We start from the raw sequence: 72,089 nt of genomic DNA on the forward strand, positions 1-72,089 counted from the left end.
CCTGCTTTTTCTTTATGTGTCTGAGAAGTTGACTTTATCTCTGGAAGTCCACAAAGTGAGTCCTCCCTTGGGTCCTGAAATTACAACATCATCCAACAAGTAAGTGCAGTCTAGAAATCATTACATCATTTTCCTATGCTTTTAACATTTCAATTTACATTTATATTTTGTTTGTTCCTTTTCCTTACACACAAGCAACTCGGTAGGGACCTCAGTGAGCTTTTCCTCTAGACCTCATGCCTTCTCACTCCGTCTTATGGGCGTCTCGGCAAGTATCTCACTAAGCTTTCTCCTTTAGCTTTCATCCCTCTTTATCCGGGACTTATACACGACTCCGTAGGGATCTTCAGTTGGGCTCCCTTTTGACCTCATGCCTTCTCACTAGGTCTTATAGCTGTCTTGGTAGTATCCTCAATGTAAGATCTTCCTCTGGCCCTCATGCCTCATTTTAGGACTTACAAGTGACGCGGTCAAGACCTCGCATGAGCTTCCTCCAAATTTCATGCCTTCTCACTGGGTCTTACAGGTGTCTTAGTAGTATCCCAGCTACGCATCTCATCTGGCCCTCTTATGCCTTATTCTTTCAATACTAATATCATAGTAGGGACCTCGCTAGGATTCCTTTGGACCTCATGCCTTCTCATTAGGTCTTACAGGTGTCTCAATAATATCCCATCTAAGCATCTCCTCCGACCTCTCATGCTTCATTCTTTTAATATTAATATCAATTTTCGATTGACACCATATTTCAAGACAATATTAATATCAATTTTTGATTGACACCATATTTCAAGACAATATTTCAAGAATTGGCCAATTAGCTACCATTTAAATATATCAAGCTGTCCCGATGATGGAGCCGGATCTAGACGCGTCCAAATTCCTATCAGTTCCGATGATGGAGTCGGATCTAGATGTCTTGACCCTCTGTTCGGATTCCTATCAATTCTGATGATGGAGACAAATCCGGACATCTTGACCCTTTGTCGATTCCTGTCAGTTCTATCACGCAGACTTGCTTCGGATCCTTTTCCACTTCTCCATGCATTGTCCGTTATACTACTAGGGCTCCCTCATGAACATTCCCGACACAAGGATGTGCACACTTCCTATCTTGATCTACCCTGACTAGCTTCTCTATTTAAACTTCATGTGCAAAACTAACATCTTACCTTCCTACTTCCCTTTCTGATGTAGCAATCCCCAGTAGGATCGCCAAAAGTGTCGATGTCCAGTCAAGACCTGGCACTTACGTGGTTATGGACCACCTAGTTCACTCCGGATGAGCGACGACTAATATAACTATGCCCAATGTAATAAGCCAATGCCGGTGCATTGTGTGCTGATCTGCCTAAGGTTGGGGGAGTTAATTATGACTACACAAAGCTTAATTCCTAGGTCTGTCTCATGATTCCAGAGAGCAGTCATGTCCACAGACAAGAATGAATCCTGATCCTAATTCCAGACAAGAGTCACGTCTAGACAGGAATGGCTCCAGATCCTAATTTCAAATCTTGATTTTAGATCCTGATTCCAAATCCTAGTTCCAGACAGAAGTCACGTCCAGACACGATGGGATCCTGATCTTGATTCTAGACAGGAATGCAATCAACACAAATTAGATAAGGGATAGAGAGAACTATGTAGTGTAGAATAGAGATGAGATGGAGACCAACCCAAGAAACATTCTTTAGTGTTACTAACATGGAGGAAATCACATGCTCCTACAATTATAGCCATGGAGGAGACATGTACACATGAGCATGGTGTAAGAGACATGGATCAAGAACAAGATAAAAGATACAAGATAAAAATACAAGAAAAACATCAGTGTATTCCATATCCATCATCTTGTATATGTACAAGATTCATCTGTAAGAATCATGTATAATTTACATACAAGAGGGGACTTAAATAGCCATCCAACCATGTGACTCTTGGGATAACCATGAGAATCATGTACAATTTGAATATATAAGAGGGGATTTATATAGCCATCCAACCATGTGACTCTTGGGATACCCATGTGACTATTGGGCTTTCGTAATCTCCATAAGATCCCAACTCCCACTAGCCCTCTTGTAACCACTTCTTGATATGAGATCTTTTAATAACCAAATCCCACGACTCATTAGCCTAAGCTAATGCTACTAATGCTAGGGGGTGTTCATACACCCAAGCTAGTACCAAAATGCTAGGGGTTATATACACCCATCACAACAAAGCCATTCAAGACATCTATTGCTGTAAGAGAGAATGTTCCCAATTTTCAAGATTTAATGTCTATGTTAATCATATAGAAGATAAGTCTTTGGGTGAAGACTCTTCCTCCCAAAACAACAACACTTCAGATTAGGCTTTCTACTCAAACTTGAGTAGAGGTAGAGGTAGAGGTTGAGGTTGTGGTTGAGGCGACCGAGGTGGGTGCTATTTTAGAATTAGAATTATGGTGGACAGCATCAGTGTAATGATTCACACACAAACGCACACAAGTGAAAGAGGCCAGTCTCATGGTCAGAGGGGGAGCTAGAGTGGCCAAGGCAATTGGCTAAGACAATAATCGGGATCAAGTTCAAAGGATTTCTTTTAATGTGGCAGACTAGGTCAATTTCTAGCAGAATGTCATAAGAAGTAGGGTGACATAAGAAGTGGTAGGTTGCAGCAGCAAAACAATTATGCATCTTCAAGCAAGTAAGCTAAAAATAGATGTGAGCACCTGTTTGTTATGCAGCACATGTTGCATCTTCAAGCAAGTAAGCTAAAAATAGATGTGAGCACCTGTTTGTTATGCAGCACATGTTGAATTCAATGACTGTAGATGTATCCACAAATGGTGATGATGTATGTTATGTGGCTTTGGGGGCCTCTAACCATATGACTTATCATGGTGTGTGGTTTTGAGATGTCAAAAATTTGGAAAAACCAGGTTATGTAGAGATGGGGGATAACACGGCTCATCCTATTACTCACATTGGGAATGTGTCATTGGCCATGCAAGATGGCAAGCTGATGTACTTGGCTGATGCACTTCATGTGCCTAACATAAAATTGTTGGGCAGATAGTTGAGCAAGGTTTGCATGTACGCTTTAATCCTAAGAGCTCTATGTTGAAGACTCATAAATGTTTTTTGGTTGCAAAGGAAAAAAGAGTGAGCAGAATGTTTACTTTGGATGTAAGCATGCGTGAGGTGAAGGCTATTATATTTGCACAAGGTATAGGTGTTGTGGCTGATATAAATATCTGGCACAAACGTATTGGTCATGTGAATGAGTAGCGAAGTCTATCGAGAATTCAAAAAATTTTACAGGTTTACCAAAGCTTAGGGTGGATGGAATTCATAAAGTATGTGAAGCATGTCAGTTTAGAAAGCAAACAAAGAATTTATTTCCACATGATAGGAATGTAAGTAAGAAAGCACCTGATATGGTGCACTCAAATGTATGGGGGCCGACAAAGGTGGCATCAGTGGGAAGATGTCATTACTATGTATCTTGCATTGATGCCCACACAAGGAAGGTGTGGGTTTATTTCATGAAAAAGAAATGTGAAGTGTTTACTCACTTTCATAATTTTAAAATGTTGGCTAAAAAGCAAATAGGTTTATTGGTTAAGTGCTTAAGGTCAAATGGAGGGTGAGAGTACTTCTCTAGTGGGTTCAGTGAGTACTTGAGAAAGCATGGAATTTAGAGGCAATTCACATGCAGGTACACTCTACATGCAAAATGGTGTTGCTAAGATGAAGAATAGGCACATTGTGGAGGTAGCTCGTACATTGATGGCTAAGAAGAGCATGCCTCACCATTATTGGGCTGAAGTAGAGTGAGACTACAATTTACACTATGATGAGGACCCCCACAGGCGGTAGTACATGGCGTGACTCCAAAGGAGAAGTATACTAGTAGAAAACTAGATTTGTCACACGTGAAGGTATTTAGATGCATTGCATATATACACAAACCTAATGAGCTACATAATAAGTCAGATCTAAAGGCTGAAAAATGTGTGTTCATTAGTTACTTGCTTGAGCAAAAGGGGTACATATGGTATAACCCTATCACACATGACATAAGGATGAGCAAGGATGCTATCTTTGATGAGATGAGCAGTTGGTATGATGATGTAAAAAACTCAATTGGGGATGATGTGGTTGCACATAATACAAGTCGGCACAATCACGGTCATTGAGTGGACTGAGAGAGGCCTCTAGCAATGAGTTTGTTGATAGACCATGGAGTGGCAGGCTGCGTTAGAAAACTAGTCCTATAGGTTTAGCAAGTGCATCACTTAAAGGCAAAGAGAAGGTGCATAAGTCTCTTAATATGTCTGCCATTTCAGTAGACACGGAATTCATATGTTGATAAAGAGTTTAGTGGCTCCTCAAAGCCTTGATGAGGAGTTTGGGATTCTAGCTATTAGGACACCTAGTGCAAGGAAGGATAAGGTAGCTACCTGCAAGGACACAAAGGCTAGATCCAAGAGCATGCATGTCAAATAAAGTAAAAAACCCTATTCAATGTGATTGATGTATGATAGTTATGTAGCTCACCATTATGCATACATGGAAGAGGTTGTGCAGGAGGTCAAACCCACATGTTTTGGGGTGAGGATGTTTTTGAGGGTATGTACATTGGGAGAAAGCCATGGAAGAAGCAATGGCTACATTGAATACAAATAAGACATGGAAATTGGTGCATTTACGTGCTGAGGGTTAAAAGGCTACTAGATATAAGTGTGTCTACAAAGTGAAGCACAACTCAGATGGAAGCATTAGGTACTAGGCGAGTGAGATTGGTTGCCTAAGTTTATGCTCAGACCTACAACATTGATTATAGGAGACATTTAGCCCAAAGTACAACTTGTCTACGTCTTAGGCTTCTAAGCTACTCCTTTCTCCGAAGTTCTATAGCCCTCTTGGTTTACTTGCCAAGGTGAAAGGAACCTGGTTTTTGGTTAGATAAAAGGGTGGCCTTAAATCTTCAAAGGCTACTATTTGGATATCTCTAAAGGATGTACCTAAGTACCAGCAATCTTGGGAGTACCCAAACCTAATAGCGTTGAAGATAATAGTATTTACAACACCCCCATGGAAACACAATTGAGAATGAATATGAGATTTTGATCCAAACTTGTCCTTTTGCACCTCAACTCGATAGGATACATTGAAGTCATTTGGATAATTTGATTATTCTCATAGGATATGCTAGTAAAAAGTCTTTTCTAAAAATGAAAGTTTATTAGGAAATTAAGAAAAGCTTAAAACCTTGATAACATCCTATTAATACAATGTTGATAAGGACACTTGAAGTGATGTTGTTCATGATCCAAAATTCATGAAAGAAGAGCATCAATGGGGTGCACGTCTAGTACAACAACCACTCCACCCAACTTAAATGAAGCATTGTAAGATAAGGTGGTGTGTCGTCTGACTCAAGACACCAAAGGTACCAATGCATTAGACAACATTTAAGAATGGGTCATGAGAGTGCATGCTCAATCCAATACATCAAGGTTGGTAAAGTGCTCTAGCCCAAACTTAGTAGGATGGTACACCTTCTTGAAGTCTTTTCCCTCTAAATTATCCAATTCACTTGATTTTCCACCATGAACTAATGAATATAATACAAAAATAGATGATTACATAGGGCCCAATGAGAAATTCTTATTCTCTTGAAAATTATTTATTATCCAAATGAATCTCCACCACAGAGTAACTATTAGAATTAGAGGCTAATTATGCATGAAAAGTGGAGCCAGTAGAGGTTAGGTAAAAATAAAAAGTTTCAAAGGCTCAATAGAAAAGGTTTCACCAAGAGTATTAAGGTCTCACCTAGAGTATATTAAGGTTTAGAGTTTGGATTTGAAGAAGCAACATGAAAGTCAATATTATAAATACTTATAGCATGACCATTATTATTGAAAACATTAGATGGATTGTTGGCCAACATTTATGTATTCTTAAGAGTCTCTACATTGGTTATAAGTGAAGAACTAGGAATCAAGTTCTACATTTCAGAATCAAGAAGTACAAAACAAATGTAAAGTAAATGCTTAGGAGACATGGGATAACAAATGTAAAGTAAATGCTGACATGAGATAACAAATGTTTGAAATTGTTTGAAATTACAAACAAATAAGTTTAACATGTTAGTACTTGTATAATTGAGAATATATTTTGTTTAAGTGGTAATTTAGTTGCCATCTCGAATTAGATGTGAGATATATATATAACAATTGTGAATAGTATACAAACATACTAAACTTGTTTTCCAATGCGCTTAGACTATGTGAATCTAGAGGTTGTGGCTGTTAAGAATTCATAATAACCAATGCACTCATTGGTCTATTAATGGTCATCACAATAACGTGGCTATTAATACTATTCATGCGGCTAATCTAAAGTCAATTTTTAGATCTACTTTTTCTTCTCAAGATGATTCCAATTCTATTAATGGAGTCACTTCTAGTCGTCCTTTTGAATTTATTTCTTTCTAACTTCATGGCATAGTCAAACAAAAAGTTGAAGACCAAGATTTTCTTTATTATGTCAAATAGTTCTTGAATCATTTAAATAGATATAAGATTTTAAGGAGAGCAAGTCTTTCTCAGTGTAATCTATTATTTTCCATAATGTAACTTGGCTACTTTACAAAAAAATTTCATCCTTGATTCTCTTCTTACCACAAAGAAACTTGTACCTTGATTCCAATTGAGTTACCTTTTTATTCCATATGTCATCACCTTTTTAAACAAGTGAAGCTCTTAATTTCCATTATCATACTCTTATCATAAGTGTGGACTTTATCTTGATTGTCAAAATGCTATGGCTATTGAGAAGTTACAAGCAGCACTCTCAGCTTCTTATTAAGACTCCAAAGTTCTTGATTTTTCAAATTATATTATCCAAACATTAAGAGGATTATTTTTCTTAGCAAAATGATCATAATGCTTTCCGAACAAAGGTGACATAAGCTATGGAAAAAAACAATTAGCAAAAAGGGAAGAATACCTTGGACAAAGTAGGCTCTTCTTTGAATAAGAGTGACTATTTTTAGATCTTATTATGCCTTGAACGTAGACTGAAATGACGAGTGAAAAATCAAGACTTTGGGCATAGACAAGAAACATATTATTAATAAAATTAAAGTACTATTGTAAACTATGCAAGAAACATATTATTAATAAAAGTAAGTAAACTATACGTACTTAGCACAATTTTTTTGTAATAAGGCAAAAGGGTCATGAGAACTCACAACATATGCTTCCATTTTTTGTAGGCTAAATCTCCATGGAGGATTGACATACGGAAACAACTCCACAACTTTCCTTCTTGAAATATTTTTTAAAATGCTATGTGTATCAACTATTGCATCAAATGTACATAACCCACTAGCTAATTTCTATGTTGATTAGGGTTGTTGTATTATAACAGGTGGACACTTATCTTGCAATATTCATTTTGTGCACGTAACCTCCTTCCTTTTTTTACAAAGGCAATGACAAAACATATATCCGTGGGTAAATATGATACAATCTCATGAAAGAATTGCAAGGTGTATCCTCTACCTTAGGCAAGGGAGTATCCTCACACTCTCACATGTCATGAATTGATTGGTGGCATTCCCATTAAGATTCTTGGTAACATTTTTACTTAGCCTGACTTGTTGAAGAATTGTCTTCATATAGCAAGTTGACTACAAGAAGAAGATGGTGAGATCAAATTTGATTTTCTATAAGTTTAACCAAATATGAGGATTTCTTGCCAAAAATTCAATTGATTGTTTTGTGGGAAAGTAAGAAGGATCTATGCTAAGTCAAACCTACCTTTTCCTAGTTTCTAAAAGTTCATCCAATACTCTTGTCCTTTTGAGCAAGGCTAGAATTTGAAGGCCTTCAATTTTTGTGGGATGGAAGGGAGCTCTCTTCTTCTCCTTGAGAGAAATGCTAAAATTTGAATACTTCACCCTTCAAACCTTCTAGAGAGGGCCTCTTAGAAATAGGGTTGCAAAAGCCTAAGGCCACTATTTTGAAAGTTTCTTAAAATTTTACACATAAACATACATATTATAGGTCAAGTTAATTTATGGCCTTCATCAAATTGAAGGTTATGGTAGGCATTCAAATTGCATCCCTGCTTGAGAGAATCTCTTTTTTCTCTTTTGTATATGAGTAGTCTGGTGGTTTCTCTTAGAAGCTTTTAGAAATTTATTATTACTGGTGTTGAATCTAAGTATGAGTAATCTTCATTATAGCAACATTACCAAAAAAAACCAAAAAAAAAATATTTATTGTAGTAACATTACAATAGAATTACAAATTAGGTCAATTTTCTTGTCAATCACTTGATTTAACTCAATTAGGACTCTATTGTTAAGAATGTTCATGATTCATGACTCCTATTTAAAGGTTTCTACTCAATTAGGACTCTATTGTTAAGAATGTTCTTGATTCATTACAAATGACAAAATGACTCCTATTTAAAGGTTTCTACTCGATTGCCAAGGAACATGGCCGTCATATAATCATGGTGCTCACCACAAAAGGATTAGACCCAACACTATATTGAATGTTTACTTCCTATTACCAGTATTTGAATACCTACAAGTCTTAGTCAATATGATGCCTAACATAATAACTACTAGTTGTTGGTAATGCCTTGCTTTTGTCATCGATTGCTAATTGCAATTTGCTACAGATCTCAATTCTTATGCAGCTTCTTTGCATCAATGTCCTTGAGAGAGAGAAAACCTATAGCTTATAAATCAAAAAAATTGTTAAGTTGCTTACTTCTTGTAGTATTATTCAGTCCTCCCCTTACTATTGCTTATTCAGTCCTCCCCTTACTATTGCTCCTATGTTGTGCTAAGTTTAGATTCCATCTTAATCTTCTCTTGTCAATCGAATAGCTTCTTCATCATGTAAACCCTTCTTTGCTTCTTAAAATCTCAACAAAATTTCTTGACATAGGAAATCCTTTAACTTCATCAGTGTTACAAAATCCACCATGATTCACCATATGTTCTAAACTTTTGTTGGCTCCTTTCCATTGTTATATTTGCTATCTATTGGCAATCACAGGTAGATCAACCATGGAGCTATGGAGAATGAAATCTCTCCATGGTTGTGGAGTGTGAAGAAGAGAGAAGAGAAAGCTTGAGCACACATGAGAGAGACAGTTGGGCACAACACAAGGTGATTGTATTATGAATGAGATGAGATTAAGCACCAAGTACAATACCTTGTTATAGACATCAAACCCTATCTTTTGACTCTAACTAAGAGGTTGTTCACACCTAGAGTGTTCACACCAAGTTGGCTATAGACCTAATGACCGGATGCCCATATCCCCAATGTCACATGATATTTTGGTGTGTTTTTAACACCCTCCCTCAACAAAATATTCATGGCTACTATGATGTCAATGCCAGCTCTAGTTATTATTTACACTTTTGTTTATGATGACCATTCAAGTGCCTATAGGTCTTAGTGGTTTACAATGCCAGTTATGATGACATATGCTAGATATCTAGTTATGATTACATTTTACTTAGGATAGAGGGGTGCCCATAGTTGGACTGGCCTTGGCTAATCTAGGAAGACACGTATGCCTTTTACATCAAGGATTTTCAACAATCTCAAAAATTCTAAAAGATTCAAATTTTGGGAGACAACGCGGGCAGAGAACCCTTGACTTAACATAAAATAGAATTTAGAAATAAAGGGAGAATCCCCCCTCAATGACCAATATGTTGATGAAGATCTTCTTAATGTAGCTCGTAATGTCGATGTTACTCTTGATCTTCCTTATGTCAATGTAGATCTTGGTGTAGATGTAGCCCTTGGTCTTCTTCATCCTTGATTTCATTGTGTAATGAAATCCATGTAAGCAAAGATGGATCATATTCTGCATGACATCATGAATAGCAAGTCCCCAATGGTAGGGTTGAAATGAACCCTCAATGGTTCAAAACACTAGGATTAGCGTCGATTAATCACTGATTTTTGTAGAGACAAAAAACTATTTGTAGTGCAGAAAAGAGGTCGACTTGGAGTGTCAAATTGAAGCCCTTTCACAAATCTTATTCAAAAACTCTTCGAGGGGCACTTATAGCAATGAGTTAGCATGGATTTAGAACCACAAAATTGTTGCCTTAATCACCTTTGTATCATGGTGACTATTAGAGATGTACCCAGCTCTGTAGTGACTTGTACACATTCTTTTGAGAACCCGACGCTGTAGGCAGATTTGCAGCCCTCAAAAACCCTAGATCCAAGTTGAATCGATTTGTCTACGTTGAAGCACTAGCTTGATTTTGCCCAAAAAACTGTGTTTTTTCAATCGTTTGCTCCCGATGTAAATTAGCACGATTTCAATTGATTAAGGTGGCTGGCAGGTGCGCCCTTGAGCTGAGAAGAAGCCCTAAGTTATGGCTTGCTCAATGGTTGGCTATATCTACGCTCCATTGATAGGGGCTAGAGAAGAAGATGACCAAACTAGTAACAAATGTTGAAAAATGAGATTATTCATTAATGAAGATTAGGGTAAGTGAAGATGAAGTTAATCATATTAAAAGAAAGTAGATGATAAGCACAGATTAAGCATAAACACTGAGAAGCATGGCTCTGTTACCATGTTGGCAATCACAGGTAGATCAACCATGAAGCTGAGGGTATGTGAAGATGAAGTTAATCATATTAAAAGAAAGTAGATGATAAGCAGAGATTAAGCATAAACACTGAGAAGCATGGCTCTGTTACCATGTTGGCAATCACAGGTAGATCAACCATGAAGCTGTGGAGGATGAAATCTCTCCATGGTTGTGGAGTGTGAAGAAGAAAAAGAGAAAGCTTGAGCACACAAGAGAGAGAAAGCAAGGTGATTATATTATGAATGAGATGAGATTAAGCACCAAGTACACCACCCTTTTATAGGCATCAAACCCTATCTCTTGACTCCTCTTGACTCTAACTAAGAGGTTGTGTGTTCACATCAAGATGGCTATAGCCCTAATGACCTGATGATATCCCCAATGCTACATGATATTTTGGTGTATTTCTAACACTATTAGTTTTTTCTTTAACTTGCTTCTTCATCTTACTTGCAACATTTGATGCTCTTTAGACTTACATTGCAAACTTTTGATTTTTGCTTGCTTTGTTGGCATTGTTTTCTTTTTCTTCCCATAGATACTTGAATTGTCAAGTCAAAAATTGGTTATTTTTACAACTACAATTTTGGCCAAAGTATTTATATCCTAAAGAGAAAACAACTACTGTGTTTAAAAACTATTAATGGTTTTGATAGTAAATGTCGTAATGGTACAACTACTTGGTTTTAAAAACAAGTATGAAGGTGAAATTACCTTGGTATTAAGGTCATCCTAACCAAAAGTATCTTATTGATAGATCTGAATACGTAAAGGAGTTCCCATTGAGGGAAGTACCTTGAAAGATATGGGATGGTCTAAGGTACACTACATTAGTAGAAACTTTAAGATTATGACAAAACTTTTGCGATTATTCATAAAAAATAAATATACAATGTTGTCTTGTATCTCAACTCTATAGGTACACAATTGAACATGATTTTAGTGTTCAAAAATGCACTTGATATTAAGTCCTCTTTTACGCATTGATGGCATTGGATAAACTATATAAAGTTCACTAAATTTGTGAATAACACTTAAGTTTAAAAAGAAAAACATAGGACAGAATTAGCATCCATCATTGAGTGCACAACTCAATGAGTCATCAGTCATGCGCACCCACCATTAACGCAATGGCTTATCATGACCCATTAGGGCTAGAAGCAAACATATATATAAATTTAGTGACATGCATCTCTCATTTATCTTTGGTATGTGTGTATGCAAAGCTAAACTTTTAATTGTAAATAAGAAAGTATATTTATTTAAGGTAAAGTGTTAACACCATTAAAATGTTGACAACATTGATTCATTCTTGTGCAAGGGTTGTTATATATACATAAAGGCAAATCAACATATACTAATTTACATCTAAACGTTCTTCTGAACTTCACATCAAGTGGTGTAAGCGGAGTTGGCATTTATGATTCACATGTTGAAAAAGAGAGAAGAAAGTTTTATAAATTGAGATGAAGGACAACTAGTTTGTCAGAGAGACTAATGTTGCATGGACGAAGGAAAAGCTAGTACCCCACAAAGGTGAGACATGTATACACACACTTGGTCATTAGCAATCAAGTTTACTACATTACATTATATTCTCATACCTTGTAATCTCATCATATGGATACAAGTGTAAGGTATTCTCATACCTTGTAATCTCATCATATGGATACAATACTTGTTCTACCCAATTGTATACTTGATGTGTGTGTGTGTGTGTGTGTGTGTGTGTGTGTGTGTGAGAGTGAGAGTGTGTGTGAGAGAGAGTGAGAGAAGCATTTGAATAGTAGCCGGTTAATGAGTGGTGTATGTGTGCGTGTGCGTGTGCGTGCGTGTGTGTGTGTGTGAGAGAGAGAGAGAGAAGCATTTGAATAGTAGCCGGTTAATGAGTGGTGTATGTAATGCTCTAGAGCCATGGCAATCCCAAACCCTATAACCCTCTTACTCATCCGAGTATCAAGAAGGTGGAAAAGCTTAACCTAGCTGCCCACGTTATAGTAAACACAGCTATCAATGCTACGTCTATTCCAAACCAAATCGTTCAGCAAATTAGAGAATAGTTCGGCAATTTAGGTTACTATAAGTTATTTACACCCAAGTTAGACGCATTAGAGAAGCACTCAGAGAATTAGTTAAAACTAAGCAAGCATGTGGAGAAGTCAAGAATCACAAGAAAGAGGAAATAGAGAGAGAGCTAATGGACGGTTATGACACTTGCAAGCAGGAGCTGAAAGAGGCATCAAAAGTACAAGTACACCTCACCAAATAGCACTCTAAAAGATCAACAAAACACCACAGACCATCAGCTCAGATAAAGATCACGTTGCCTCTCTACAAAGACAATAAGAAGAAAGACCCAAGGATTCATATTCAGTCCAGCATTGAGAGGAAGGACTTTGTAGCTTAATTCCCTTAAACTCTGCAAGAGATGGCACAAAAACCATACTATCAGTACCCACCCGAGAAACTCCGAACCTACGAGCGGATATTCCTTGCCAGATTTAGAGATTCCAAAAGCAACCAGGATCTACTCTACCTGCTCAATAGGATAAAGTAGGAATCAATGTCAGTTTAGGAACTCATTGACAAGATCAAGGGGTTGTTCAAAGGGACTCAACAACACTCCTACCAAGCAGATGTTATGCGGGTTTCTCAACGGTCTTAAGAGCAAAAGGATAGTGTGTTTCCGTTCCACAGAGAGCCTAGAGGGACTAGTGGAGAGAGTTCTTAATGTAGAGGCTAGAAAATTGAAAGTCTAGAGGGACTAGTAGAGAGAGTTCTTAATGTAGAGGCTAGAAACTTGAAGAAAAAAAAAAAGAGCAAAGTGACAATGAATCAAGTTCAAAAAATACCAATGAGGACAAAACAAGTTGGGGGGAAAATTTTAAATAAAAAGAACAGGAAAGTGTGAGGATTCCAAGCGACTCCAAGGAGGAATAGGAGATAGAAGAAATGACAAGAAAAAGAAAGGAAAAGAAGTTAAAGCCCATCACTAAACAGTTAGTTAAGCTAACTAGCAAGAGGACTAGCGCATCCGAGAAAGCGGAAGTTAGGTGCACCCTCTATAAACAAGGCCACACAGAAGCAGGTGTGTTGGATATAATTTTTGTGGGAAATCAATGGCTTAAAGAGAGCATTTGCTGGCATAAACCATGTCCGAAGTTCAGGTGGCAGAGGGACCAGCACCCTGATATCAAACACCCAAAGAAAGGGGGGATCACTCCAACTTCCGGGGAGGCAGAGGCAGCCAAGAACGGCAAGGCCCAGGATGGGATACATGTCGGGAGGAAGGACCTTCAGCAGTAGACTGTAAGAGCTAATCCAAACACTCGACCACTAACTTTACCACCCCCAAGGGTAGGTCTGGTCCTCACAGAAATTCAAGAACCAAAGGTGCATGTCGCGACCTGACCCCAGAAGTCCAGGGTTGAAGAGACCAAAAAGGTGTAAGTAGAAGTGCCCAAATGGACAGAGGAGAAAGAGAAAGCAACAAAGGTCACAAAAGAGCAACACAAGAAAACTGGTGCATTGAGATAAACAAATAGAGAAGAAAGATCAACAGCATAGAGAGAGAAGATTGAAGAAAGCAGAGGAAGAGTATCAAAACAAAATAAGGCACAAGAAGGAGGCTACGAGGAAAGAGTAAGTACAAAGAAAAGGAGCAAATAGAGATCAAGGAAGAAAAGAAAAGGGAAGAAAAGAGACAAATAGGTAACATTGTAGCTGCTTGTATGGGGAGTGGAAAGCCTACTGCTTGGTTTAAAAGGATTGCTAATCTAGGCCCACCATTGAATCAGGACTCCCTCCCTGAAGAAAATATAAAACAAGAACTTGGGTAACTCCAAACATCGCCACCCATTTTAGACAAGTGGACACTGGAGGCTTGACACAGTTGCAATGCTTCCAATTAACATGTGAGCTCCAAATGCAAACTCTGCCCAGCGTTCTTTGTTACAGAATGAGGAATCAGTCGGAGTGAGCACACTGGGAGGGAGATATTTCCACTGGCTGTGGCTGGTATTTCTGTCCTTGCGGCACACTGGGAGGGAGATATTTCCACTGGCTATGGCTGGCATTGCAGGCCAGACCCATGGTGTGGTCAGGAGTGGCGTTGGTGTAATTTAACAAGCGCATTTTGGACAAATCAAAAATTTCCAGCTGCAAGTGTTGGGTGTCCCTTGGTTGTTTGAACAACATAATTAGGGAAGAGGCCTTCAACCCTGAAAGTGTAATGTTTATACAAGTCGATACTTTAAGCCTTGTTCATGCAAAACTGTAATCCTGAACTTATTTGCTCAACCAACCTGAGTTCATATTAAGAAACCCAAAGAGCATCAAATCACCAGCAATTAAATTCACTGGCCCAAACTTTTGAGAACTGTTTTCCCAACCCTAGTTTGTCTAGTCTATCAACAACATCCCTACGCCCATGGATGTTTTCCATCAAGTTTGAGCAAGCCCAATGACAGCCATCTTCTCAGATTTACAGATAATTATTTCCAAGTCTCAATGGCTCATATCCCATGACATATCACATCCATTACAACCATTTTTCGCTCTCACCTGCAAACTCCAGCAGAAAACCCAATGTCCCATGTTAACTGCCTGCCACATAATTTCAATAACAAATGGAAGAACATGGAAAGGAGGGCCATCTACAAAGCAGACCCTGCTCACAGATCTCAAGGGGGATCGACAGGTTGCTCTTTCAAGAGCAAGGCATAGCTTAATTATGTTGTGACATAAAGAGGACAGCATGGACAATGTTTCCAGGCTAGCCACTCCAAGAAGGTGCTTCATATCCTGAAGGGGCAGGCTTTGATGTCTTTGGTTGTAACCAGTTGAACACACGCCCTACAGCCTCAGGAAAGGCAGGCTTGTTCCCCACACCGAATTTCACCCTGATCACTGCTGCTTTGAAATCCTCTAGTGTTACAGCTGATCTACCTGCCAATCATCAATACAGCACTTAAGAAATGGGATTAAAAATACGGTTATAAAAACCTCTCATGCACATGAATCCTGCTGTCTTGTACCTTCACGCACAGCCAGCAACGCAGCCTCATTCACCACATTGGCAAGGTCTGCACCAACAAAACCCCAAGTAATGGATGCAACAGTGCTTTGAACAACCTCTGCATCCCCTTCAACAGGAACACCACGCATGTGGACTGCCAAGACCTGTTGTCTACCCTTTAGGTCAGGTTCTCTAACAAAGACCTTTCGTGAGAACCTGCCAGGCCTGCAAAGAGCAGGATCTAATGCCTCAGGTCGGTTTGTAGCGGCTATAACTAGAACACCCGTCTCCGACTCAAATCCATCCATCTCTGTTAGAAGCTGTAGAAAGAAAAGATAATCAGTCAGTCTCAGTTTACTTGCTGGCTATGTTAACAAAACATACAAATTAACAAAAACTCAGCATTAATCCTTCTTGCAAAGGATATGGCATACCCATGTGAGCATTATCTAACCTGATTGAGAGTCTGATCCCGTTCATCGTTGAAGCTTCTACCACGGCGACCTCCAACAGCGTCAAGCTCATCAATGAAGATAATCGAGGGTGAACATTTTCGGGCCCCGCCGAACAATTCTCGGATCCGTGCTGCTCCACGGCCAACAAACATCTCCACAAATTCGCTCGCAGAAGTAGCAAAAAAGGGTACCCCTGCCTCTCCAGCTACAGCTCGAGCAAGAAGAGTCTTTCCTGTCCCAGGAGGGCCCACAAGAAGCACACCTCTGGGTAGCTTAGCTCCTAACCTCCGGAAATTTGAGGCTCCCTGAAGGCAAGACACAATCTTCATGCAGTATCATGTCAGTTTTTTACAACCAAAATTTAAAAATGAGTTACTTTAAAACATTTGAGCATGTCAACCAGTTGAACCACATGTAATTGCTGGTAAGAAGTGCTCCAGAGAGGATTATTGAGAGTCCACTCTTGTTTGATTATGTTGTATTCTGACAAATGTAGACCAAACAAGAAAAACACCAAATGCAGAAAGTAAAGCAATAGCACATCATTAATGGAAAAGCATATGGTCAGAGTGCTATGGCTGGACACCAAAAGAAAACTCGCCCGGCTGCCCTGTACTTGCAAGTACACCTGCTGGAAACTGCAGGAAATCCTACTGTACCTGCAAGTACAGGGCAGCCGGTGTACTTGCAAGTACAATGGCTGCCCTGTACTTGCTGCTGACTGTACCTGCAAGTATACCTGCTCGAAGCCTGGAAACCCTACTGTACCTACAGTACCAGCTGGAAACCCTGCTGTACCTGCAAGTACACCGGCTGGAAACCCTACTATACCTTGAAACTGCAAGTACACCAACTGGAAACCCTACTGTACCTGCAGCACCTGCTGAAACCCTACTGTACCTCCAAGTACCTGTTAGAAACCCTACGGTACCTACTGAAGCCCTATTGTACCTACAAGTACACCTGCTGGAAATCCTAGCAGTTATACAGGCCTTGAAACATTGAAAACATTTTCTTTATGGCCGTGACATTGAGGTTCGCACTGACCATCAGGCATTACGCTGGATTCAGACAATGCCAAGTGCACAGTGAAGTGATCGATAACCAGGACCTCGTCTTCAGTACCTGAAGCGAACAAAGTGACGGAGTCTTACCATGAGATTTTAGACTCAGTAAAAGATAGATTGGCTAAAGCGCAGGAGGCCTACACTCGACAGGCCAATAAAGACAGAAGAGATATGAAGTTTTCGGAAGGGGATTGGGTTTATCTTCGGATTATGAAGCAAAGGTTGAAGCAGGTGGACAAGCGATGCCCAAAGTTGTCTTTCAGGAGCTTCGGACCTTTTCCCATCAAGAAAAAGATTAATGAGGTGTCTATGCAGTTAAAGCTACCTCCGAGTTGGACTATGCACGATGTGTTTCACGTCAGTTGCATATGCAAGTCCTATCCCTTCAAAAGTCAAAGACGAAGCGGAACCAGATATTGTTGATGAAGCAGAAGTTATGGTTCCACAACAGATCCTTCTGCACCGTTTCAAGCATAGCTCAGGCCGAAGACTAAGACAGTTCCTCACGAAGTTTCAGGACCGAGAGACCCACGAAGCGGTATGGCTCAACAAAGCTTTTCGAAGACTATCCAGCGTTATTGACGGATTATTTGGAGGCTATGCAGCTTCCGTCAAGTTAAGCAGAAGGGGATGTCACGTGCATCCCGCACTTGGATGCCACGTAGACATATCTGTATAGAAGGTGCAGGACCTGGGATGGTGAACTGGTCCCATGTGAGCCCAGTCCGGGACGAGTCAGCCAGGGATCCATCTCCGTCGTCCGAGGTCAGGTGTGCATTTTCCTCCACAGGAGTCCAAGGTCAGGTGTGCATTGTCCTACACATGATTCATGAAACAGTGCCAGTCCACACTGTGAGTCTCCCTCTAGAATGATGTCAGTGATTCTGTGTATCTGGTATGGTACCGGATGCCAGATCACTGTGTAGTTAGTTAGGGTTTGCTTTTAGAACAAGGGGCCATCCCATAGGGCTACCCCAAGTCTTAGTGTGGGCATGGGGATGGTGTGAAACCACCCCCATGAGGGCCAGGAAGGCCCTGGCTGAACCCACCAGCCATGGAGGGGCTGTAGGACAGCCCCAGGGGCATGCCAGGGGCAGCCGACAGTTCATGAAGCAATGTATTTGTGTGGTCCAAGAATTGCGCCAAAAGGTTATGGAAGAGTGTCATGCTCCTCCATATGCAAGTCATCGTGCTACTTTGGCTACTACACAGGCTTTGGAAAAATATTTCTTTTGGCCAGCTCTACGCAGGGATATTAAAACTTATGTTCGTGAGTGCCTAGCATGACAGAAAGTCAAGTTTGACAAGCACAAGACACCCGGTTTGCTTCAGCCCTTACCCATTCCACAAGAACCATGGAAAAGCATTGCCATAGATTTCATCATGGATCTACCAAGATCGGTACATGGTAATGATGCTATATGGAGTATCATTGATCGCTTTGGCAAAGAGGTACATTTTATTCCTGTGAGAAAGACAATCAAGCCAAAGCACATAGCAAAGTTGTTCTTGGCTCAGATCTTCAAACATCATGGCATGCCCAAGTCTATTGTGGGTGATAGAGATCCACGGACCACTAGTTTATTTTGGCGGACATTGTTTGATAATGTGGACACAAAGCTGAATTTTTCATTAGCTTATGAACTCGCCGCTCGGGAGCACCAACGAGAGCTCAATCGAGAACATATGTTACTCGAGCACCAAAGGGAAAAGGAGGCCATTCATCTTAGATACCAGCACCCCTCTTCAGCATCCCCAGTCTCAGGTGCCACCAGCAAGCAGTCTGCAGCATCAACTACCGTCATTCGAAGTCAACCTAATTTCAGTAAGTATGATGGTAAGTGTGATCATTTAGCAGTAAATCAGTTTATTCATCAATTTACTGCTCATTTTCCATCACCTAGGATCACAAATCCTCAGGATAGAGTTTCACGGCCTTTGAGGGGAGACTGGAGCCACCAACAGAGACTGTTCAGGGGATTTGGCAAGAGTTGATCCACACACTGCAAGGACAGTATGACCGCATCCGGGGCGACTCGGATGAGGCGATCTTGCGGCGCTAGGCCTTTCACACCACCTGGCGCAACGGCCCCTTCTATACCCTACACGCAGGGTCCCCCCGTTGGCACTACAGGCCACCTGTTTGGCTTTCCCCCCCTCCTATTGTATGATACAGCCCCTCAGTTCTTTGTACTGATACTTATACTTTTATGCACCTAGGGAGAGTCTCCTTGGCTACCTTGCTTTGTTCTCTGCTCTGTTTTTCTTGTGAGCAGGAGAGGATCTTTTGTAGCCCTACGGGCGTTTTTTATATAACTAATGAAAGGATCTTTTCTCGGAAAAAAAAAAATCCTCAGGATAGAGTCCACGTAGCAGCTCCCCATCTCATTGGTGAGGCAGTCACTTGGTGGCAGCATTGGTCTAATCTCTATACAGACCAGACCACAGGTGTCACAGCTTTCAGCTGGGATACCTTTGTCCATGACCTAAAGACCAGATTCCTCCCGTCCCAGTACATGACCGGTCTGGCAGATAAGTTCTATGGACTCAGACAAAACGGATCCCCAGTGCTTCAGTTTTCCGGAAAGGTTATCACTTTAGCACAGCAGTTAGGGTTATCTGCAGAGGCCAAGATGGAGCAATTCATTCGTGGATTGGATCCTAACATTCGGTTTACTGTTCTAACTTTGAACCTAGTACATATGACCAGGCTTTGACTCTCGCTCAGAATGAAGAAATGAAGATGAACGGAGACAAGCCCAAGCAGTCATCTCAGTACAGTACCAAACCCCACCAGCAGCAATCCACTGCACAGCCAGGGAAAGGTAACGCATCCTCTAAAGATGCTAAGAAGGTCGGCAGTAATAGCTCCAGTTCAGGGGGTAAGAAAGACAAAGAATCTAAGCCTAAGAAAATCCCCGATGAAAAGGCTAAAGCAGGCATTACTAGAGGTTATCTTCCTCCAGAGGAGCAAAAAAAAGTATCAATCAAAAAATAGATGTTTTTTATGTCACATCATAGGGCATGGTAAGAAGGATTGCCACAAATGGCAAGCGAAACAAGCCGCTAAAGCCCCTTCTGCCACAGTTGCCACAGCCTCCCCAGCTCCTCCAGTCCCGCCTACTACCACCAATGCGGTTCAACTTTTACCTTCTATGCATCCTATGCCATCAGTGGTATTTGATGCTAAGCACGAGGGTGAGAGCGATGGCAAGCGAAACAAGCCGCTAAAGCCCCTTCTGCCACAGCCTCCCCAGCTCCTCCAGCCCTGCCTACTACCACCAATGCGGTTCAACTTTTACCTTCTATGCATCCTATGCCATCAGTGGTATTTGATGCTAAGCACGAGGGTGAGAGCGATGCTGCACAGAAGAGTCTCATCCGAGCTTATGGCTCTGCCAAGGGCCGACAGTTTGTAGTCCTTTTCGATATGGGTAGTTATGAAGACGCCATCTCTCCCGAGTTGGCTAATAAATTGAACTGCACATTAGTCCCATATCATCTGGATGTGGACGGGTTTACACCTGGTCTTCGCACCCACATTTCCCAGAAGGCACAGCAATTTGTCTTTGAAGTTCAAAAGGCCTCATTCCAACGAGATTTCATCGTCTCGCCTCTGTTGGGTGTGTGACATGATCTTAGGAATTCAGTGGTTCCGTCAGTATGAGCCTATTCCCAATTGGGGGCAGGACACTTTTACTATCTGTAAAGGTTTTCCTGAGCCTGTCATGATTCGTGGGGATAGAAGCATTCTTGGCATCCCATTGATTTTGCATCTCCAGGGCCAGACGAGCTATCCGCAAGGGAGTAGAAGGAGCCCTACTTTACGTTCGTGCTCAAACAGCCTCTACCTCATTGGTAGCATCCATTTCATCTTCAGTCCCTCAGTTAGCAAACCTCCTATCCAGACATCACGACATTATGCTTAGGGACGATCTCCCACCCTCGCCCTGAGGACCATCACATTGATTTGGTCCCTGGTTCAGATCCTCCTAGCAGGTTTCCTATCGTCTTTCCAAGACTTTAGAGGGCGAGTTAGAAAAGCAGTTATCTAAGCTTCTTCGAGCCAAATTCATTCGGCCTTCTTCCTCCCCATTTGCTGCACCTATCCTATTTGTCCAAAAAAAGGACAAGTCTGCACGCCTTTGTGTAGACTACAGGACATTAAACAAACTCACTATCAAGAATAAGTTTCCTATGCCAAGGATAGAGTACATTTTGGAGCGTTTACACGGTGCTAAGTTTTTCACTAGGATCGACCTCAAGAGTGGTTGCCATCAGGTCCGCATTTTTGAAGCTGACATTCCAAAAACAGCTTTTCGGACAGAGCGTGGTCACTACGAGTTCGTAGTCATGCCTTTTAGGCTTACAAATGCACCCGCAACCTTCAATAAGATGATGTCTAGGATTTTCGCATTCCACATTGGGAAGTGTGTTTTCATATTCCTTGATAACATACTAGTCTTCTTAGCCACTAAGAAGCATGAGAAAGATGTGGATAAAAACTTGCAACTTTTGCGAGATAATCAGCTCTACATAAACGCCAAAAAGTCTGTCTTTGGTGTTAAGGAAGTTCAGTATTTGGCCTACATCATCGGTTCCGATGGGATTAGACTGGATCCATCAAAGGTTCAAGAGATCTTAGATTGGCACATTCCTAAGACCGCCCAAGAAATCTGCTCATTCGTAGGTCTTTGTCAAGCCTATAGTACCCATGTCCATCAATTTTCCAACCTTGCAGCACCTCTTACCGACTTGCTCAAGGGGGTGAAGACTCGCAAGCAGAAAGTCTCGGTTACAGGCAAGGCGCTTGATGCATTCCATGCACTCCAGAAAGCTGCCTCAGAAGCACCTGTATTAAAGTTAGCATCATGGGATGAACCTTTTGAGGTCATCACCGATGCCAGCAATGTAGCCATAGGTGCAATCCTCCAGGAGGACCCGTGGCATATTACAGCAGAAAGTTGGATGTCGTCAAAAAGAATTATTCGGTATATGACAAAGAGTGGGTGTGATCACAGCGCTCAAACATTGGAAGCCTTTTCTTTATGGACACGTTTTCACAGTGAAAACACACCACCAAGCACTTAAGTGGCTTCAAACTATGTCCAATGCCCAGTGGAGTGATCGACAGGCTAGGTGGAGTCAACTCTTCCAACAGTATGGAGGAATGATTGAATATATCCCTGGTAAGCATAACCTAGTAGCAGATGCGGTTAGTCGAAAGGCTTGCATCCAGGCAGTCCAAGAATCTACCATTCTCAAAAATAACGGGGAAGGACTTAGATAGTATGAAAGACCAATATGTCGACTCCCCTGAGTTTGGTACTCAGTACAGTTTGGCCCTCAATTCTGAGCCTGGCCACTATTCAGTACAGAACGGTTGGTTGTTCTACAAGAACCGTCTCTCTGTTACTCGGGAAAAGCGTTCCGCTCTTCTCCACGATGCCCATGACTCCTTAGTTGGAGGACATAGGGTATCAACAGTACCCTCAAGAAATTAGAACGGTCCTTTTATTGGCCAAAGATGAGGCATGATGTCTATGCACATGTACAAGCTTGTAAGATTTGTCAAAAAGTCAAGGTTCCACATACAAAGAAGGCAGGTTTACTTCAACCTTTGCCTATCCTCGACGGACCTTTCATCGACATATCTATGGACTTTGTAGGGCCTCTACCAGCATCCACCAGATCCCGTAACACTCAGTGTTTTACCATTGTGGATCACTTTAGTAAATTCTGCATGCTCATCCCATGCAAGCATACGGCCACAGCCGAGGATGTAGCCCGTCTGTTTCTCAAGTATTGGTATCCAGTTTGTGGTTTGCCTAGCACCATAACATCAGATAGAGATCCCAAGTTTACCTCGCATTTCTGGAGGGCATTATTTGAAAACTTCGAAACTAAGTTACAGTTGTCTAGTGCATTCCATCCGCAAACAGATGGCTAAACAGAAATTTATAACCAGTTGGCCTTTGATGTTCTCAAGTCATACTGTCATGACAAGCAGTCCAAATGGGAACATTATCTTCCATTGGTCCAAGCTATCTTGAACGACACTCATTCATCCAGTGTCAGACAAACTCCATATGAAGTAGTCTTTGGTCGTCGTTTCTCTTCTCTTTTGACGAGATTGGTGTCTCCATCTTTAGAGGCTAATAAAACCACGGAAGCATTTTCCGAAATCGTTGAGTCAGTCAAGGAACGCTTGACCAAAGCTCAGGAAGCATATAGCAGACAGGCAAATAAGTCTAGACGCAATGTCCACTTCAAGGAAGGGGATTGGGTCAATCTACGTATCATGAAACAAAGATTGAAACAAGCAGACAAACGTTGTCCCAAGCTTTCATTCCGTAGTTTTGGCCCTTTTCCAATAGTTAACAAGTTAAGTGATGTCTCCATGAAGTTAAAGTTGCCTACCTGTTGGACAATGCATGATGTTTTCCATGTTTCTTGGCTAAAACCATATGTTGGTCCAGAAGTGATTGATGTTTCAGATGAACGTGGTAGACGAAGCAGAAGTCATTCAGCCCGAGCAGATCCTTCTTCATCGTTGGAAGCATGGTTCCGGTCGACGGATACATCAGTTCTATACAAAATTCCGAGATCGAGGTACCCACGAAGCCGTATGGCTAGACAATGAGTTCTTCCAAGAGTACCCCTAGTTGTTGGCGGACTACTTGGAAGCCATGAACCCGCCAAGCTAAGCAGCAGGGAATGTCACATGCACTCTGCACTGTAGTGCATGGTGACAAACTGGCTCATCATCAGCAATGCAACATTTGTATAGTATTAGTTCCATTCAGGATGATATTTATCGTACGCCGTGACCCCATTGTATATCCTCAGTCCAGGATAAGTCAGGCGCACGAGCTACGTAGGTCATTTTCAGCCATAGTCAGTCAGTCACTCAGTCTAAGTCCCTTAACCCACTTAAAGAGACGCATTCATGCATATACAGTCAGTAGAAACCTTAGGGTTTGCATCAAAAAGCATCCTGCATATTACACATCATTCATGCATAACATCTAGACCATTGCAGGAACCTCAAACAGCATCCAGGATTTATCTAGTATTTTTCTGGTAATTTTCCCATCATTTTCAGCATTTTTCACATCATTTATGCATTATTTATGGACAGAGCAGTCGGCCAGCTCTATAGCCACCCGACTGGCTCATGCAACCCATATAAATAGAGCTCTTGCATTATCATTTAGTCATTCATCATATTCAGCAAGAGAGCCATCAAGCACTTACCATCCTCAGCCCCAGGAGCATAGGCGATTGCAATTTCAGCCATCTCTCTTCAGCGTTTGTGTCCTACATCCCTAGGCTCCTCAAACGCATGAGCATTCAGCCATCTACATCAGTAAAACACAGCAGTTCAGCATTCAGCCTTCAGTCCATCTTGCGTTTTCTGCATCCATACAGTTTTCAGCATTCATTCATTCATCGTTTCGCTCCAGCCACTTGGTGAAGGTAAAACACAGCATTCTCATTCATTTACAGCATTCATATACAGTCTAGAACAGTCCCAAACAACCCCTCTCTCAGCCCTAGCTTTGCATACCTCCCTCATACCACTCGGAAGAGTGCATAGGCTCGAGATTGGACATCTTTGGTACTTCGACAACAGTGCACAGTTTAGCCCGACACTTGGTCTTCAGAGGTCTTGCGTTTGGCTTATCGTCAGTCACACCGTCAGTCTCTTTAAAGATAATAAAGCAAATACTATCTCGGTAACGGGATAGGGGGCCCTTCAGTGGGTAATTCGGGACCCCATACGGTGTACAGTTCTCATCTCTCTCATATCTCTTTAAAGTTTGAAGTATTAAAGTGGATTGCTAAACTCACGAAACTCAAGATACAGAAGACGGTGTGAGCATTTGTGTGACAGGATCCTCCAATACGAAGACTTCCGCTGCATATTACATTCAAACATGTATATTATGGGCCATTCCAGATCTTGTAGAAGATAAATGAAGTGGCTTATAGATTGGTATTGCTCGATCACTGGAAAATACATAATGCATTTCATGTCAGGTTGCTAAGGCCTTATGTGGGACCGCCTCCTATGGAACTAGTTTTGGAAGATCCACCAGAGGTGGATGAGCTTGACGAGGTATTGCAACCTACGCAGATAGTTTTTCATAAGGAGCGTAAGCATGCAGGTGGCAAGCTAGTATGCAAGTATCTTGTGAAGTTTAAAAACTATTCGGCTATGGATGCAAAATGGATGGACGAGGATTATTTTCAGGATTATCCGAAACTCCTGAAGGCCTATCTAGAAGCTTTTCAGTTGCAATCAACTGCTTAGAAGCTGGGAGGAATGTCACAAAATTCCTCATAACTTCTGTTTTCTATTGTTCATGTGTAGCATATGAAGCCTGACATGACATGCATGTATGGCTTGTGGAGCCTGACATGGTGTGTCTGTATGGCATATGGAGCCTGACATGACAGTACATGTATGGCTCATGGAGCTAGACATGATAGTACATGTACGGCTTGTGGGGCCTGACATGATGTGATTTCCTGGGACTAGCTATCCTGGTGATCTTCTATATTTATGTTCTGGGAAGGTTCCGGAAGGATCATGAAGCCCTGGACACTTTACATGATACAACTGAGCAGATGAGTGTTTCTTCCAGTTTAGCTGCACTCACGTGTGTGCATGACTTTGATTTTACATTTGAATGACTTGTTTTGATTGCTTCGACAATGAATGAGATTACTACCTATGATGTCCATGGGGCCAAGGACGCCTAGGCACCTCGTGGACATGTATGTGCACACTTGTTTGGGACTGACAGGTGGTCTACATGTGTTTTGCAAGTGGTAGTGTCCCTAAAAACCCAAATTACAGCTTTATGATTTCACATACTAATAAAGATGGGAGCAAGTCCACACTCACTTATAAGTGGCCGGACAACTTATAAGATATTCACACTGGGCAAGACTATTTTAATACATGTGGTAGCCAAAAGGCGGGCACCGGACTTGTTTTGAACCAACCACTTGTCGGCGCCCCCCTTTTGGACCAAAAAAGCACACGACTCTGAGCTATTTTCAGCGGAGGAGCTCTATTACAGGGGAAGAAGTCCAGTTTGCTCATGGCGCATGCTTTCTCGGTGCATGGAGAGCTGGTCGGCCTGCTTTCTGGAGCTTCAGCCACTATCTAACGCGACAGTATTCATCCAGGTGTGAGGCCAAGGCTGGTCGACTCCTTCTGGAGGTTGCTTTTGCTGCTGACCAACTGTATACAGCCTTAAGAAGCTGATGGTCAGGGCAACCGGAGGCAGGGAAGTGCTGGCCAATTTGTGTGAGTCATCCTCCACTGATCGGAGACCTTCTGGCTTGTGTACCGCTACTGGTCGACTTCTCTTGTGGCTTCTGAGAGCTGGTCAACTGCTGCAAACAGCCCTTCAAGGCTGGTCGACTTGCTCTGTGAGCCAGACAGGAGGAAGATGAAGATGCAGGGCTGTCCCAGGCCGATGTGGGCTGTCCATGGTTGTCCTACATGTCCTTTATGCCGGGAAAGCTCTCTTGTGCTGAGGAGTGACAACATATGCTTTGTTTTGTTTTCATATTGTACTGGAAGAAAAAGGTGCTAGCCAGTGGAGAATCCCTGGGCTCCCACAAAGTTGTCTTTGAAGCAGACTCCTTTTTGGTAATCTAACCATAAAGGGGGAAAGGGGGGAGGCTGGGTCAGCCCATCTTCTAGCCCCTAGTGTGGTGTACTGCGCAGAACTGTTATCTTTTTCTTATCTAGCATGCTTATGTGTTTAATCAGTTTTCATAATTGAGAAGATTTCCGTGATACAGCTGCCCTTCCGTTACATCCCCCACCTTTAGCACAAGAAAAAGCCTTCATGCTTTTTTTATAATAAACCTGGCTCCACACCACTTAAGATATATGCCCCAGCTTTTTCCTAAAACGCAAAACTCCTTGCTTTTTTCCCCAAGCACTAAATCTGCCCTGGACGCCTCCTTGCACCCAAACCCGGCTGGTCAGTTGCCGCCTCCTACCTAGTGTGCCGCCAGCGCCAGCCCTGTGTCCAACAGGCAGGCAACACCATCTTTTGTCCACGCTTCAGCCAGCACCACCTCCGGTCCAGCCAGCGCCACCACTGGTCCAGCCTGCACCACCTCTGTAGCTAGCGCACAAACTTCAAGAGTTTTCCTCTGCAGCCAGCCTTCAGCAGCACCTCTTTTACAGCCAGCGCAAAGCTTTGAAGCACATGATCATGCTAGCCATAGCAGGCTGCTCAGGCTGGTTGCGCCACCTCCTGGCAACCGCCATCTGATAATCCCTTGCAGCACCTGCATGAGACCATGGTGTGGCCACACCCAGCCGCCACCAACCGGGTCCCCTTGCGACTCATGCACAGGCAATAGTCTATTTACCTTCTCCCCTTCCCTAGAACACGCATGGCTTCCTAGCCATGCCCATGACCACCGCGTCCACCATCTCTGTTCGCATCCAAACCAGGCTCTTATACCAGTGTAAGGTCTCCCTAGACCTAGCCTTAGAACGTAGGAGCGAGGCTTAAGGCTCAGCTCCCAGCCATAGAGTCCTCCGAACTCACCCCAGAGCTGAAGGCCATAGCTACATCCTTGGAGAAGCTCCCGCGTGGTAAGACCTTGCATCCCATACCACTAGGCCACACCCTACAGGTGTCGTCGTAGTGAGCATCCCCAATGGGCCATGGTCAACGATGTCAGAGCAGACGATCGTAATAACTTATGAGCCTAGGTTTCATTTATATAGGCCACTGAGCTTTATAATTAGCCCTAGTGCTTTTATAAGCTTTTAACGCTATAATTACTTATAACTATGCCTCCACTCATAAGCCTCTTCCCATGTTAGAGATATCTCCCCACTAGGCGCCTGTGTCCAGCCTCCAGCCTCACCTTGCGCTAGTGTGCACCACTCTTGGGCGTAACAAACTGGCTCTCCAACTGCTGGATAATCTCCTCGCCCCTCTCTATGATCTATCCAATACGGTTCCACTGAGCTCTTGAAGAGATTGATGTTGGTGGACTAGGTTTCTCCCAAGAAACCAAAGAGCTCTAAGATCTTCCGAAACTCCGTATGTACCTGCCACAAATGTACGTGAAGAAAAATACACACCCCTTTGTGGTTAAGGACTAGGCAAATGTTTCATCCTTGCACGATGGAGGAAGGGTGGGTGTAGCCAATTGGCTCGGGTAAGGAAGACACGTATACTCAAACATGTAAACGCCCCTATCTGCCCCCTTTGTCCACAAACTGGCCGGCCTATAGCACACCCCCTTAGAGGCACCTTTCTGATGCGTTTTGCTCCTATGGATGGCCGCCTACTACGTGATGTCCTGCAGCCTGAATAGGGATGCATTTTTTTATGAATCTGGCCACCCTCATGCTCTCCCAAATCTAGCCTTTGAGTGCCCACCACTCGACCCCCTTGATGTGCCTTCTTCCCCCACCACTATCTGGTTGCATTTAAAGCACCAACAGGCCGCCTTGCTTGCTTGCTATATCCAACCTCTACTTGGTGCGTTTGGCCCTCTTTCTTGCCCTTTGGCTAAGCACCCCGTTGAACACACAAGAGTTATTTGGTACAGAATTTGTAAAACGCAACCTTGATGGAAAAAATGCAAACTTGAATGAAAACGATGATGACGATGGGGTTCTTCGGGACCGATCTCCACGCCCTTAGGAAGGAAAACAATTGCAACCTTTCTTCCATCAAAACTTGATGCTCTGATACCAATGTGACATGAGGGCTTACGAAAGCATGCTTATGATTGATTGATTAGCACCTAATCAGAGACTTAAACCCATGCACAACAAATTGCTTCTTCTTCATGCTCAATACACAATAGAGAGAGATGACCTAATCCACCATGTATTACTAACATGAAGTATATACAATGTTGAATAAAGATACTCAATGGTAGCACATCTCTTGATCCCTCAATGACTCAATGATGACTAATTGATCAATGAATGAATGACTAAGGCCTAGACTCCTATTTATAGCATCTAATGTTTAAGAGTTGGCTACCAACCCTAATACTAATGTCCAACTAAGTGTTTTCACACAATAACCCAATAACTCCGTCCACACTTGACTGCTTATTGGGTGCCTAGGCAATATTACAATGAACTGGCACAATAGAATAGCCATTACAAACACATGGATCAGACCACGTACTCGACCTTTGTGCAGGCGAATGGATAGAAGCATGTTCACGTCACACTCCAAAGAGTGTGCACATGACCACTAGTTAACGCTGCTTAAGGAATGCTAATCACTAATGCTGCAAGCACAGAAAGACAAGGCTATACACCTAATATTGCAAAACATGCCTATACACAATGGGTACACAGATGCAAACTCAGATTTGTCCATGAATAACTGTGCAAACTGCTACAATGCATAGTCTAATTGCTGATTTGCTGTCCTCCACTTGAGCAAGGGGTAAAAGCTCATGGAAGATGCACACTGCTGATGAGATGCCATGTCTGTTGCCTGTGACTCTGGTTTTACAAACCCTGATCTCCCATGCGGTGATGACCCTAGATTTGCCCTTTTATATGCATCCTGAGGACTCATCAACTGGCTGATTGTCGGTCACCCGGTTGGACAAGTTCCACAAATAATAATGCATAGAGCTATCCACACAGGGCTGGTCCATGTGCACCTGATTTGTAAACCCTTAGACGGCCAAAATGCTGCCCAAGCTGGCCATGTTAGCACCCAAACCCAGCATGCTCTTCAGGCAGCTGCAACAAAGAGTTATGTCCATGAGCGTCCTGCCCAAGCCATGCACGTGACATTGCCCATGACTCGAATGGCCTGCCTCTATGCCCATGTCCTGGTGCACTGTCCGGGGCTGCATCCACATGTGAAACGCACCTATTCTGGGGCAAACGAACCCTGACTGAGGCTGCCATCTTTTGAATGTGACCAAATACCTGCAATTTGAGCCATCTGTGAGGGTACCTGACATTCATAACATAGCAAGTGCATTTCGATGCGACCATGCACTGAACATGTGATCCATATTGATGGCACATAGAATTGAAAGCCACATTGCATGAAGGGAATGAAATGTCAAACAAACAAGATATGGCAATCATAGCGAATAACTCTTCAAAACAATCATCCACTCACTTGACTCTAATGAGTGTAGAGAACCCAAAAGTAGGGTAAAAGCAACAAAAGTGAAAAGAGTGAAAGCTAAGGTGAAGTACCAGAATTTAGAACCCACAAAGTCTGTGGAGGTCAAGCGTTGTATGTTAAAGAAACAGAAGTGTCAGTTGGTCTAAGAGAGAATGGGCAATGGCCAAGCACTTTACACCAAGAAATGTTTTGGAAACAAACTGCCGGAAATGGGCCTTACATGGTTGGGTGAAGAGCAGGAACTATAAAATTGAGCCTAAGGGGTGTCAGAATACGCAGCGGAGATGATGACCAAATCTGGAACACTAGAGCAAACCCAGTGCAGAAAAACAGCACAAGAGAAGGAGAGAGATAGAGGCGTGTAAATATACACAAAGAAGATCCCGAATACAAGATACATGTGACAAGAGGCTGGGGGGGGGGGGGGGGGCATTTTATATGGCCCCCAAAGTGCAGTCGGTCAACTAAATGACAACCGACAGGCCTAGATCTCCACAACCAGCACATAGACACCCAGTTACGAACAGTCGGCCAACAATATCAGGGTATCCACGACCTGTACCACAGTTGGCCAACACCAGAACTGAAGTCGGGTACTACAGGTACAATCGGCCACCTACCAAGATCTCCTGCCACCACAGAACTGCCACCCAAGCCACAGAAAAAATGGGAAAAATGGGGGAAAAATACGTGGAGTGAGGAAAAATGAGAACACCTACAAGGGCGGGCACACCCACAACAACGGCCCTGGTGTCTAGATAAAGACAGGAGATGACTTCTAACACCCCCTCTATCACATGCACTCTGCACTCAGTGCATGGTGACAAGATGGCTCATCATCAGAAGTGCAACAATTGTACAGTTTTAGAACCCAATAGGATGATAATTGTCGTACGCCGTGACCCCATTGTACATCCTCAGTCCAGGATAAGTCAGGCACGAGCTACATAGATCATTCCTCAGCCTTAGCGGGTCGGTCAGTCAATCAAGTCCCTTAACCCACTTGGAGAGAATCATTCATGCATGTAGAGTCCATAGTAACCTGGACCGGCAGAAACGGTCGGTTCGGACCGGGTTGGAAACGGTGTTTCCGAGTTTCCGCGAGGTCGGAAACGGCAAGAAACGGAGTTTCTTTTGAATTTATTTTAGACATGTAAAAAACATGCATAGAGACATCCTATTAAATAAACTTATGTCAAGAGATGCAAAAAACATGCATAGAGATGCAAAAAACATTTCCACTTGCGGGAACCCCCACCTCCGACATATCCATCCCCTTTTGTTGCATACTGCCAATAGGGATCTGTAGGCATAGTGAGACTTGAAAGCACTTGCCCTTGGAGGCGCCTTGAAGCCTTGAAGAATGGGCTGCCCGGCAGCCACCTGTGAGACTGGAGAGCAGGCTGCTGCAGAGTACAAGCCTTGGGGCCTTGTGGGGGCAAAGGCTTGAGCCTTAGGGCCTTGGCCTTGAGCCTTGGGCCCTTGTGGTGATAGGCGCAGGGTTCACAGAAGAGGGTGAACAATTAGCCTGCAAAAAAAAATAATAATAATAATAATAAAATAAAAAAATAAAAAAATTGTACGGAAACGCCGTTTCCGCCGGTCTGCCGTTTCCGGAAACGGCCGAACCGTTTCCAGGGAGCGGAAACGCCGTTTCTGGTTACTATGGTAGAGTCAGTAGAAGCCTTAGGGTTTGCATCAGAAAGCACTCTGCATCCTGCATAATATGCATTCATATGCATGTGCATCATTTAGAACATCCCAGATGTCTTAGGGAATTTACTAGGATTTATCTCGTATTTTTTTCATATTTTATAGTATTTATTTAGCATTATTTGCATTATTTGTCATTTATAAATATAAACTTTATTAAATGACCAACCAACTTGACCAACCTCCAGTTAGTATAAATAGGCTTGCATAGGGCTTAGTTTCTCATTCAATCTTCAGTGTGCTAAGAGCTTTCCTCCTCAGCCCTAGGAGTTCCCTTGCCTTCAGCACTAGACTAGTCTCATCCAGCCCTTGGAGTGTTAAGAGGTTGCTTCCGCCAGCCCTATTTCTCCAACACCTGCAGTTCAGCAGCCCCTACAGCCCTAGGCGCCTGCCATCAGCATCAGCTCAGTCCCTGTATTCAGCATCTATTCAGCCCAATTCAACGCAGCAGTCCCACAGATTCAGTAGTTCAGGTTCAGTCCATCTGTACAGCCCATAGGCGCCTGCAGCCAGCCTGCGTTTTCTGTCCAGCAGCAGCAGTACACTTGTGCGTTTCAGTCCAGCAGCAGATCAACCTGCGTTTCTGTCCAGCAGCATCAGTACTTCCTGCGTTTCAGTCCAGCAGCATCAGTACTTCCTGCGTTTCTGTCTACAGCAGTTCTCAGCCCTGAATCATCAGTTTACATCAGTATCCAGCCTTCTGTGCATCATCCATACATGCAGCAGTCATCTGGTGAAGGTAACCAAGCATTCATAAGCATTTACAGCATTCTAACATAGCGCAGAACAGTCCACCATCTTCTTTTCTCAGCCTCAGGTGTGCAGCCCTTCCTCATGCTCTTGGGAAGAGTGCATAGGCTCGAGATCAGGTCATCGAGGTGTCTCTACAGCCGTGTACAATTCAGCCAATCTCCGATCCTCCGAGATCTTGCGTTTGGCTTATCTACAGTCCACAGTCATTCTCTCTAAAGAAATAAAGCAAATACTATCTCGTTATCGGGATAGGGGGCCCTTTAGTGGGTAATTTGGGACCCAATCTGGTGTACAGTTCTCATCTCTCTCTCTCATATCTCTTTAAAGTTTGAAGTATTGAAATGGATTGCTACACTCACGAAACTCAGGATACAGAAGACGGTGTGAGCATCTGTGTGACAGGATCTTCCCAATACAAAGACTTCTGCTGCATATCACATTGGTATCACATTCAGATTGTCCACACACACCGTATCCTAGCGTGGGGGCATCCTTGGATGGTTAGATTGCCTTCCGGCACGACCACCGACTTCAGCATCATGCCTACAGGCATCAGCCGGAAGACGTCTCCCCCGAAGGAGACCTTGTTCTTCCGCCTACAGCAGACACCGTAGCTCTTCTTAGAGCTCAGAACCAGCTGCTCATGGAGCGTCTCCAACTCTTGGAGGCAGCAGCAGCACGTCCTTCTACACCTCCAGCGGCACCCGACTACATCTCCCTCTTCTTTCAGATGGAACAACAAAGGAGAGAGGACAAGGCCCGAAGGAAAAGAGAAAAAGTAGAAAGACAGGACTATGAGGAAGCCCAACGCAGGATCGACGAAGACCGGCGTTAGGCTGAACTCGCCGCTCGGGAACACCAACGTGAGCTTGATCGAGAACGTATGTTACTCGAGCACCAACGGGAAAAGGAGGCCATACACTTGAGGTATCAACAACTCTCCTCAGTTTCCCCAGTCATAGGTGTCACCAACCAGCAACCCGCAGCAGCATCAACCACCATCATTCGCAATCAACCAAACTTCAGTAAGTATGATGGTAAGTGTGATTATTCATCAGTTAATCAATTTATTCATCAGTTTAATGCTCATTTTCCTTTAGCTAGGATCACAGACCCTCAAGACAAAGTCCACTTAGCGGCTCCCCATCTCACTGGTGAGGCAATCACTTGGTGGCAGCATTGGTCTAGTATTCATACAGACCATGCCACAGGTGTCACAGCGTTTGACTGGGACATCTTTGTCCATGACCTGAAGACCAGATTTCTCCCGCCCCAGTACATGACCGGTCTGAAAGACGAGTTCTATGGACTCAGACAGAATGGATCCCCAGTGCTTCAGTTTTCAGGTAAGGTTATTACTTTAGCACAACAGTTAGGGTTATCTGAGCAGGCCAAGATGGAGCAATTCATTCGTGGATTGGACTCTAACATTTGGTTCACAGTTCGTAACTTTGAACCAAGTACATATGACCGGGCTCTGACTCTCGCTCAGAATGAAGAAATGAAGCTTAACGGGGGCAAGCCCAAGCAGTCATCTCAGTCCAATACCAAACCCCAGCAGCAGCAATCAGCTGCACAGACAGGGAAAGGTAACGCATCTTCTAAAGATGCTAAAAAGGACAGCAGTAATAGCTCCAGTTCAAGGGGTAAGAAGGATAAGGAACCTAAGAAAACTCCTGATGAAAAGACTAAAGCAGGCATTACTGGAGGTTATCTTCCTCCAGAGGAGGAAAGGAAGTACCAGTCAGAAAATAGATGTTTTTTCCGTCATATTATAGGGCATGGTAAGAAGGATTGCCACAAATGGCAACCGAAACAAGCCGCCAAAGCTCCTTCTGCCACAGTTGCCACAGCCTCCCCAACTCCTCCAGCCCCGCCTCCTACCTCAAATGCAGTTCAACTTTTACCTTCCATGCATCCTATGCCACCCGTGGTATTTGATGCTAAGCAGGAGGGTGAGAGCGATGCTGCTCAGAAGAGCCTCATCCGAGCTTATGGCTCTGCCCACGGCCGACAGTTTGTAGTCCTTTTCGGTATGGATAGTTCTGAAGACCCCATCTCTCCCCAGTTGGCTAATAAATTGAACTGCACATTAGTCCCATATCATCTGGATGTGGACGGGTTTATACCTGGTCTTCGCACCCACATTTCCCAGAAGGCACAGCAATTTGCCTTTGAAGTTCAGAAGGCCTCATTTCAACGAGATTTCATCGTCTCAGCTCTGTTGGGGTGTGACATGATCTTAGGAATTCAGTGGTTCCGTCAGTATGAGCCTATTCCCAATTGGGGGCAGGACACTTTTACTGTTTATAAAGGTTTTCCTGAGCCTGTCATGATTCGTGGGCATAGAAGCATTCTTGGCATCCCATTGATTTCACATCTCCAGGCCAGACGAGCTATCCGCAAGGGAGCAGAAGGAGCACTCCTTTATGTTCGTGCTCAAACAGTCCCTCCCTCATTAGTAGCATCCGTTACATCTTCAGTCCCTCAGTTAGCAGACCTCCTATCCAGACACCAGGACATTATGCTTAGGGACGATCTCCCACCCAGTCTCCCACCCTCTCGCCTTGAGGACCATCACATTGACTTGGTCCTTGGATCAGATCCTCCTAGCAGGTTTCCCTATCGTCTTTCCAAGACTTTAGAGGGCGAGTTAGAAAAGCAGTTATCTGAGCTTCTCCGAGCTGGATTCATTCGGCCTTCTTCCTCCCCATTTGCTACACCTATCCTATTTGTCCAAAAGAAGGACAAGTCTGCACGCCTTTGTGTAGACTCCAGGGCATTAAACAAACTCACTATCAAGAATAAGTTTCCTATGCCAAGGATAGAGTACATTTTGGAGCGTTTACACGGTGCTAAGTTTTTCACTAAGATCGAACTCGAGAGTGGTTACCATCAGGTCCGCATTTTTGAAGCTGATATTCCAAAAACAGCTTTTCGGACAGAGCGTGGTAGCTACGAGTTCGTAGTCATGCCTTTTGGGCTTACAAATGCACCCGCAACGTTCAATAAGATGATGTCTAGGATTTTCGCAGTCCACATTGGGAAGTGTGTTTTCATATTCCTTGACGACATACTAGTCTTCTCAGCCACTGCGGAGCAGCATGAGATAGACGTGGAGAAAGTCTTGCAACTTTTGCGAGATAATCAGCTCTACATAAACGCCAAAAAGTCTGTCTTTGGTGTTAAGGAAGTTCAGTATCTGGGCTACATTATCGGTTCCAATGGGATTAGACTGGACCCATCAAAGGTTCAGGAGATCTTAGATTGGGACATTCCTAAGACCGCCCAAGAAATCCGTTCATTCGTAGGTCTTTGTCAGGCCTATAGTACCCAGTTTTCCAACCTTGCAGCACCTCTTACCGACTTGCTCAAGGGGGTGAAGACTCGCAAGCAGAAAGTCTCAGTTACAGGTAAGGCACTTGATGCATTCCATGCACTCCAGAAAGCTGCCTCAAAAGCACCTGTATTAAAGTTAGCATCATGGGACGAACCTTTTGAGGTCATCACCGTCGCCAAAAAGAATTTTTCGGTATATGACAAAGAGCTTTTGGGTGTGATCACAGCGCTCAAACATTGGAAGCCTTTTCTTTATGGACAAGCTTTCACAGTGAAAACAGACCACCAAGCACTTAAGTGGCTTCACACTATGCCAAGTGCCCAGTGGAGTGATCGACAGGCCAGGTGGAGTCAAATCTTCCAACAGTTTGGAGGTATGATTGAATACATCCCTGGTAAGCATAACCCAGTAGCAGATGCTCTCAGTCGAAAGTCCAGCATCCAGGCAGTCCAAGAAGCTACCATTCTCGAAATCACGGGGAAGGACTTGGATAGTATGAAAGACAAATATGTCGACTCCCCTGAGTTTGGTACTCAGTATAGTTTGCCCCTCACTTCTGAGCCTGGCCACTATTCAGTACAGAACGGTTGGTTGTTCTACAAGAACCGTCTCTGTGTTACTCGGGAAAAGCATTCTGCTCTTCTCCACGATGCCCATGACTCATTAGTTGGAGGACATAGGGGTATCAACAGTACCCTCGAGAAATTAGAACGGTCCTTTTATTGGCCAAAGATGAGGCGTGATGTCTATGCACATATACAAGCCTGTAAGATTTGTCAAAAAGTCAAGGTTCCCCATACAAAGAAGGCAGGTTTACTTCAACCTTTGCCTATCCTCGACGGACCTTTCATCGACATATCTATGGACTTTGTAGGGCCTCTACCAGCATCCACTGGATCCCGTAACACTTAAGTGTTTTACCATTGTGGATCGCTTTAGTAAATTCTGCATGCTCATCCCATGCAAGCATACGGCCACAGCCGAGGACGTAGCCCGTCTGTTTCTCAAGCATTGGTATCCAATTTGTGGTTTGCCTGGCACCATAACATCAGATAGAGATTCCAAGTTTACCTCGCATTTCTGGAGGGCATTATTTGAAAACTTCGGAACTAAGTTGCAGTTGTCTAGTGCATTCCATCCCCAGACAGATGGCCAGACAGAAATTTATAACCAGTTGGCCTTTGATGTCCTGAAGTCATACTATCATGACAAGCAGTCCAAATGGGAGCACTATCTTCCATTGGTCCAAGCTATCTTGAACGACACTCATTCATCCAGTGTCGGATGGACTCCATATGAAGCAGCCTTTGGTCGCCGTTTTTCTTCTCTTTTGACGAGAATGGTGTCTCCATCTTTAGAGGCTAATAAAACCACGAAAGCATTTTCCGAGATCATTGAGTCAGTCAACAAGGACCGCTTGACCAAAGCTCAGGAAGCATATAGCAGACAGGCAAATAAATCTAGACGAGATGTCCACTTCAAAGAAGGGGATTGGGTCTATTTGCGTATCATGAAGCAGAGATTAAAATAAGTGGACAAACGTTGTCCCAAGCTTTCATTCCGTAGTTTTGGCCCTTTTCCAATAGTTAAGAAGTTAAGCGATGTCTCCATGAAGTTAAAGTTGCCTGCCAGTTAGACAATGCATGATGTTTTCCATGTTTCTTGGCTAAAACCATATGTTGGTCCAGAAGTGTTTGATGTTTCAGATGAACGGCAGCCAGACGTGGTAGACGAGGCAGAAGTGATTGAGCCTGAGCATATCCTTCTTCATCGATGGAAGCATGGTTCCGGTCGACGGATTCGTCAGTTCTATACGAAATTCCGAGATCGAGGCACCCACGAAGCCCTATGGCTCGACGAGGAGTTCTTCCAGGAGTACCCCCAGTTATTGTGGCGGACTACTTGGAAGCCATGAACCTGCCGCCAAGCTAATCAGGAGGGAATGTCACATGCACTCTACACTCAGTGCATGGTGACAAGATGGCTCATCATCAGAAGTGCAACAGTTGTACAGTTTTAGAACCCAATATGATGATAATTGTCGTACGCCGTGACCCCATTGTACATCCTCAGTCCAGGATAAGTCAGGCACGAGCTACGTAGGTCATTCCTCAGCCTTAGCGGGTCAGTCAGTCAGTCAAGTCCCTTAACCCACTTGGAGAGAATCATTCATGCATGTAGAGTCAGTAGAAGCCTTAGGGTTTGCATCAGAAAGCACTCTGCATCCTGCATAATATGCATTCATATGCATGTGCATCATTTAGAACATCCCAGACGTCTTAGGGAATTTACTAGGATTTATCTGGTATTTTTTCCATATTTTATAGTATTTATTTAGCATTATTTGTCATTTATAAATATAAACTTTATTAAATGACCAGCCAACTTGACCAACCTCCAGTTAGTATAAATAGGCTTGCATAGGGCTTAGTTTCTCATTCAGTCTTCAGTGTGCTAAGAGCTTTCCTCCTCAGCACTAGGAGTTCCCTTGCCTTCAGCACTAGACTAGTCTCATCCAGCCCTTGGAGTGTTGCTTCAACCAGCCCTATTTCTCCAACACCTGCAGTTCAGCAGCCCCTACAGCCCTAGGCGCCTGCCATCAGCATCAGCTCAGTCCCTGTATTCAGCATCTATTCAGCCCAATTCAACGCAGCAATCCCACGGATTCAGCAGTTCAGGTTCAGTCCATCTGTACAGCCCATAGGCGCCTGCAGCCAGCCTGCGTTTTCTGTCCAGCAGCAGCAGTACACTTGTGCGTTTCAGTCCAGCAGCAGATCAGCCTGCGTTTCTGTCCAGCAGCATCAGTACTTCCTGCGTTTCAGTCCAGCAGCATCCCTACATGTCTGCGATTCTGTCTACAGCAGTTCTCAGCCCTGAATCACTAGTTTACATCAGTATCCAGCCTTCTGTGCATCATCCATACATGCAGCAGTCATCTGGTGAAGGTAACCAAGCATTCATAAGCATTTACAGCATTCTAACATAGCGTAGAATAGTCCACCATCTTCTTTTCTCAGCCTCAGGTGTGCAACCCTTCCTCATGCCCTTGGGAAGAGTGCATAGGCTCGAGATTAGGTCATCGAGGTGTTTCTACAGCCGTGTACAATTCAGCCAATCTCCGATCCTCCGAGATCTTGTGTTTGGCTTATCTACAGTCCACAGTCATTCTCTCTAAAGAAATAAAGCAAATACTATCTCGTTATCGGGATAGGGGGCCCTTCAGTGGGTAATTCGGGACCCAATCTGGTGTCCAGGTCTCATCTCTCTCTCTCATATCTCTTTAAAGTTTGAAGTATTGAAATGGATTGCTAAACTCACGAAACTCAAGATACAGAAGACGGTGTGAGCATCTGTGTGACAGGATATTCCAATACAAAGACTTCCACTGCATATCACACCCTCTCAGCTCTTGGCTGTGAAACCAACCACAGGGAGCTGGGGTGCCGCCTCAGCAAATCCTGAGATAGCGACTTCGTGAAGAGGTCCACCGTACTGTCCTCCGTCGAACAGAACTCTAGCAAGATGTCATCAACAACGATCTATTCACAAACAAAGTGCCTCTCGATGACCGTGCATTCCTCCAGTGGAATCCCAATCCTGCCATGCAACCTCTGCAACCTCACCACCTCACAAGCAGCATCACAAGCAGCCCGGTACTCTGCCTCTGTCATCGACAAGGCAAGAGATGACTACCTCTCACTGCTCCATAAAACTGCTCCTGGCCCTGAAGTATATCTCCTCGTGTCTGGATCTCCTCCCCAATCTAAGTCAAATCCGTGGAGTTGGACTCCATCCATCAATCCCCCTCCTATGTAAGAGAGTCCATGATCCTTCGCATGTTGCAGAAACCACAAGATATGCAATCCTGCCTCCCAAAGAGTCATCTGCAAACATGAGCTCAGCAACCTCATCAGAAAGCTCCCGTCCAATCTGGTATCCATCAACCAAATCGATGAACCATTCCGCTTCCGGGTCAAAGAGGCATCACACTGCTCACAAGGATCAACACCTGTTACGGTGGGAAGCCAAGTCCTAGAAACCTGCTAAAGACCACACAAGGCCTTCTCATACTTGTCAACCACCCCCTCTGAATCTGGAACCACTATGCCTGGAGAATCCACCTCCTTCTGCAAGTAATCAACTGCCACCTGCCTGGCTTTCCAAGAGGTCCCCGTGGAAAGAACATACTCATCTACAGGAGTTTCTTTATCCCGAATACTACGAGACATTAGAGCATAAGTTACCTGTAAAGTTTCCTCTGACTAACAAACACAAGAACTACCAACATTAGTACTGGAAAGTACCTGCCAACTGCTGCCATCAACTGGTAAGCTATCCACCATCTGGTCCGGAAAAGCCTGCACCTGCAGCGTATCCACACTTAAGTGGCCATTACCAGATTGCCACTCATCACAAAACTGAGGACCTGGGAGAGAGTGCTAAAAGTTTGTAAACTCCATTCTCCACTCCGCCTTCCCAAACTACCTCGCCTGTTGCCTTGTCCCGGAGAGCAACAAAATGCTTATCAAACTCCACCCGTACGCCAGTCTTGCAAACCTAATGCACTGACAACATATGAAAACCAAGTGACGGAACATACAACACCTGGGACGAATGCTTCCCCCCTCTGCCATCGGGAACTATCTCCAACCTGCCCTCACTGTGAATTAGGATAGTGGATGTATCCCCAGTAAGAATGTGACCAGAATACCTACAGAGATCCTGTAAATCTGAACGGAAAGGAGTCATGTGCCTGGAAGCACCACTGTCTAGAATCCACTCCCGAGTATCCGTAGCAGCGAGTTCTCCAACCTCCTCCCTGCCTGAAGAAAATGAAACATCGGTGTCCATCACCTCCAAGTGCACAAATGCTGGAGTCTTCACGATTGCTGCTGAGGATTCTTCACCCTTCTCGGTCTTCCGCTTGGGACGTTGCCTCCAATAGTGGCCTTTCTCGCCACAATCATTACATGTCCTCTCTGCCTTCAGTTTCTCGCGGTCAGCGTCGGACTTCTTCTCAAAAGACTTCTCTGGTGAAGCCTCCCTTTGCCCTTGTTATGGCCTTTCGATCGTTGGCCAGTTAAGGCCTCTGAACCTCCGCCCTGTGGAGGGTTCGAGAATCTTCCTCTTGGACCAAGACCATGGGCACAAGCTCCTCCCATGTAATGGTGCTCAGCCTCCCACTAGTAATCAAAGACGAGTAGAATGCTGAGTACTGAGAGGGCAAATGTGACAGCAACGTTATGGCCATGTCCTCTGACGATATCTCCTTCCCAATCTAGAGAACTTCCTGCTGAAGAGCAGGCAGCTTGTTAATATGCTCCCGCATCGTCAACGACTTTGCAGGGCTCATAACCCGCATCTATACTTCCAAGGAAATCCTCTTCATGGGCAATACCCTGTGGTAAAGAGAAGCCAAATGCTGCCATATACCTCTGGCTAGCGTCATATGCTTTATATGATTGATTACCTGCGGTGTGCAGTTGAGGAAGATAAATGAGCAGACCCTGGCATTGACACGATCCCACAACTGTGCCTGTGTCTCCCGGTCCTTACGAATCGACGGTAACTCCCCTTCCTCTACCTCCGGCTGTGGAACCCCAACAACGATGAAATCAGCAAGGTAGTAAGACTCCAGAACAGATTCCATCATAACCTTCCATATGCCGTAGTTGTCCACCGGGAACGTGGGGAGTGTCGGGATCTTCACATGTCTCTCAGCCATCTCAAGCAGATCATGGCGGGGATGTAACTGAAAAGGGTGGGTGGGTGGTAACAAAGAAGAACTTAGCCTGCAAGTGGCTGTCCAACAAATCAGCCCACCTTCCTCTTGCTTCTCCTCTTCCCGAACAGTCCAAAACAGTCCACCAATCAGCAACACAACAGTCCCCCTCTTGCTCACACAACTCCCAAGAACTATCAAGAGCCTAGGGCTTTGATACCATGTCAAAATACGCAGCGAAGATGATGACCAAATCTGGGAACACTAGAGCAAACACAATGCAGAAAAACAGCACAACAGAAGGAGAGAGATAGAGGCGTGTAACTCTGCTCTATACACACAAAGAAGATCCCGAATACATGTGACAAGGGGCTGTTAAAGTGAGTATCTCATGTGGAAACGAGTTGTAACTAAGTGAGTCGGCCATTTCCATTGTGAGGGTGTATATACCCATGCCCACCCATTGTAATATCCAACTATTCATTGCTAATACACGTCAAGCGTTGTTCGCCAACCTCTCTCTCTCTCCATCTGCGTCAACTTCTCTCTCGCTCACTGCCTGTGTAAAGCTTTCGCTGCACCAACTCTGACATGGTATCAGAGCTTGAAGGCTTCTGATCCTTGGACACACACAAGGCACGAGGGAGGAGACGCGCGGCAGACTGCGTCTGCATCAAGGCTAGAGCAAACCTGCGTTTCTTCTTGAAGCAGCCAAAGCACCCAAGGCCAGCAAAAGCTACGGAAAGTTGCTGTGCAAGGGCAGCGAGGAGTCGCAGGGGGAGCTCAGAATCGAAGGCACCGGAGCAAGGCGAGCTGGTGGCGCTGGACAAGGGATTTTCATTCGAGCTGGACGAGCTGCTACGGGCGTCCGCCTACGTTCTTGGCAAGGGCGGCCTGGGGATCGTGTACAAGGTAGTGCTGGGCAGTGCGCTGCCGGTGGCCGTTCGACGGCTGGGCAAAGGCGGTGCCCAGCACTTCAAGGAGTTCGAGACGAAAGTTCAAGCCATCGCCCGCGTCCGGCACCCTAACGTCGTCAGGCGGCAGAGCAAGAGGAGGCCAGTGGCACCGCTCGTGCAGCAGAAGTGCAGCCGCAAGAGAACCGCCGGCTGGGAGAAGAGAAGGCGAAGGGAGGAGACGTGCGTTATCGAAGACCGGGTCGACTGAGAAGAGGTGGACGGAGTTTTCGAGATGGGACTCCCGTGTTCGAGCAAGGATGACAAACTGAATGGCGACAATTATGCGCATTGGAACTTGATCATGAGGCTATGGTTTAGCAGAAAAGGCTTATGGGACATTGTTGATGGCTCGGAGGAACGTCCCCCAAGGGATAGCAATCGGTTTACACGTCTTCAGGAGGAGGAGTTTCTGAAATCTCTTGTGGATTGGGATGCTCACAATGCGAAGGCGATGTCGGCGATTGCAGAATCTCTCACCAAGGAAATTTCCCCTGCCATTCAGACTTTAAAGACTGCCAAGGAAATGTGGTCAAAGCTTGCAGGAATGTTCGATCGAGACTCAACAATGCGAGCAGTAACCCTTCTCGGCCAGTTGTTTTCCATCAAGTTTGAAACCGGGACCTCTATGCAGTCACTTCTAATGAAGGCAAAGGTTATCCATGATCAGTTATCGGCTATGAATAGTGCATTAACTAGTACCCAGTTAGCTGCCTTGGTTCTTACGAAGTTGCTGAGGAGTACGAGATGGTCTCGAGGGCATTACGCTTACAAGTCACGAAGGAAAAGCTGGAATTTGATGATCTCAGCTCTTTTCTCATTGAGGAGGAAGCAGTGCTCATTTCCCAAGGCAAGATTCGGGTTCCGAAGGATGTAGAATCGGCACATGCTGCATCGGAATCCAATAAGAAGTCTAGGAGCCGTTGTTATAAGTGCGGAAAGCGAGGGCATTTGGCTCGGGATTGCAAATCCAAAGCTAAAGCTCAAGGCTCGACAAATGACAAAGGCAAAGGCAAAGCTGACGAGGATGACAGTGACAATGATTCTAAGAGGGATGCTACGGCGTCTGCCGGTGTGGCGAGGACTACACTGGCACATGCTCCAGCATTCTAGCTTGGTGGATGGATGCTACCACGTGCTTCAGCCAGAGAGAGGCATGTGAGTGGCAGAGAGGGGCAGTCTGTGCTCCCGTTCTGGTGATTTGGACCCGTGTGTCGGAGTTCAAGGCACATGCATCTGGCATGGAACAGCTTGACAAATCTATGAACGTGATGTGTTCGTAGTTCATTGGTAGCAGATTATGGACGGGATGAGTTCCTAGTTCATTGTCAGAGGACTTTGGAGGTCATGTGTTGACAGTTCAATGTACAGGAGATCTCTTGAACGTGTGTGTTCGCAGTTCAACGAATGGGGGATCATGGATGTGGAGTTGTCTGCAATTCATTATTCTATGTGGCAGCTGAAGCTCAAGATGGCATTCCTTGAGGAGACAGGTTATTTGGTGCATTTTCCGAGGTGTATTCAGTATCCGGCCGGTACTGAGGTGTCCATGGTTGCATCTACATCAACTTGGTTTCTTCATCTATGTCCACTATGAGCTACAGAGAGGGTGTTAAAAGTGAGTATCTCATGTGGAAACGAGTCGTAACTAAGTGAGTCGGCCATTTCCATTGTGAGGGTAGATATACCCATGCCCACCCATTGTAATATCCAACTATTCATTGCTAATACACGTCAAGCGTTGTTCGCCAACCTCTCTCTCTCTCCATCTGCGTCAACTCCTCTCTCGCTCACTGCCTGTGTAAAGCTTTCGCTGCACCAACTCTGACAATACAGACGCAGTCTGCCGCGCGTCTCCTCCCTCGTGCCTTGTGTGTGTCCAAGGATCAGAAGCCTTCAAGCCCTGATACCATGTCAGAGTTGGTGCAGCGAAAGCTTTACACAGGCAGTGAGCGAGAGAGAAGTTGACGCAGATGGAGAGAGAGAGAGGTTGGCGAACAACGCTTGACGTGTATTAGCAATGAATAGTTGGATATTACAATGGGTGGGCATGGGTATATATACCCTCACAATGGAAATGGCCGACTCACTTAGTTACGACTCGTTTCCACATGAGATACTCACTTTAACAGGGGCTGGGGGGCCATTTTATATGGCCCCCAAAGTGCAGTCGACTAGCTAAATGACAGTCGACTAGCTAAATGACAGCCGACAGGCCTAGATCTCCACGACCAGCACAGACACCCAGTCCACCAGTTAAGAACAGTCAGCCAGCAATATCAGGGTGTCCACGACCTGTTCCACAATCGGCCAGCACCAGGACTGAAGTCGGATACTACAGGTACAGTCGGCCACCTACCAAGATCTCCTGCCACCATAGAAGTGCCACCCAAGCCACAGAAAAAATGGGAAAAATGGGGGAAAAATACGGGGAGTGAGGAAAAATGAGAACACCTAAAAGGGCAGGCACACCCACAACAAAGGCCCTGGTGTCTAGATAAAGGCAGGAGATGACTTCTAACAATAGGCGGAAAATGCAGGGTGCACCGATGTTATTACAATAAAGTAGGTAGCAGAGGAACCTCATGTGTCTGGGCTCATAATGTGTCGTCCTCCTCCTGGACCGTGTTCTTCGCCTCAATATCCACCACCTGTGGGGCTGCCTCTATATATCGCTAAAGCAAGTCCCGGATCTCTGGCTGGCAAGTGGAGGGTCCGGGTCGCCAGGAGCGGGGGCATGGCTAGGTGCGTGATGCCAGCCTACCACAGGTCTGAAGGGTGCTCACTTACAGCATGAGCATGGTGAGCACTATGGTGAGCAGATGAGAGAGAGAGAGAGAGAGAGAGAGAGAGAGAGAGAGAGAGAATACATAATACATAAACCAGTTGCCAGTTACAGAATTTGCAAAAGGAACCAATGACCAAATAGGGCCGTCAAATTGTCAAATAGAAAAACTTCTCAAAAAATATAGCCTACCTCCATGAGCTCAACTTTTGCTTCATCCACCCCTGCAACATCTTCAAATTTCACAGTGGGACTGCTCAGTCGCCTCTTCTGATTCAAGGAATTCCCACCAGACAATTGCCGATGCATCAGCCACAACAGAGGACTGAGAGGGATCCAGAGCGATAAGATGGTGATCAAAGTAGTTCTTAAAGCTGCACTCATTGGCTGGGGTGCGGAACTATATGTAACACCCCTTTCCCTCATCAGGTTCAGAAGGTATGCTTCATCATTTTCAATCCGCCTGGTAGCATACTGCCATGGATGAGACTGAGCCTTCAGCAGCTGTTCAGGGGCACCAGCAATAGCTTTTAAAGAAGAAGAAAATGCGGATGCAGCAGCAGATGCTGCAGACTCTCTTATCACACTGGCTTCAATATGGCCCTGGTTAGCCATGACATCATCTGTAGTTGTTTTTGAAGAAGTGGACATTGCCAATGCAGGAGACTGTCTCCTTATAGTGGTATCAATGTTCTTTTGCTTGGCAATGTCTGAATCCATGCCTGTTTTTGACAAGGCTGAGAATGCCAAACCAGGAGACTCCGCTCTCAAAGCCACTTCAGCTTCCCATTGTTTGGTAATATCTTTGTCCATAGCTGCTTTCAATGCAGTGACTTCAGTTTGGAAATGCTTGGCCATGTCTTCATCCAAACCTGCTTTCAAAGAAGCTGAAAGCCCCAACGTTGAAGCAGATTTCAATGCCTCTGACTCTATAACTGAAGTGGTGTCGCTCTTGTCATTAGGCAAGATGATGGCATCATCCATGGCAAACCCTCTGAGTGTTGATGGTGAAGGGTTTGATGTGTCCTCATTGCCGGCGGGCTTGACATTGAAAAACACTTGTCGGGAACCTTCTTCAAAGAGGGCAGTGGTGACAGTTCCGGAGTGGAGGTAGCTAACAAGATCGGAGTAAGGTACGGAATGGGGGGCAGCGATGGATGTGAGCTTGAGGCAAAGGCATCCCATGGCGATGGTGCATCCAAAAAGGGTGGAGAGGGCTACCTGTTTGGAGTGGGCGCGGCTGTAGAGAACAAAAGCTCGCAGGATAACGGAGGGGGACCATCGCCTGAGGCTGCGCAGCGCCAGGCGCAACCTCCCTCTGAGTCGGAAGGGCTTCTTACGCTCCTCTCTATGCTTGCTTAATGCAGCAGTATGCTGCTGCTTTTGCTGCCCCTGCCCCCCCTCCTTCTCGCACACGCTGCTCTTGCCATGGCCTGCGAATTTGCACATTACAGCGGTAGAGTTTTGCCTCTTACGGGCGCCATGGCCATGACCCTTGCTGAGCGTCAATGAGCGGCTCCCGCCAACATACTCGGGGTTTCTGTAGTGAAATGGAGCGTGCAGGGGGAGAGCATCCATGGCGATGGCGAAGCACGCCATGACACCCCTTCTATAGCAAAAGGATAGCACGACTCTTTATCGGAGGGGAAATAAAAATTTACCAGCATTAATTGGTGAAGCGTGTGTGTTGTTTGGGGTAAAGTCTCGTGATCGACTCTTACCTCCAGCTCTCATCCTTAATGACACTACAATAAAAAGTCTCGCATTACAAATATATATATATATATATATACAAGCAGCAAACTAGGTGAGTGAAAATTGATATTTTTTTAAATTGCCTTTGTGAGCCTTAATAAACTATTGCTTTGTAAACCTTAACCACGGAAAATTATTTCAAATTAACCCTAAGTGGCTTGCAAATGTGTCCAAATAGGTGTCTATCTATATGTATAGATACTATAGTCACTTGTTGTGACATATAAATTGTGCTAAAATACCCTATAGGAGTTACAACAGATACTATCGTGTTTATAGGTTGTATACAAAAATTATCTATTTGTCGATTTCAAGTCGTTTGCAAGCAAAACATCAATCAAATTGTCAGTGAGAAGTTTAACACGAACAACTTCCATGCATGAAATTCAAAATGATCAATTTTTTAATGGAAAAAGGATTTTGGGACTTTATTGAAGGAGACAATGATGAGGAGCCTCCAGAATCGCCTGATAACATCAACCAAATTATCAGTGAGAAGCTTGACAAGAATAACTTCCATGCGTCGAAGTTCAAGATGACCAAGCAAAGATATCTAACAACATCAACAAAATTGTCAGCAGTGAGAAGCTTGACAAGAACAACTTCCATGCGTGGAAGTTCAAAATAACCAATTTCCTCATAAGAAAACGATTTTGGGACTATGTTGAAGGAGACAAAGAGAAGCCTCCGGAATTGCCTAAAGAGAACGTTATTCCAACAGAGATAAAGACATTCAAAGACTGGAACCATAAAGAGAATGCAGAGGAGCGGGAGAGCTTGAGTTCCCTGTATAAGCACGCACACACACACACACACACACACACACACACAAGATAGAGAGCAAGACATAAGAGAGAGCAGAGGAGAGGGAGAGCTTGAGTTCCTTGTATAAGCATGCACACACACACACAAGATAGAGAGCAAGACACAAGAGAGAGCCATAAAAAGAATGCAGAGGAGAGAGAGAGCTTGAGTTCCTTGTATAAGCACACACGCACACACACACACACACACACACACACAAGATAGAGAGCAAGACACAAGAGAGAGATGGATGGTTGAATTTTCTACTATCTTCTTCTCTTCTCTACAACCATAAATCTAAAAGATAAGAGTACATACATAAAGGGAAAGTACTCTCCTATAAAATAACATATAATGGTCGGGGTCCATAGTGTGAATCCGACTATATGAGCTAGCACTATAACTATGCCATAACTCTAGTACTCCAAAGTGACTATCACATAGCATGTCATCCCACTGGCGACATATCAACCATAATCTCATCAACCGTGCCAGTGGTATAAGTGCGGAAGCTATCACCCAGGCGAGTCATCAATGTCCATCATAGTACTAGCTAAGCTCAATATCTCAACAAACTAGGGTGCAAGGAAAAGAATGTTGGCTAAAAAGCAAACAGTTTGTAAGTTAAGTGCATAAGGTCAAATGAAGGGGGAGAGTACTTCTTTAATGAGTGTAATGAATACTTGAGAAAACATGGATTTTAGAGGCAATTCACATGCAAGTACAGGTACACTTCACAACAAAATGGTATTGTTGAGAGAAAGAATAGGCACATTGCAAACTTTGCTCATGCAGGCTAAGAAGAGTATGCCTCACCATTATTGGGCTGAAGTAGTTAACTACAATATATATTATGAACAAGACCCTCATAGTAGCAGTGCATAATGATGTGACTCCAGAGGAGAACTATATTGGTAGAAAACCATAATTGTCACACTTGAAAGTGTTTGGATTCATTGCATATATACTCATTCTGATAAGCTACATAGTAAGTTAGATCCAAAGGCTAAAATTTATGTGTTCATTGGTTACTCCCTTGAGTAAAAGGGGTATAAACATTATAACCCTATCACATGTGAGATGAGGGTGAGCAAGAATGTTGTCTTTAATGAGATGTGAGCAATTGGTATGCTACTGTAAAAGACTTGATTGTTGCTGATACACAAGAACAGGTGGTTACACAGAATACAGGTCAGCAACCACAATCATTGAGTGGACCAAGAGATAGACCATGGAGTAGAAGGCTACGTAGAAAAATTAGCCATGCAGGTTTAGCAAGTGCATCACATAAAGGTAAAGAAAAGGTTGATGAGTCTCTTAGTATGCCTGACATTTCAACAAGGCATTCATATGTTGATGGAGAATCTAGTGGCTCGAAGCAGAGCCTTGACGAGGAGTTTGGGATTCCAGTTATTAGGACACCGGGTGCAAGGAAGTCTCAAGCAACGGCTGCCTGCCACATAAGGACACCAATGATAGATCCGAGACCATGCAGATCAGGTAGGGTCAAAAACCCTATTCAAAGATTTATGTAAGATGGTTATGTAGCTCACCATCAAGAAGGGGGGAATGTTAATCCGATTCTAAGATTAACAAGAAAGCTACCGCCATTATCTTACATCAAGGAGTCACGATAGATACACCAAAGGGTCATACATTCAAGATATCAAGCAATAATGTCCAAAGCTACAACTTGGACAAGCACCCGTAATGGTGTGATGGAGTATTTATGTGGCGATTTCCACTTCAAGAGCGTGTGGTAGCAAGTTAGGATGAAGTCCTAAGTGATGTACTTCATGGATATATTATGAAAGTAGTCATTGTAATAGCATTAGGCCTCTTATGAGCCTAAAGTGCCAGGGCGGCCATAGTTTGAGTGTGAACACTTATGGCCATGTATATAAGTGAATTTCTCTTATAATACAACATACTCTCCCATTGTGCAATTGAGTCTTGCTCTTGCTAATACTCTTGCTAATCTATCTCCCTAATGCATGCTAGTGAGTGTGTGTGAGTGAAGTGAGGTGAGAGGAGAAACGAGGACCCATAGTGCAACGCGACGGTGTGACAACGCTCGTGAGAGACGCGGTGGAATTGCTTCTCAAGGAATTGTAGAACTTGGAGACCTCGAGGGTCACGAGCTCGGCCATTGGAAAGATCCTCATGACAGTTGCGGTTTACCAGGTAATCTCTTTTTGGATGTGTTTCAAGGAAGGTTAGGGTGAGTCTTAACATTTTTTATGTCGCCGGGGAGCCATCCCTTGGCTTTTTCCACCATTTTGTCTCTAATCTATGCATAACTCATTTTCCATTATCTTGATTAGTGGTTTTCTATGAAAAAGATGTGGATTTGATGGTGATTTGTGTGAGATTTGGTGTAGAATAGCTCTCTTTTTTGTTTTTGAAAAGAATGCTTTTTTCTTAAATTTTAGATTAATTTGTTGTTTTTGTTGTTATTTTTGTTGTTTTTCATGTTCTTAGGACTTGCACATAGTTGTATTAGGCTTAGTTTACATCCATTGCATCAAACAATGCAAGAAAATGCATTTCTTAGTGAATGTTAGCTCTCTTTAGTTTAAACATAGATCTAAGATCATTAATTTTAGTTTCATTATGTGTTTTTTGTTGAAATTGTTTGGATTAGAGTGTTAGCAAGCATTAGCAGTAGCTCAATCTTTCAATAAATTTCTTAAAATCATAAAAAAACCCTTGAATTTGACTAATTTCTCTTAATGGGCTGGTTTTTGTCATTAAGAGTGATTAATCTTGTTCAAAGAGGCTAAAAATTTAGAAAATGAGCACCTAATCACATCAATTGTTTGATCAATTGGAGAAATTTGACTCTCTTTGCTTAATTTTGCCTTAAAGAGGAGACTATAATTAGGAGTCTAACTAATCCCCTAATTTTGATTAATTTACACAATTGTTGATACACAAAGATTAGTTTTTCCTTGCTCTATCCAATGATGTGCTCAATTGTGTAAATTAATTAGGAATTAGTGGTGTGGTTAATTAGTCTTGATTAGTGTAAAAGATAAAGATTAGTGAAAAGATTAATCATAGATTAATTCTTAATCACCTTTTTACATAACTCATTAAGGCTAATGAGCATTCAATGAGAAGATGCTCATGAGTTGTCAATTTGTCCATTTTGGGGGTCATTTATGAAGGATGTAAGGTGTGTCGTTAAAGGGTTGACTTTTTTGATTCCACTTACCTTTTTTTGGAAAAATGCCCGTATCCCTTTCATTCTAAAATCAAAAAATATTCTCCCCAAAAAGGAAAATTCGTATTTCCCACTAGATATATATATAAAAAAAACTCACGTGAACGGAAATCCCACGTGAACGGAAATCCCACGTGAATGGAAATCTCACGTGAACGAAAATTTGACGTGAAAAAAAAAAATAAAATCGAAATTAATTCCCACGTGAAGTCCATTTCACGCGTGAAAAGTATTTCACGACGTGAAACAGAATTTCATGCGGCCAAAAAAAAAATCGAATTTAATTTCCACGTGAAGTCCGGTTCACGCGTGAAGTGTCATGTGAAACAGTTCACGACGCGACAAAAAAATACCCCTGTTTGGAGGCCCATATCTCCTAAACCATATATCTGATGAAAGCGCTCTAGGGCTCATCGGAAAGCTGACATCGAACTCTTCGACTTTGGATTGTCATTCGAAGTCAAAATCAATCATTTTGGCCTCCAACTAGCAGCCTCAAAATTTATTTTTAAAAAAAGCCCAAAAACCACGAAAAATCGTAAAAAAAAACAGCATGAAAACGATGACGAGCCATAAATGGGCTACTTTTTTAGGGTCTAAATGACAAAATCACGGACAACTTAGGGAAACAAAGTTGTAGTACTCCAAAAATACTACAACTCCCTCATATAGAGTTTTTCAAAATTCCTTTTGGAACACCTGAAGTTCAATTTGGTCCTTATTTGACAGGTGTGGAGGTTGAGAGGTGGTTGCAGAGTAGAAGGATAAAATACCTCAGCAAATTTGGTGTACAAACCTCGTGAGTCTCTATCGGACTCTATGTCAGTGTTTGCATCGAGTTGTTCGATGTGAACGGGTGATTTGGTCTTAGCCATTTGTGGAATAGGCATAGGAGGATGAGGAGGTGCATGAGGGACAAAATCATCATTTGTCAACATCATGTTGGTGAACGGATCTTCCTGAGCCTAGAGAGGTTGCAGGGCTCTTGCCTGACCCGGTGCAAAAGTTCAGGTTCAATGGGGGACGGCACACACTCCAGTATGGGGTTAAAGGTTGCAAAAACGGGTGGTGGTTCAAGTTGAGAGACTAATATTGTTCTACCAATGCTTGGGCCTCCTGAAGACGTTGCTTCTTAAGGATGGCATTGGGATATTCGGCCAGTCGTTTTTCCCATTTAGTGTGGTGAGTTTTTGGTGAGCTGCATGGGGAAGGGACAGTTCAGCAGCACGATCATCGCTTGTCGGATGATGTGGTCTTTGTTGAGCCCGTGCGGATGCTAACCCAATCATCAACATGGCCAACGTGCTTAGAGCGTTGTTTCTTTTGGGATGTGGCCTTCTTTAGCTTGGCCTGCAAACCGTGTGACGACATTCAATGGAACAATGGATATCTTCCCATGTTTAACACTCAAGACGTCTCGAGGGAACAGGGAAAAAATTCTCAAAATTTTTTTTTGTCTTGAGATAGTGATGGAAAATAGGTTTTAGAAACTCCTCTTCCATTTGGGAAGTTCCTAGCATATGCTTTTTCTGGAACAATATCTCAGAGGTTCACGTGCTTATAACGCCTACGCTAATGGCAAACGGACACCTGTTTAATCCAACGAAGAGTACACCAAGCCTCTTGAGGCTGTAAACAAGCTGTGGGAAAGTATAAAAGTAAAAAATAAATAAATAAAATAAAATAAAATTGTAATTGCTCGTTAAGGAGCATTTAGGCACTCAAACATGGCCACAATAGAAGGAGTACCATGGATCACACAAGGACTAAACCCAATGGCTGACATCTTTGAGCCATTGAGATCTATGCCACTAATTCACCTCCCAATGCCATTGGCCATGCCTATAACAAGCGTGTCATCGGGTTTTACACCCCTAGTCACTTCGATTCCACTAGGCTTTGGCCCCTTGCCTAACATTCCTGCAAATCCTATAAGTACCAACCCTTTCCTCGATGCCCACACCTTGGACATGCTGACTAGTCTAGGAAGGGGGGTGGGCCAAGGACTTAGTGAGTCTCGTCCAACAAGAGTACTCACATACAGCCTCAATGACTCATACAAAAATACGGCCGTACAAATTTCTAAAATTATGGGCAAATATGACGGAACAACCGACCCTATTCAATTCATTTAAATGTTTGAACAAAGATGTGAAGCCTTTGGAAATCCCAACAACCCTACTAAGGTACATATGCTGAACTTATGCTTAGAGAGAAAAGATAGTCGATGGTTCATCGCATTAATGCCAGCGATCAAGACCAACTTCAAAACCTTGAAATCAGCCTTTACACATGGCTTTTCCAGACAAGGTGATCAATGGAGTGTAATAACAGAACTCTATTTAATTGAATGTCAACCCAACGAATCCATTAGAGATTTTATCCTTCGGATAAAACTCTTAGACTTACGTTGTGAGTCATGGGAAAAATCAAACGATGTTCAATTGAGGAGATGTTTCATGATGGGCTTGAAGAATAACAGCTTACACAACTTGATCATTGTAACCAATCCGAAAACATTCGATCAATGTTGTAAAGAAGCAATACGTTTAGATGACAACATGCTAGAAGATGATCATACTACGAGGTGCTGCTGGTAGTGCTTTTGGTTCATACTCTTTCTGCAACTTAGCAGGTGTGTGTGACATTGTGGAATTCTTGCCTCATCTAAACCAAGTGAAGCAATGGCAAAAGAAAGATCGATCTCGGAATCGACATTCCCTTACAGCAGCCAACATCTGTAAAGGAGGATGTAAACCTTCAAAACCGAACATCCTTAATACCTATAAAAGTGACGAGCTAAATGCCTTATGTTGAATGCAATCACTACGACCATCCCAATCCTCATTGTATATACAAAGTACATGTTTTTCTATACTGCATATATTGTAAAACCTTTGACCATGATACTAAAGAGTGTCCCACTTCATCCACAATGGACTCAAAACCTCCATCTTCCGTGCACCAAATAGAAACTGTCCAAAGGGTAGAAACCACTCAGGAAGCAGTTAATCGAACACTTTAGTGTTTCTATTGTCATGGACCTCACAAGGTGGCAGACTGCACAGTTTGGAGCAGTTCCATGCCCATAGTCACTGACACTTTGCGACCCATGTGTGAACGATGTGGCATTGATCACATGTTCCAAGATTGCCCAAGAGACCAGTTGCTTCAATGCAACTGGTCTCATAAAATACAACTCTTAATATCTTAAGCATACAAAATGGGAAACTGGCCACAGTGCCATTAAATGTGCTTACACATTTACAAGCCATTGAATGTGCTTACACGTTTACAAGCCAAGGCACGACAAACAGTCAAAAAGAATGTAAACGACAATACCTCAACATGGGTAGAAGAACATGCTTTAAAACAGAACCCAAAAGAGAAAACAAAACCTTCTAAACGAGAAATGCTAGAGCTCCTATTGGTTAATGCTAGAAGCTCACACATGTCCGTGGACATTGTGTGAAGCCTCCCTTAGTATGCACATGAACAATCGTTGTGTTAGTAAAATTGCAAATTTGGTTAGCCAACCTGGACAAGGCATTGTTCTCGCATTGAAGACATGTGGAGAAGGAAGAGTGGACACTCAATGTGGGAGAGCCCCACAATCACAAGTCGAAGGTAGAGATGGATGGGGTGAGTTCACAAGTGGGTGAGTGGTGGCGTTCACGGGCTTGCATTGTGGTCACATGCTTCAAACTGGAACTCTCGGCAGTAGGAGGAGTGGATGCTAGGAAACGGTTTTTCCCGAGCTCAGATAGGTATAGGCCAAACATTTCACAAAGGTCATCGTGCTCTTGTGTGTTAAGTGGGGAAAGTCATTGGCGCTTCATTTTAAAGACAAGAAAGGGTTTACACGTGTGTGTGTTACACACGTACACCTCTTTCTCTCTCTTTATATATATAATTATATTAATATATAATTGATTATATATATATATATATATATAATGTTTTTATAACAATTATATATTTATTATTGATTTATAGTTAATAATAATTTTATTTAAATGTTATATATATAATACTTAAATATTAAATATTAAATATATTTAATTATATAAAGTATACTTAAATATGGACTACGATATGATTTGTGTGCCATATTTTCACACTTCTTAGTTTCTTATTTTTGCATCTCTCTCTCTCTCTCTCTCTCTCTCTCTCTCTCAAGGCCATGATCCACCCGAGTTCAAGTCCCACCATTGGTCGTATATGCCCTCGTGTTGTATTCTACCGACGTTAATACCTCTCTCTCTCTCTCTCTCTCTCTCTCTCTCTCTCTCTCTCTCTCTCTCTCTCAAAATAACCCGGGTTCAATTCTCTCCGTCGATTGGGTGTATAACCCTCTAAGTCGACGTTAAGCGATTATGGGTAATGCATCACGCCAAACATGGTGGGATGGTGATGCTTCTTTGCTACATTCAACATTCAATGTGCATGTCCTTTCTTTCTTTCTTGGACCTACACACAAAAAAGAGAAATATTAATAAAACGCCACTAAGAAAACCCATTATAGTTAGCCTTACGAGACATACACGAAGACCCACGAAAGAACCTCGTATGGAAAAGAGTTTCACTCCCATCCCACCTGTCTGTGCAATCATCGACATGTAGAATCATTGGTTTTCTACAATCATGATCGATCATCCAATTGGTGGTACAAGCTCTCCAATCGCTCAATTGGTTTTGTAGTTGTCTATTGTAATCAATTGATTCTCCAATCAGTGACTCTTTTGTGCAATCAATCAGTGCTTCATAGGTGTCCGATCAGACATCGGATCGCCTAATACCTAATCATATTCTCCAATTGTAGTAGTTCCGATAGCTCAGGTTTGATCCCATTTGCAATCGAATGATTATTGTCATCCAACCGATCCAACATCTTCAATCGCTTGACTACTCGTGCTTGATCATCTGATTACACTCTTCCGATTGTCATTCCGATTGCAATCGAATGATTATTGTCATCCGACCGATCCAACATCTTCAATCGCTTGACTACTCGTGCTTGATCATCTGATTACACTCTTCCGATTGTCTGATTGTTGTTCTCTGATTGCTCGATTACACTTCTCCGATCGCCTTATTCCTTACCACCAATGTGACATGTATGGCAAAATAGCTTTAGGTCTATGTATCACGTTTAGAAGTGCTTCCTCTTTCCATAACATTGTCTAAGACTACCAATGCCTCAATTGCACCTGTCTGATTCAGTTCCTCTTGCACATCCCTCACAGAAGCAAGCCAGGTGGATGGAAATGATCCTCATGCACATGCATTGATTGCGCTATCATGCAAGAGGCACATCAGACCGTGTCCTTTGGCTAAACATGCATGAGATGTACTTGCTTCATTGTATTAGGTGTGCATGTGTCACTTACCTGAGAAAACAGTTAGAGACAAAGCATATGACAGAGGGTGATTCAGTTGATGCTTACATCACGAGGATTAAAGACCTTAAGGAGTAGTTGGCAAACATAGATGAGATAATTCTTGACAGTTCACTTATATCCATAGTTCTTGATGGATTGTCGGATTTCTTGCAAACTTTACTACTACCCTCCATTTGGTTGCCAAGGGCAATGCCAATTTGTACTCCTTTGATGATTTGGTGCCCTTATTCCTACAGGAGGAACAATCCTAGGTAAATCGGTTAGGCATGATTTCTGGAGATCAAGCTTCTGTTGCCTCACATAAAGGTAAGGGCAAGTAAGGAAAGCCATCAACCAGCTACAAGGCTACTTCCTCCACTAACTCAACCAGCTACAAGGCTACTTCCTCCACTAACTCAACCCCAGTGACTTGCCTCGACTAAGGATGAGGATAAGAAAAAGAAGACATGTAACTATTGTTGGAATTTTGAACACCTCATCGAAGAATGCCATAAAGAAGCAAAATACATTTTAGTCATTGATACCACGTCAGGTGTACTACGAAGGATGAGTAAGAAAATATAACTCACTGTGATTGGGCATTTACTTATGATCCTTCAAAGCACATAGAATGTATGTCGTTGTTAGAATCCAAACATGCTTGGTACTGACAGTTATGCTTTTAAGCACATTACCTCATGCAGAGTGTTGTTTGTCTTTTTACAAGATATACCTAAGGGGGCCACTGTCATGTGCTAACAATGCTTCATATGCCATCAAAGGCAGAATCCAAACATGCTTGGTACTGACACTTGTGCTTTTAAGCACATTACCTCATGCAAAGGATTGTTTGTCTCTTTACAAGATACACCTAAGGGGGGGCACTGTCGTGTGATAACAATGCTTCATATGTCATCAAAGGTATTAGTCAAATTCTACCTGTTGTAGTGAATGGAGATGTTGTTACTCTCAAGGATGTTTTGTATTACCTGGCATCAAGAAAAACCTCATTTTGGTTTTGGTGAGATGATTGCATAGGCAAGCTTTGTTGTTCAGTTTTTATGAATGACATATGCATAGTTCATGATCATCTTGTGAAGGGGATATCATTGTCATTACTGGTATATTATGCCATGGCTTATATAAGCTGAATGTCTATGAGAGGAGTGAATTAGAAGATGCTTTAAGAATTGACAATGCAGTTATGATCGACACAGAATCATGGCATGCTTGGTTTGGTCATTTTGACTTCAACAATTTACTTACCTCAAAAAGAATGACATGGTATGTGACTTGCCGTCACATAAAGTGTATGTCACTTAAACGTGCCATCACTTAAAGTGCCTATCAAACATGTGTGTGAAGATGCGTTCTTGGCAAAACACAACGCACCTCATTTCCCAAGGATGGGTCAGTGTAGGAGCCTATGAATTGCAGCTTGTCCATAGTGATGTATGCGGCCCTATGCAGATCCCATCTATTGGGGGCTATCTATATTTTTTTACCTTCATTGATGATGCTCTATGGCACACTTGGGTGTATCCATTGAAGAACAAATCAGAGGTTTGAGCCTCTGTGATTCTCTGAAGTCTTTCGTCGGTAGGGCTCTAGTCTTTGACTATCTTGTAACTGTTGGGTGACTTGTGCCATTGCCTCTTGGTGTGCTATCACGATTCTTTGCATTTCAACTTGATTGACACAAATGCTATCATTAAGGGTGCTCACCTTCTCTGCATGTGCCTTGTTTGTCTGTTCCCTTTCTTGTTGCAAGTGAGTAGCCCTGCTTTCTACTTTCTTTAGACTTAAGGATAACTGTTGGATCTGGCTTTGTATCTCCTCTTCTTTGGCTAGGGACATATGCTGGAGCTCTTGTACCTGTTGGCCATGAATGACTGTTAGCTCATGGTTGTGTGTCACGTCCTTCTGGAGTTGCTCCTTAGCTTGCTTTAGCTTCGCCTCAAGTGTCCATATTCTCTTTAATCCTCTGGATAATAGTTTGGCTTAGAACTAAATTATTGTTTTCCAACACTTTGTACCTGGCCTCTTGCTCCTCGGTGGCCTTTAAACTCTTCATGATCACATCTCGATGCATGACTTCTGCTGCTGTCAAGTGTTCTTTTAAGGTTTGTACTTGTGTGTTGGACTCTTGAACTTGTGTGTTGGACTCTTGAACTTGCTTGCAAAGTGCAGCATTACGATCATGAAGTATATGTGTAGTGAGGAGATGGTAGCGCCATACTCATTGCTCCTGCTCCCAAAGTGGTGCACTTGTGCCCGCTTCCCCTTCCAGTCCAGCATGCGACAGGTTCAATAGCCCATCCAAGCCTTCCTGCATGAACTGTTCATACATTTTGTAGGAATGACAGCTGTGGTATTCTTTCTTCGTCCTCTAGGTGCTTTCTTTTGCTTAGATTGGATGTATCTTCACCTCTTGGTCTTTTACGTGTATCAAGTGGCGCTGTTGGATCTTGCATTGGGGTTGATGTTGTTGTTTCAAGCTCTTGTGATTCTTCAGCCGGGCCGCGGCACTGCTTTTGCTACTGTCTCTGGCTCCATTTTCGTAGGTGTGTCTATCATAGTAGAATCTTTGAGTGGAGATAGGTTTTTGAATATAAGCTGAGCTGGGGGCTCTGAGGAGGAGTCATTTGTTGTGTTTGTTCTTGTGTGGCCTGATTGACAGTGGCTTCTTGCAGTGTTAGTACTTTCTGGTATGATTTAATCTCTTGTGTGCGAGCTCAACCTCAATCCTTTGTGATTCCTCAGCCACATTGGGAATGATGCCCCTCATCGTTCTTTTCGTTTTCTTTTTCCTCCTTTTCTTGATCTCCTTCATTATGGCTTGTGTCTCCATGAGGATAGCTTGGCCTTCTTGCATCTTGGTAGGTGAGCGCTAGTTGCTCTTGGAAGGAGTGCTAATTGCATCTGCTCTATTGGTTCGGGTTCTGGAAGGGTCCTCTTCGCCACATGGTTTAGGACTTGTGTCAGGAGGTATGGGTTGCATATCTTGGACTGATGGGCTTTGAGGTAGTTTTCCATTTCCCGGTGTATGTAGTATGCCCAGTCCTCTACCTTCTCTTCATGGACTTTCGCAATTTTCCTTAGCGGTACCCTATTGTAGGCGGTCCACTGGCTTCACCTGCATGATTAAAGACATTGCCTTGCATGCCTTCTCCATGGCCTCATCTCTAATGTTCTCATATTTAGCTCCATTGGAATTATAGGAGCTATCTTGACTGGTGGTGGGAGCTACAGAGCTTCACGGATTAAATCTTCTATGATTAGGACCTGCTCTGTTGTGCCATCGGCCTTCATTACTATACCCGGCTTGGTAGCTTTGTCATATGTTTTGATATACTCGGCACAAAGCTCCATGTTGATGTTCTTGGGGAGAATCTGTGCCATTCTGCCGAGGCCCACCTTCTCTAGTTTTTCCTTTACTTTTGCCTCTTCCAGGATTTAGAGGCACTCTGGGGGCTGTGGTATTGCAGCACCACCTTTCCATGTGCCGTATGGATCTCCTTTGCTGATGATGGCACCATGGAAGGCTTGGGTATATGGGCCCAAGTAATTCATCTTTGGTCCCCGTGTTGGCCTCTTCTTCTAACTCACCGAGGAGCCCGTAGCACTGGCCTATGTTACCATGGGGTCTCTGCGGCTTCGGGGTCTCAGGTTGACATCTGTATATGTAAAGAAGACTAGTCTCTAGACTCGTGGGGCAGGTACCACTCCTTGTTTTTTTCTTTGTATGAATGGCAATAAGGTTAATCATGATGAGAAGGGTGTTAGTGGTGGGAGCAATAAACAAAGTGTGCTAGTTGAAGAGGTCAAGTATGTAGCATGAAGGTGCAAGGTGCTCAAACCGTGAAAGTGCAGGTCATGAGGAGTAATCTCGTGAGTTAGAGAAGGATTTCTGTGAGATGAAAATCCATGAGAAGCATTTCCATGAGACGGATTCTCGTGAAAGTTAAAGGCGTGAAAGTTAAAAGTGTGAGAAGGATTTTCGTGAGATGAAAATCCATGCGAAGGATTTCTGTGAGACAGAAATCCATGACAAGGATTTCGGTGAGATGGATTCTCGTGAAAGTTAAAAGCATGAGAAGGATTTTCGTGAGACGGGACTCCGTTGATGAGAAGGATTTCCGCGAGATGGATTCCCGTGAAAGTTAAAGGCATGGAAGTTAAAAGGGTGAGAAGGATTTCCATGAGATGAAAATCCGTGAGAAGGATTTTCGTGAGTTTTAATCACGTTAAACTGCAAGTTTTGACAGTCACGTGAAATTGTAGGTTTTTTGGTAGTTCTGTGAAACTGTAGGTTTTTGGCAGTTCCGTGAAACTGCAGGTTTTGATAGTTACGTATTTATGTATTTCAAAGATTTAATTAGTGCAAGTTGTGAATGAGACCACATGGCGGAGTTTAGAGTGAACTCAGAGCAAAACACGGAAATCGTTTGATGAAAATACATACAGTTGTTTAATGTGCAAGACTTTGTGTTGTCGAGACATTCAATTGATCATAATCAAAGTTTGAAAAGATGAAAAAGAAAAGAAAACAAAGAAGGGTCCAAGCTCCCATCTCAATGCGTGAATTCCAATTAGAGTTCAAAGAAGCGGGGATGAAATGCAAGAAGACTGATTGCGTGAGCGCATGACGGAAGACTGTTTGGGTTGAGCACACGATGCAAAATGACAAAAAAAGGAAAGATTTTCGAATTTATGGCACAGCTGCCGGACTAGGCGGCTGACCGATTCATGGCGTGAACTGTTTTGCACCAGTTCACGGCATGAACTGGTTTTTATTAGTTTACGGCATGAACCTTTTAAGATTGGTTCATGACGTGAACTTTTCCATGAGTGTGCAAGATTGAAACCTTCTATTTCTCTTCATGCTTAGTCATTCAAACATGCATATAAAGGAGTGAATGATACCCAATTTTACCTTGTAACCATTTTGTGACTAATGGTGGATACCTTCATCTTTTATTGCCATGGGAACCAAGGTGACACCTTATCACTTCTGGGTAGGTGTTGTTGCAGGTGTTTTAGCTCTGTGTGGGAGTGTTTGATTCTTCCCTCCACCCAACTGAACAGTTTTACTATTGAGTCCTGTGGATTGGGGCTTTTATCTGTGTCCCTTTGGTGAACTTCTTTTTTTCTCCCTTCAGGGTCCTTGTCTAGCTTCTTAATCGAAGTGGTTACTGGTATTGTTTTGGCAATACTCAACCCATCATGTTGAGATGTTTTCTTCCTCCATACCAGTGTTTGTGCAGTTTGAGCATTGGTTTTAGTTGGGAGTTGGTTCCGCATACTTTTACTACCCTTTTCTTTGTATTCAAAACTGTTATAACAGTGGCCCAGTGGGTGGGGTTTGGACACCACACCGTCGTATTGCCTTGGTAGTATCCTTGTGCCATTAGTAAATCCTTTCAGACCCATTGCTTACGAATGCCTTGTGGAGTGTTGATTTGTCTAGAGCACTGCCAACCTGCTTGTGAAGGCCATTTTTTTATTTTTGACTCTTTTTTGAACCGTTCTTATTGTTTTTGTATTAACCTCCTTCTCCTCCTTGTGGGGCTGGTTTCTGAGTTGAACCTTGGGCACCCATTGTTGTGTAGCCTGTGACTTAGGATGTTGTTTGTGTATGTCACCTTGCTTGGTGATGTTGTTTGTGTAGGGTTTACGGAGTTGATGTTTTTTTTGCTTCATGAGTTGATGTCACCATGCTTGGTGATGTTATCTCCTCAATCATGGCCTGCTTCCCTGTGTTTGTTAAGCTTCATAAGGGTACGGACATGACATTGTTCCCCTCGTTCAGCAGTGTTGTCCCCTTCTCCCATTGGATATTACATTTGTTGGCGTAAATCTAGGATCGTCCTAGGATCATTTCCTCTTCCATGGAACTTACAGGCATGACAAATATCTTTCTAACCAAGGAATTATTTTTGATGGAAATGTTAACACTTAAAAATCCCTCAGCTTTCGTAGTTGTCAAGTGCACACTGCGTACTTGGGTTGTTGCAAGATCAGGGTGTCCAGTTTTATCCAGTTTCTGCTGGACTGGGACAATGCTTGGAGAGCAAATTTTAGGGGGTAAGGTACTTAAAATGAGATCAAGCAAATAATAGAAAATATGCTTGCCCTTAAATTAACCGAGTATAACTTAAATTAATATAAATTAGTCTAATTAATCAAAATTAATTAAAAATATGATGAAATGATAAACAAATGATCTTTCCATACTTAGAGTGATCCAATTTATTTTTCCATAGATGCACCATTACAAGTACACTAGTCCCTATAGGTTTTAGATGATTCACATCAAAAATGTAATTTTACTAATTAGATTATTAATATTTACAGGCCTTCTGATAGTCTGGAAGAAATTTGAAAAAGAGATCATTAAAAATCCAACCATTGGATTTGCAATTTTCACTAACCACCACATTCTACTAATGTCTCAGTATCTACCCACTCTTTTGATCTACAAGATTGAGGACTTTAAGTGGTACCTATTGTGGGTACAAAAAGTGGCGTATATTATAACACTTTAAAGACCTTGAAATATTTCAAGAAAATAGACAAATATCTTAAAATTTTCTCAAAAAATCAAGTTAAGCTCCATATTATGTGAAGATCTAAGGTACAAAGTGGGAATCTCATATGAGTTTATATGTAAAAGATATTAGCATTTTATGGAATCAGCTCAAATTTGGGACAGGGTGTATACATTGACTTTGTACCTAAGAAAATGAGGACTTTTGACTATCTAATGCTTAATCAAATTATGCAACTATATTTCCAACTTTGAATATGATGTTTCAATAAAAGAGCTTGAAACAAAATTCCTTCATTTACTAGGAGAGATAAGCCACTAAAGGTAAACAAATGCCTGTTTTTTTACTGTTTACAGGGTGCCTGAGTGGACAAAACTGGGCACCCTGATCTTGCAACCACCCACTTGTGCATCGGTGGGTTCAAGGTGCAGTCTATCTAAGGCTACCCATGTCTCATATGAGATTAGGTTATGACTTGATCTCGTTTCTATTAGTGCAATGCTCGTTGCATGGCATTTAGTCGTAGAGAGTTCCACCCTGAGTCGTGCTAGCTCAATGTTCAGTTCCTCTTCATTCATGAGAGTTAAGGAAGCCATGTTCACGTCGTGCAACATTCTCTTCTGGAGTAATTGTTTGGCTTTGGTCTCCCTTGCATTAGCCTCTTCTTGAGCTTGCTGGATTTTTTCCTTTGCGAGCTGTTTTTGTTATTTTAAGAGCATCTCTTGGGTCAGTGGTCCAAAATATTTTTTGAGTTTGCTTCCATTGACGTAACCCTCCATCTATATGCCATCAATTGTCTCAATTCTAACCGACCCCTACGATGTGATCTCAGACACTCGGAAGGGTCCTAAGCCTCTGTACTTGAGTTTCTTTTTCCTGGTGCTTCCCATACCATACATGAGGACAAGGTCCCCCGTTTTGAGTTCTTTTTGTTTCAAGTTTTTGTCAAACCAATGCTTTCTACGTAGTTTCTTGACCATGAGCCCATGAGATGCAATTAGTCTGGTTGCATCAAGCTTCTCTAAATCGATTAGCCTTTTAGCTAATGCATTCTCCATTAGATGTTCTTGCATTGCAATCCTTAAGCTCGGAACTAGGTATTCCATAAGCATTTTTGCCTCAACACCATAAGCTAGACGGAAGGGAGTGTATCTCGTCGCTCGCTACCTTATATGATGTTCAGTATGCCCATAGGGCTACTATCAGCTTATGCTCCCAGTCCGCCGTTCGACTTGCTTCCAAGGTTTTCGTCAAGATAGTACATAAAATTTTGTTTGTACTCTCTGCTTGACCATTAGCTTGTGGATAATAAGGTGATGATTTTTGATGGACTACTAAGAATCCAAGTAAATGATCAATCACCTCATTAATGAAATGTGAGCTGCCGAGATCACTAACTAATTCTAATGGGCAGCCGAATCTCGAGATAATTTGCTCATATAAGAATTTTATTGTTATTCGTGCATTAGCTTGCTTCGAGGCTGTGGCTTCTGCCCATTTGGTGAAATAGTCCGTGTCACATATCGGGCTTGTATGGATGTGCCGCTGGACTAATAGGTCCAACAAAATCTACCCCCCATTTCTCAAAGGGTTGTCTTACAATGATAGGGATCAGCGGCATCTTGTCCCTTTGTTGTGGGATAGCAAATCATTGACATTCCTCACATCTTTTGACAAATTCTATAGTGTCCCCAACAACATAGGCCACCATAATCCTGCTTGAAGTACCTTGCGAGCCGTAATCTCTCCAGCAAAATGCTCTCCAGCTATCCGTGAATGAGCTTCATCCAATATCATGACTTCTCTCACACATCTTCTTAGGACATTGTCTTTACCTAGCTTATATAGTTCTCCCGCAATTAATTGATAAGGTGCAGCAAGCTTGTTAATCCAATTCTAGGATTAACAAGAGCTACCGCCATTATCTTACATCAAGGAGTCACGGTAGATACACCAAAGGGTCATACATTCAAGATATGAAGTAATAGTGTCCAAAGCTACAACTTGGACCGGCGTTCGTAATGGTGTGACGGAGTATTTATGGCGATTCCAGCTTCAAGAGCGTGTGGTAGAAAGTTATATCATGAGAGTAGTCATTATAATAGCATTAGGTCTCTTATGAGCCTAAAGTGCCGGGCCGCCGACCACAGTTTAAGTGAGTGTGAACACTTATGGCCATGTATAAAAGTGAATTTCTCTCATAATACAATATACTCTCCCATTATGCAATTGAGTCTTGCTCTTGCTAATCCTCTTGTTAATCTCTCTCCCTAATGTATGCTAGTGAGTGTGTGTGTGAGTGAAGTGAGGTGAGAGGAGGGATGAGGATCCGTAATGCAATGCAGCGGTGTGACAACGCTCACGGAGATGCGGTGGAATTGCTTCTCAAGGAGTTGTGGAGCTTGGAGACCTGAAGGGTCATGAGCTCGGCCATTGGAAAGATCCTCACGAGACGACAGTTGTGGTTCATCAGGTAATCTCTTTTTGGATGTGTTTCAAGGAGAGTTAGGGTGAGCCATAACATTTTTGGCATGTGCTACCGAGGAGCCATCCCTTGGCTTTTTCCATTGTTATGTCTTTGATCTATACATAACCCATTGCCCGTTATGTTGATTAGTGGTTTTCCATAAAAAAGATGTGGATTTGATGGTGATTTGTGTGAGATTTGGTATAGAATAGCTCTCTTTTTTTTATAAAAGGAATGCTTTTTGCTTAATTTTTAGATTAATTTGTGTTTTTGTTATTGTTTTAATGGTTTTCCATGTTCTTAGGGCTTGCACATAGTTTGTATTAGGCTTAGTTTGCATCCATTGCATTAAACAATACAAGAGAATGCAATTCTTAGTGAATGTTAGCTCTCTTTAGTTTAAGCATAGATCTAAGATCATTAATTTGAGTTTAATTATGTGTTTTTTGTTGAATTGTTTTGATTAGAGTGTTAGCAAGCATTAGGAGTATCTTAATCTTTCAAAAAATTTCTTAAAACCATAAAAAATCCTTGAATTTGACTAATTTCTCTTAATGGACTGGTTTTTGTCATTAAGGGTGATTAATCTTATTCAAGAGGCCAAAAAATTAGAAAATGTATTAATTAGGGTCTAAATGGATTATATGAGTAGTCAAAATTGGAATTTTTGAGTGTTTTGAGAGCATCTAGATACATTAAAACACCTAAGCACATCAATTTTTTTGATCAATTGGAGAAATTAGACTCTTAGTTATAGTCTCCTCTTTTAAGGTAAAATTAAGTAAAGTAACTAAGAGTCTAATTAATCTCCTATTTTAGATTGATTTACACAATTGTTGATGCTCTATCCGATGATGTGCTCAATTGTGTGAATTAATTAGGGATTAATGGTTAATTAGAGTCTTTGATTAGTGTAAAAGATAAAAAGATTAGTAAAAGAATTAATCTTATATTAATCCTTAATCACTTTTTTTAACATAACTTATTAAGGCTAATGAGCATTCAATGAGTAGATGCTCATGAGTTGTCAATCTGTCCATTTTGGGGGTCATTTATGAAGGGTATAAGGGGTGTCATTAAAAGGTTGACTTTTTTGATTCCCACTTACCTTTTTGGAAAAATGCCCATATCCTTTTCATTTTAAATTCAAAAAATATTCCCCCCCAAAAAAGAAAATTTGTATATCCCACTAGACTCTAAATAATAATAATAATAATAATTTAAAAAAAAACTGGCTAATGAAAGCCAATTCCGGTGAAAAATTTCGGCAAAAAAATCCGATCGTGAAAGACTTCTGGGCGGAAAATTTTCGGTTATGAAAGACACTTTTAGCGAAAAATTTCGGCTGTGAAAGGCAAATCTGGCGAAAAATTCCAGCCGTGAAAGGCAATTCTAGCTAAAAGTTCCAGCTGTGAAAGCTAATTCGACGAAAAATTTTGGCCGTTGATGAGTGAAAGACAATTTCGGCAAAAATTCCTAGCCGTGTGAATGAAAGACAATTCTGGCGAAAAATTCCGGCCGTGAAAGGCAATTCCAGTGAAAAATTTTGGTCGTGAAAGACACTTCCGAGACGAAAAATTCTAGCCGTGAAAGAAACTTCCTACGAAAAATTTCAACTGTGAAAGGCAATTCCGACAAAAAATTTTGGTTGTGAAAGACAAATCTGGCGAAAACTTCCAGTTGTGAAAGGTAATTCCAGTGAAAAATTTCAACCGTGAAAGATAATTCTGGCAAAAAAAATCGATAAAAAAAACTCTAGACACCACCCTTGTTTAGAGGCCCGTATCTCCTAAAGTGTATATCCGATGCGAAGGCGCTCTAGGGCTCATCGGAAAGTTGACATCGAGCTCTTCGAGTTTGGATGCTCTTATGAAGAGTACGCCAAGCCTCTTAAGGCTTAACGGGATGTGGAAAAGTATAAAAAGCAAAAAAAAAAAAGCTGTAATTGCTCATTAAGGAGCATTTAGGCACTTCGACATGGCCATGATAGAGGGAGTGCCAGGGATCACACAAGGACTAAACCCAATGGCTGTCATCTTTGAGTCATTGAGATCTATGTCGCCAATTCACCTCCCCATGCCATTGGCCATGCCTATAACAAGCGTGTCATTAGGTTTTACACCCCCTCTATGACTTCGATTCCACCGGCGGGCTTTGGTCCCTTGCCTAACATTCCCGCAAATCCTGTAAGTACCAACCCTTTCTTGGATGCCCACTCCTTGGACATACTGACTAGTCTAGGAAGGGGGTGGCCTAAGGACTCACTGAGTCTCTTCCAACAAGAACACTCACATACAGCCTTAATGATTCATACAAAAATACGACCGTACAAATTTCCAAAATTATGGGCAAATATGACAGAACAATAGACCCTGTTCAATTCATTCAAATGTTTGAACAAAGATGTGAAGCCTTTGGAAATCCCAATTGCCCCATTAAGGTACATGCGTTGAACTTATGCTTAGAGGGAAAAGCTAGTCGATGGTTCATCGCATTGATACCGACGATCAAGACCAACTTCAAAACCTTGAAATCAGCCTTTATACATAGCTTTTCCAGACAAGGTGATTGGTGGAGTGCAGCAATAGAACTCTATTCAATTGAGCGTCAACCAAATGAATCCATTAGAGATTTTATCCTTTGGATAAAACTCTTGGACTCACGTTGTGAGTCATAGGAAAAATTAAACGATGTTCAATTGAAGAGATGTTTCATGATGGGCTTAAAGAATAAAAGCTTACACAACTTGATAATTGTATCCAATCCAGAAACATTTGATCAATATTGCAAAGAAGCAATACGTTTATATGACAACATGCTAGAAGATGAGCATGCTACGAGGTGTTCCTCATCTAAACCATGTGAAGCAATGGCAAAAGAAAGATCGATCTCGGAATTGACATTCCCCGATTTTATGCAGCCTTGCTTAAAACCTTACAGCACACATCTCTAAGAGAGGATGAAGACCTTCAAAACCAGACATCCTTAATGCCTCTAAAAGTGAGGAGCGAAATGCCTTGTGTTGAGTGCAATCACTACGACCATCCCAATCCTCATTTTGCATACAAGGCACTTGTCCTTCTATACTGCATATATTGTAAAACCTTTAACCATGATACGAAAAAGTGTCTCGCTTCATCCACAATGGACTCAAAACCTCCATCTCTCGTTAACCAAACAGAGATAGTCCAAAGGGTAGAAACTACTCAGGAACCAATTAATTGGATGCTTAAGTGTTTCTATTGTCGTAGACCTCACAAGGTGGCATACTGCACAGTTTGGAATATTTCCATGCCCACAGTCACTGACACTTTGCGACCAATGTATGAATGATGTGGCATTGAACACATGTTCCAAGATTGCCCCAGACGAGTTGCTTCAATGCAACTTGTCTCACAAAATACAACTCTTAACATCTAAGTGTACAAAATGGGCAACTAGCCACAGTGCCATTGAATGTGCTTACATGTTTATAAGCCAAGGCATGACAAATAGTAAAAAAGAACGCAAACGACAATACCTCAACATGGGTAGAAGAACATGCTTCAAAATAGAACCCAAAAGAAGGAGCAAAACCTTCTAAAACCAAGAAAGACAAGGGACAAAAAACTATCGAAACCAAGGTCGAATTAAAAGACAGGGAAAAGGAGTCTATACAGGACATAAGCCCAAAGGGGACATAAACATGAAAGAGCCAAAATCTATACAGGATGTAGAAGCATCCACATCAAAGGCCACCACACAAACCTCAACACCCATATGTACGACACAGGATATAAAAACCCAAAAGAAAATTTGATCTCGTCGCATGGGTGAACATAATGAAAAACTGACAAACCAAAGAAAGTCAGAGAATGAAACAAGTTCTAGTACATCACTAAGTGAGGATGAAACAAGTTCGTACTCTTCGTTCAGTGCACCACATAGACTAATCAAGAAACTAGAACCCACCCAACCACCCCAAATGGATAATAATGATCACATGACATATACGGAACACAAAAAGCAAGCTCAAGAGAGCATGCTTAGCTTGGTTGAATGTCTTACAGGGTCACCGGTTGTGGTTGAGCCTCATAAGGCCAATCCTAAAAGAGCAACCAAAATTCAAAACCTAGAAGAGTACCGCTTTCCCTTTCAAGAGAGGAAGATATACTCTCTACAAAAGAGTCATTTGAGACAGATTGTACGAACTATAGGCTTCAGAAAGCACGTGAGGAATTCGATAATTCTCTTACAAGATTAAAACAATCTCTTAAAACCTCATTCGGAGGAATGCTCTTCTCTCATGATAAAGCCAGCATCACATCAACACTTGCACCTTTAATGGCTCAACCTGAGTTATAAAAGGACATAATGAACTCCATAAAATAAGATTGCGAGGGTTCGCAAGTTTGCAAATAGCCCTCATTAAGAATTGTCAAAGGGCCAAGTGTACCAGTGTACACATTGGGTACTCTTAAAAAAGCTAAGACACAAACATAGGATGAAAGTTAATGGGAATATGAAATAGAAACAAGATTTGAAACCGAGTCAATAACCAAAACATCCATGGTTCCTTTGGAAGATTCTATCATGGTATGGTTGGATTTCCCGACAAGCAATGATGTTTAGCATAAACGTGCATTGATTAGCCCTCTGATTAGCCCTCGAGCAAGTCATAACATCATGACAATAGACACTTCGGTATCATTGGGACAACCTAAATGCATCCCTACAAGCAATAGTCTTGCAAAAGGAACCAATGAACAAAACATTGAAGTTCGAGGTTAGTTTAGATACACTACTCAAACAATTGATGGCGATATGGAATTTACATTTCATGTTACCCTAGATTCCCTTGAGTATGATGTTGTCTTTGGTGGACCTTGGATAAGGGAATCGTTGTATTCACTAGATGAATCCATGCAAACAGTCACCTTGAACACTGCTGTGCAGGCAAAGTACAATTGCTATTAATGGGAGGAAGAAACCTTGCAGGAGCTAGAACTTCCAACATATCTTACTGAAAAGATCCCTAGGATTTTGGTTGGATTGGAAATTGCAAGTAAAATCATGACAGTCCAAGCACATCTTTATCCAACATGAGAACACAATCTCATGACCCTCGAGCTATGGGATTTGTTAGGTCAACCAACACTCACGGCCCATACTGAAAGGATTTCCTTTACACAAGACTTGAACATGCCATGTCTCGAGTACTTTGAACATACAATGTATATTGAAACTAACCCCCTCACTTGAAAGTTTTTTGTGGTTGAGTATGTGTTGGAAGCATATTTAATCTTGGGGCATAAATGGACTATTGCTGCCCAAGCACCACTGTGCTTTGCTAGAGTGATAAAGTCATCATGATGGTCAACGACAAAAAGTTGACAATACCATATTGCGAGGAAGAGGATCCAACTTTACTAGATTTCTATGATGCTCAATGCAAAGGGATACAAGCCTCTTCCACAAAAGCCCCTCTACACAAGGACCTACCATGTGCATCAACGATCAACTCTGATAAAGCATCAACTCCTTCAACCCCATCGTCACCTACGAAGTTCGATGCCAAAACCTCACAATTAGCAGCTATTCCTGAAGAAATTCCCAGAGCCCCAACCATCTATCTCTAATAGGGAACTCAAAGGAAAGACCCCGGAGCCTATGCATCTTTCATCGACAAACCTCACCAAAGGAGACAACCACATTCTCAAAGGCCTCGTCACATCGACAGTCACTCCACAGAGACTTTAACCTCATCATCATCAACAATTCCCATAAGTGTCAAACCCACAACCTCAGCACCAACCAAAGTCAAGAAAGGCCCCAAACCTTCCCACATCAACCCTAAAGAAAACTCCACCAAGACTCCCACAATCATGATATCTTAATAGTATCAAAATGTGGGTGGAGAAGTAGCTTTTTGTAGCTCAAGGCTACCATGAAGGTGCCAATCAAATTTGGGTGCTAAGGGAGTATTATGAAGACCTTTAAACACCTTTTTGAAAACCCTAAGGGTATATGAATGAATTAGGGTTTTTAGTTTACTGCTAAATCCTAATTTGGGTGCCCTATGGGTGTTTGATTCAAAATGTTAATAGCTCTCTTTGTAGCTTCCAATTGGCTCTTCTAAGAGGTGTGATTGCCAAATAGAAGCTCTTAATCACTAATGAATAAGTAGTGATTTTCTTGATCAGCTGTGGAGGACTTTATTTGTCTGGACATTTCGACTCTGATCAATGGGTCAAACCAAGTCAATGGTATAAGGTAATCTTGTCCATACAAAGCTTTGAAAG

General features: G+C 42.8%; 1 protein-coding gene across 2 annotated transcripts; it reads right to left on the bottom strand.

Annotated features, from left to right (window-relative positions):
• Positions 1-14,937: 14,937 nt before the first annotated feature.
• On the bottom strand, positions 14,938-47,327 carry LOC147604159 (cell division protein ftsH). Of its 2 annotated transcripts, none has more exons than XM_086795584.1 (4): positions 45,817-47,327; positions 16,119-16,442; positions 15,684-15,984; positions 14,938-15,594 (listed from the first exon to the last, which is right to left on the bottom strand). In XM_086795584.1, exons 1-4 carry the CDS (start codon positions 47,221-47,223, stop codon positions 15,422-15,424), a joined length of 2,205 nt encoding a protein of 734 aa, XP_086651710.1. In that variant the 5' UTR covers positions 47,224-47,327; the 3' UTR covers positions 14,938-15,421. The 2 variants fall into 2 exon arrangements, with proteins under 2 accessions (XP_086651710.1, XP_086651711.1); XM_086795585.1 differs by having other exon boundaries at positions 16,119-16,424; positions 45,817-47,261.
• Positions 47,328-72,089: the final 24,762 nt, after the last annotated feature.

This window comes from Cibotium barometz, chromosome 62 (genome assembly GCF_041138505.1).
Source record: "Cibotium barometz isolate CiBa-2024 chromosome 62, ASM4113850v1, whole genome shotgun sequence".
In the NCBI taxonomy this organism is placed as follows: domain Eukaryota; kingdom Viridiplantae; phylum Streptophyta; class Polypodiopsida; order Cyatheales; family Cibotiaceae; genus Cibotium; species Cibotium barometz.

Bases quoted from the DNA above. Each gene is read 5' to 3' on its own strand.
- LOC147604159 (XM_086795584.1), bottom strand. From the start codon at position 47,223: ATGGCGTGCTTCGCCATCGCCATGGATGCTCTCCCCCTGCACGCTCCA. The intron at 15,985-16,118 runs GTTAGATAATGC...TTCTTTCTACAG, and splicing joins GGGATCAGACTCTCAATCAG to CTTCTAACAGAGATGGATGG. The intron at 15,595-15,683 runs GTACAAGACAGC...GATGATTGGCAG, and splicing joins GTTGCTGGCTGTGCGTGAAG to GTAGATCAGCTGTAACACTA.